Here is a 59,654-nt window from a genome sequence, read left to right as displayed (position 1 = left end):
TGATTGTTGTACTGTTATTGTGGTTGCAGGAATGATGGACAGAACATGGATACATTACCCAAACAGATGTGTCAACGAATACTTGAATAGAATCGAGGATTTTATTGATTTTGCATGTACACACAACCCGTGTGCAACTAGAATTCGGTGTCTTTGTAGGAGGTGTAATAACACTTAAGGGAAACTTTTGAAAATGTTCGATTTCATTTAGGAAGAAATGGAATGGTAGAGACATATAATATTTGGAACCATCACGGGGAACAATTACACAATGCTTCGTCTTCAAACGTGACAAGAGTGGGCAACATTGAACCTAATATGGATCCTAATGAACAAGTCATGGAAATCTTAAATGACGTTTTTCCATTTGCGTCGACAAATACCAATTAGGAAGTGAAAGATGACGTGCCTACACCAATGGATAAGGGAGAATTGAAGAATATGAAAAATTATTGAAAAATGCCAACCAAGAGTTATACCGGGGGGTATAAGGGATTTTCCGTTATTGTGGAACTAATGCACTAGAAAATAAAGTATCGTATGTCGAACCAATGTTTTGATTTTTTTTTTTTTGGGGTTTTCAAGAGAATATTACCAAAGGACAATTGTTTGCCAAAAGACCATAGAAACGCTTAAAGGGTGTTGAATGGTCTCAGATTGGGTTATGAAAAAATTCACGCTTGCAAAAACAATTATGTATTGTTCTATAAGGAGAATGAAGCATTGGATAAATGTCCTGTATGCAATGATTTGAGATTCAAAATTACATCTCAGAATAGATTGATGAAGATCCCAAAAAAAAGTCATGCGTTATTTGCCTTTGAAGCCTATGTTGCAGCGGTTGTATATGTCAACGCATACTGCCACCGACATGAGATGGTATAAGGAAAAACGGGTAGATGACGATGTCATGAGGCATCCTACAGATGGAGAGGCATAGAAAGAGTTCGATCAAACGTTCCCTGATTTTGCTGCTGATCCTTGGAACGTTAGATTGGGAATTGCCACTGACGAATTTAACCCGTTCGGGGTTCTAAACCAACACCACAGCACTTGGCCGATTTTCATATTTCCGTATAATTTGGTGCCATGGAAATGTATGAAAAAAGAATTCATGATGGTAACTCTATTGATAATTGGGGATCCTGGTAAGTCAATCGATGTATACCTATGGCCGTTGGAGGATAACCAAATGATTTACGGACACACGGTGTACGCATATACGATAAGTGTACTGGCAAGATGTTCACTTTGAGGGCAGCAGTGATGTGGATTATGAATTATTTTCCCGCATATGCAATGGTTTTTGGGTGGAGCATTGGGGGTTATATGGCATGCCTTATATGCAAGAAAGATGTAACATCTAGTTAGCACGCCAAAACAGTTTGTTACCTTGGTCATCGGAGATGGTTGCCATGGGATCACGAGTGATGAGAGAAGGATAAAAAGTTTGAAAGGGAAAAAGAGCATTGCCTCAGACCCAGAGAATGGTCTGGTGATCAAATTTTGGAATAGCTTAACCGTTTGGATTTTGCTCTGTTGGGGACCAATGTTAGTAAGACCAGACCTTATACACATATGAACTGGACGCATAAGTCTATGTTTTTTGAGCTCCTATATTGGTCGAAACTAAAATTGAGACACAACCGCGATGTTATACATGTTAAGATAAATGTATTTGACACATTGGTCGGCACAATTCTAGATATTAAGGGCAAGACAAAGGACACGATCAAAGCTTGTCTTAATTTGGAACGAACGGGAATTCGACAAGGTTTATGGAAGAATAGGGACAGTGACATAGCCAGAAGGGATCTTGCGTTTTTTTTCCATGAAATCGAATGGCAAAAAAGAATTTTTAAAGTTTTTATTGTCTGTAAAGTTTATCGATGGGTATGTTTCAAATATCGCGCGTTGTGTGAACGTTGACGGGGGTAAATTTGCTGGCTTAAAAAGTCATGACTGTCATGTGGTTTTGCAACGCCTACTTCCTGTTGGTATTTGACATCTCTTGCGAGCCGATGTAGTGAAACCAATCACGTTGTTGCTCAGTTTTTTTCACAATTGACGTCAAGAACATTGCGAAAGACAGATGTTAATTAGTTGCACCATGACATTGTGCAAGTTTGAGGTGATATTTCCTCCAGCTTTCTCCACAAGTATGATCCACGTGATGGTCCACTTACCGGATAAGGCATTGCTTGCTGGACCAGTCAACTTTCGATGGATATATCCAATAGAAAGGTGTATATTCCTCGTCATTTTTATTAATCAATATCTTACGATTAGTAAAATTTGTAATGTATCGTTTTATTTTGGCAAGCTTCTCGGAGACTTGAAGAAAAGTGTATGAAACAAAGCGAAGCCCGAATGATCAATTATACAAGCTTAGGTGGCATATGAGGCACTTACATTTTGTGGAATGTATCTAAAAGATGTTGAGACAACTTTCAATCGTCCTCCTCGCAATAATGATAGGGGTGTGAGAAAGGCAAAACTTTCAGTTTTTGCCCAAATCGCTCGACCATTCAGAGATCCGATACAAGGCGAGTCGTTTTCCAAGAATGACATAGAGGTAGCACATTGGTTCGTACTCAACAATTGTGATGAGACACTGTCATACCTAGACGAGCATGAAGATATGATGAAGCAGGCACATCTTTCACATTTGTATGCTAAGAAACATCGTGAATTATTTCCGCGGTGGTTTCTCGAATATGTAAGTTTGAAGTGTTTTGTACTGGACATAGATATTGTACCAATTATTTTGCTCAAACTAACAAATTTAAGTGTTTGTGTAATATTAGTTGAATTAATTGATAGCATTGAATTCCCTGGCGTACAGTGAATAGTTATATAACTTGGCGTTCGGACCGATACACGTTGAATTGTACTCAGGTTGCTATGTCAACGACGTCAAATTCTTAGCGGGTGCACGAGATGACAAGTTGTGTACGCAAAACAACAGTGTTCATGTCCCAGGTGGAGGCGAAAGTACATACATTGAATTTTATGGCAAACTAACAAATGTCGTGCAATTGCTTTACAAAGACCGGTGTCAAGTGATCCTATTTAAGTGTCGATGGTTTGATACAAACCCAAATAGGTAGGGAAGTGTGAAAAGAGATCATGGATTACTATCAGTGAACACTACCAAAACTTGGTACGATGACGACCCTTACATCTTAGCAAACATAGCAAAACAAATTATGTATCTAGATGACCCTACAGCCGATAGGGGTTGGAAAGTTGTTCAGAAGATGGAACATAGGAACGTGTATTCTATACCAGAACAAGACCCTACTGATGATGACATCGACAATGTTGCTGACCAACGTCTAGAATCTTCGATGGAAATTGGTGCAGAAACTCTCTGAGATACTAATCTTATCCAAGAACCATTTCAAATAGAAGGAATATCTTCAATCGAAATACCGATTCAATCGATCACAATTAACCTTAGTAATCCTCCACAATACGATGGTCTAGTGCGCACAAACGACGATAATGACGTACCTATGATGATGAATGGGACACTGAAAATGATGATAGTGACAAAAGTGAAAGTTATTATAGTTCGGATGAAGATTAATGCAATTTATTTGTAGCTTTTTTTTGTAAAACACATTTAATGGTTAATGCATTATATACAATGATGGAAAAAAATGGAATGAATGATTCCCATTTTATATGTGAATTCGTTGCGTAAGTGTCTGAAAATTCAATTAAAGCCCTTTTTTTTCGTGAAAATTTAAAAAAACTTGTGAGACGAATTTTTTAACCTTGCGCGACAAGATTCTATAATTTAAACCTTGTGTGTCTCATTCCTCCCCTCACTTCCCTCTTCTTCCTTTTTTCCCCATGTGATACCCTCTTTCTCCTTCCTTTGTTTCTCTGTCCCTCTCTTCTTCACTCACCTCATCTCTCTGTCCCTCTTTCCGGCCGTCATGTCTTCGTCTCCAAGAGGTAATTTCCTCTTCATTTTTTTTTTTTCAATTTTCTTTATCGACCACGTTAATTAGGGTTTATAGATTGAGGGTTTTTTTTTTTTCAAATTGGGGGTTAGAATTAGGGCAGTGGGGTTAGATTTAGGGTTTGTAAATTGTGGGTTACATTAAGGTTCTTAAATTGGGGGTTAGATTTTGGGTGCTTCACTGGGGGTTAGATTAGGGGTTTTTAAATTAAAGGTTTTTTAATTTCAAGTAAAGGGTTAGAATTAGGGCCGTCAACCTTTGGAAACTGGGAATTTGTTAATGTTTTCCTGTGTTGTATGTCATAAAATGCTTGTTATAGAATTACGGCCGTCAGCCTTTGGATACTCTGTTGATTTTGTAATGTGAGAGTGTTTAAGCCACGGATTAGAGTCTAGGGTAAGAGATATGTATCGCCCCTTAGTTTCGTAACTGTTTTAAAGTTCCTGCTTTTCTAATATGAAGAATGTTAACCTCATGTCCTTAATTAGAATTCAATCAAGGAATTCACAACTGGGTTAGACTTCGGCAAAAAGTAAGTGACGAGTCATGCTTAACTATTCCTTATTCAAATTCAGATTGTATTTGTGTTTCTTCTTGTTTTTGTGTGTGTTTTTGCCTATATGCATGTGAATATGTACATAAATACATGCATATGTATATGCATACATATTACATACATTCCAAGTTACGAACACATATTACATGCATGATCTTCCAATATGAACACATTTTTAATTTGAATTTGGTTTTTTATGTTCTTACAATATGAACAAATCGTAGAGGAAAACAGTTTCTATAACTATCTCTGTCCAATGAATTCAGTTTTTATGTTCTTCAAGTAAACGGTTAGAATTAGGGCCGTGGGGTTTTTTAATTTGAAGAACATAAATAGCTTAATTAGCCTACTAATGCTTCTCTCTTGAAAGTCTTCACTCCTAAATAGAGAGAAAGTCTTATTTGGTGCTAATCATTATTTTCTAAATATATTGCATTGTTAATTATTTTAGTTAGCAAGCTCTATTTATATCCAATACGCATATGATTTCTATATGTAATGTGGATGTTTAAAGAGACTGAGAATCACTTTATATGGTCCATTTTCTTGTTACTACTTGTGAAACTATTAAGTATTTATGGAGTTGGACTCTGGTGGAAACTGTTTGTATTTATGTTTTTAGTACATACACACACATCACACACACACGACTTGCATACATTAACACACACACACACACACAGAGTACATGGATACACAGCTCGTGCACGCAGAGTGCACACACACAAAATTAGCATACATCAACACACACCCAAAGTCAGCATACATGGACACACACACACAGACATAGTACATACACACACCCACACACACAAAGCACATACATACATACAGACGCTTACACTCATAGACTATGTACCTATCAATTATTAGATCAAATTCAACGATGGTAGAACAAATATTATATATATATATATATATCAAATCCACATATTATATCACCAAGCAGATTGTGATTTTATCTTTGCAAGTGCACAAATCTATTGTGATTTTAAATGGTTCAGACTTGATACTTCTTTATCAAAGTAAAAGCTTAGTAGCTGCTGCCTCAGAGCATATATATATATATATATATATATCAAATCCACATATTATATCACCAAGCAGATTGTGATTTTATCTTTGAAAGTGAACAAATCTATTGTGATTTTAAGTGGTTCAGACTTGATACTTCTTTATCAAAGTAAAAGCGTAGTAGCTGCTGCCTCAGAGCAATCGATTATACTATTGGTTGGGGAATAATATAGATACCTGCATATATGCATTTTATTTTCTGACATATGGAACTATGTGAGTTTCCATAAATTTATATATTTCTTCATAAGATTCCCCATCATTGAAGATTGTCTTCAAATGTGCAAGATGTGCAACTTTTCTTGTTTTTCAACTCGACATTGCAGTTTATCAGTTCGGACTTTTCTAAAGTACTCAAATTAGTATTAAACTGCACACTCTTCATGATAAGCTGTTGAGCTATGATTTTGCCTCCAATTACTCCTTTATGCTAGTTTCTTCTTATAAATTATAATTGCTGGGTGTATATCCTATTTGACATTGATTAGTTTGTGTATAGTATATCAGTTTTAAGTTTTGTTCCTGCCAAACTTAAATTGAGTTTAGAATTAGGGTTTTTAAATTTTGTTTAAAATTTAACTAGAAATTTTTATGCATGTGTACGGTAATTTAAATCTTTGTAATCTAACAAATTTATTTCCAATTTTGTAGATGTCACAGCTCTTTAGAACCTGGAAGGCGATGAATTCTACACCTTGTCCGAGGACTACACCTACTACTGCTACCACTACTTTGGCATAGATGAACCATAGGTTGGTGAATCTGGTTGACCCAGTTGGTCCTCCAATCCCATAGGTGCCGGCATCTTCAACTTCTTCGGTGGCACTACCTATTAGTGCTCGACGTGCTCACCGACATCCCCGCACTTCGGACTAGATGTCGCCATCGGGATCCACAACCGATGCCTCGGGGTACACAGCTAGGTATACTATCCTAATTTACTCCCTCATTCCCATGTTTGTTGTCATCGTTCCGAACCTATTATTAAACTATTGTGATCATTGTGTTGAATGTTGATGTGGCGTTAGGCACGCTACTAATTTCTTGATCTTGCGATTGCGACCGAGGAAGGAACACGTCTCAACCTTCAGGTTTTAGAGCCTGAAGACAAAGCTGCGAGTTCTGCAAAGTTCAATATCAAATTCGGCTTTCAGTGTGCCAAATGTAGTAACCTGGTAACACCTCACTTCACCGAGAAAGCTAATAAGATGACCTCTTCCAACAAGGACTCGAAAATCCTTGCTAGCAAGACTTGGATAGGTAACCAGTCGGTCTTGAAGCAGTGCTGTTTATCCAAACTGAAGGTGTTCCTCAATTGGCTGATTATACGGCTCCGGTTTTGTTTATCCAAACTGAAGATATTGCCGGTTGCCTCCACAATGCTGTTTATCCAAACTAAAGGTGTGTTGACAAGAAAAAGGAAAATAAAAATCTCGAGGTCTTTGAGAGGTTGTTTGTGCAAGGCAATTGTGTGTTCATTTGGAGGGGGTTTTGAATGATGCACTCCCTTCTCTATTTATAGTAGCAATCTCCCTAATGACCGAGTTAGAATTTCACTCGAACTATAATTTCTTAACCTAATTTAATCAAGTCATGACCAATCCTAACCCCCATAGGATTTTGAACCAAGCTCTCCATCGAAAGAAAGATTTCGACATCTTTTTCTGATTTGAAGCATCTTTAGCTTCTAAAGAATCCTTATTGTACTAGGATTTGACCACTTCACCCTTATCCATATAGAACCATTTCTTGATAGGACTCAGCCGAACTTTACTAGGCTCAGCCCATGGTAAAGAATATTCTCGATATTCCTTATTGAACCAAGAAAAATTCTCGGTTCGGTCCAAAGTGTTATTTTGGGCCCAAACAGAGTTACAGAAAAAATCACGAAAAAATTATGGAGAACTTTCTTTGTCGATTAATTAGCACCTATGGAAGGATAGTAAAGTTAGATTTCGAATTTCGATTCACTCGCATAGAGATCATGAATGTTTCGTCATCCTTGTTAAGGAAAGATTGTTTTTGGTAATTGAAATAGAATGGTTATGCAAAACCGGTCTATTTTTCCTAAACCCTAGGACATTAAATCAGATTTCGAAATTTTGCATTGAAATCATGAATGTTGGATCATCCATTTATAGAAGGATTGTTTTTGTTAATTCAAATAGAATGGTAATACAAAACTGGTCTACTTTCCCTCAACCCTAAAACATTCACGTACCATTACTAGAAGGTGATCTTGCTCCATCTCGAAGTCATTGGCCAGTTTCCATCTCCATTTATTTATTAAGAGAATTGTTATTGGCACATTAAAAAAGTCATCACACATCTCTTCACATGTATATTTGTTCCCTTTTGTTATCATTAAGAAGAAATGCACTATGACATTTTTAGAGTGTCAAAAACATCTTCCTTTATATGTTTGAACCAAACAGTATTATTTTCAACAAAACAACCATGCTTTTTTTTTATCAACAAGTTCTCCCTTCATATATTTGAACTGAACTCTATTATTTTCGACAAAACAACAATGCTCTTTCATAAAAAGTTAAAATTACGTAACTTACACTAAATAATTAAAATTTTAAATTCACAAAACTTGTTTTTAAAAAATCAAAATTAAACAAAAACAGAAAATGCTACTCTCTTTTCTTAAACAAATACGTGAAATTGATATAATAGCTTAAATCCGGCAGATCAACTAAACACACGTGCCAGACGGAACCTTGTAAATTAACGTTGCTGAGGCAGCAGATAAGATTAAGCCACCAAACCCTAATACCAGACAGAGGTGTTGAAGCCAATAGTTTTTCAAAACCGCCGTCCGCTTATTCTATAAAACTGATGCAAACATTGCTCAGTTGATGTGTGTACGAATCTGCCCACCTTTCTCTTTCTCTTATTTCTTATTAGAATTTCAGTTCAATGAGGGAATGGTTTTGGTTTACGGGACTTTGTGTGAAGGCCAAGATGAGGAGAAAGATGATGATAAAAGACCAAAGAATTTGACTTGTGATCGCATTCATGATTTACCAGAGGTATATACACATGAATTACCTTTTGATCCATTTTCCAGCAACAATATAGATCTGTGATTCAGGTTTCATTTTCCTAGTTATTAGATATATTGCCGTTCTATCTTGTCCTTAACCATTATATTTGATTTTGGTTTGTAGAACTTGTGTCATTCGAGTGACCACAAGGTACGAGGAAACGCTGAAAAGAAAAGGCTGCTCAAGTAATTAACCCTTCATATACCGATCTATTTTATTTTTTATTTGTTTTTGTTTGGCATTGGCGAGACAACGACCGTTGTGTTTTGGTGTTACTTGGTAAATTGATCGATCTTCCATCGCTGCCAATTTACTGAAAAGAAAAAAAAACCAAAAACGGATCTGGAACACCTTGGTTTTGACACAAGTTGTGTGCTAGGGTTTTCTTGTCATACGTCATTTCATCTGATAATTTCCTAAAGAGCATAGGTCTTTGTGCCCTTTAGTTTTGACATGTTCCAAAAAACCTATGAGCAATTTCGGTTTATAGATTTGATATTGTGTCCGATATCACAGCTTTCCAAAAGAATGATCCCAATTCATTGTTTTTCTACCCTGAGTGATAGCCAACGGCTATGATCTCTGGCCCAAAAATTGTTTTCTTCAGAAAATTGTTTTCTTATACCTGAAAAGCTCCCTACTTAGGTTTCTTCCATCTTAAACAAGCCAGCTTTTAATTCAGTTTATTATGTTCAAGACCTGGTGAGTAAATTGAAACCTGATAAACAAGCCAGCCTTTGGAGTCAGCTTTTGATTTTTTTTGCCAGCTTTTAATCCTTCCTATTTATTAAAAATGTGGTTTTTGAACAGTACCGAGAATTTTTCGTTAAAGTTCCCTTCTTTTTATTTGTTATCCATGAGCGGAACGAGTAATGTGTTTCAGATTTTTAAATTTCGTAAATGATTCAATCCGCCAAATTTCTCAAAAAAAGAAAAACAGATCTGACAAAGTTTTGATGTGAACTTCTTGTGTGCTAGGGATTCCTTATCACTGTTATGTGTTCTATATGGTTATGAGTTTCAGAGCGGTAATAAAAAGTTATGTTTGTCATCAACATTACTAACGTCCTCAGTTCTGGTGCAGACGTTGCCTTGATCAAGATTTCCCTGTATATCCAAATCTTCAAGTACAGGGAGGAAAGATAAAACCTTTTTCACTGAGTTGCCTAATTTCAGTGAAAACTTATAGACAAAATGGTGGTCCTCACAGCATACTTCGTTGGAAGAAACAAAAATATGCGAGAAGAAGATCATTTTGTTTATCACTTATCCTATCACTAACTCCTTCCTGACGCTTTGGCAACCCATTTGTACCACGATACTTAAGTTAGACATTTGTATGTACATTTCGGATTGAAAAATGTAAACTCTTTATGTAGCTCTACATATATATTGTTACTTAGATTCTATTGTAAAGCATGAATGCTCCAAAATTTTAGCTTTGATATTTTGATATCATATCTCGAATTCAAAAATGAATGCCAACGATTTTGCATTTAACCGTAATCTCCCCGAAATCAAAAGTTTGAGAATACGTGGTAAATGCTGAACTACAACTCTGACGTGTGAGAGTGAAGCACAAGACAATACTTACTTTTCAAATTCATTTGTTACTACAATTAACCGCACAAACTGTCAGTAATGACAAAGTTAAGTTATTTAGCTTCGCCTTTTCTTGTGGAGATATGCTGCTCTAATATATTGGCCGTGAAGGCCAGCTTGTATCGTGGATGTATGATTGTTGAGATGCTGCTCTAATATATTGGCAGTGAAGGCCAAATTTAGAGTGTCTAGTAAAATGTGTTTTGTAAAAAGAACAATTGTATTTGTTTTTTTTTTTAAACTATCCTGAGTTTCCTCTCTTTCTCGATCGATCTCGATCGCTCTTCTCTATCTAGGTCTCTCGCAACCCCTACTACCCACAAATCCTCTCCCAGTCTCTCTTATGGTTTTTCAAATGATCCAGTTAGGCATATATATATAACCTATCAATTTTCCAATTGCAAATTATTCCTCTTTGGAAAATAATATTCGTCGATGGCCATTTGGTGGTGTTTGGAATTAATTCTACATAATTTCAAGAAAAAGAAGAAAGGGAGAAATCTTGGTAGGGAGATCCTTGTGTGACTTTTCCTCTCTCACCAAATCAAAGTCATTCTAACTCGTTCTACGTTCAATTATGAATCAATCTGAGTTCGTTCTTTGTGGATCCTCCAGCTTGCGACAGCGAGCAAATTTTAGGTTATGGCAATAGCAACATGTGGTGGCGAGTGAACAATATCGTGAAAGTATATGTTAAGGAAGATATCTAAATTAATTTTTTTGTTTAAACAAAATCTCAAATTAATTAGTCAATATTGGAAATTGATCATATTTAGTTATTTACTTCCTTGTTTAGTCTCTTTTAGCCTTGTTTGTAGGCAATAGTTTAGGATCATATTGTGAGAGTCATTGTATAAAGATGTAACCCTAGTTGATAAATATACTACGGAAATTATTCTCCCATTCTACGCTTCTTATGATGGTATCAGAGCATCCTTGTAGTTGATGACACTCCCTAAGGTTTCCTTCGACATGGATCCTAAGAGCCACATCTTAACCAAATTGTTGCATCGATTCCATTGCTGCAATTCTTCAGGTTTATTTTCACTTGGCTTCTTGACCGTTCCATCAACAAGCCCTAATTTGTTTTTGACCATTAAGGCCATGCTCATGGATTGAATCCATGTACTGTTATTGTCCTCCACCAACGGCTGCAGCACAACACTGCACTAGGTTGATCCGAATGGTGGAGATAGAGTCGGTGATTAAGTCATTCCCACTTTAGATGTGAAGTCATGCATGAAGAGGTTGAATTTTCATCTACGTTGTCACACATGGCTGTGTTTGCTAGGGTTTGTATTTGTCTTTGTATTTTGCTTTTTATTTTCCTAGATCAATCATTCTATTACCATCATAAGAAGCGTAGAATGGGAGAATAATTTCTATAGTATATTCATCAACTAGAGTTACATTTTTATACAATGACTCTCATAATATGATTCTAAACTACTGCCTACAAACAAGGCTAATCAGAGACTAAACAATGAAGTAAATAACTAAATATTTCAAATTAATTAGTCTATATTGTAAATTGATATTTAGTTATTTACTTCCTTGTTTAGTCTTTGATTAGCCTTGTTTGTAGGCAATAGTTTAGGATCATATTGTGAGAGATCATTGTATAAAGATGTAACCCTAGTTGATGAATATATCCTACGGAAATCATTCTCCCATTCTACGCTTCTTATGATGGTACCAGAGTAATTGCCCTGGGAAATAAAAGGCAAAACACAAATACAAACCCTAGCAAACGCAGCCATGGGTGACAATGTAGACAACAAGCCAACCTTTTTAGGCATGATCTGAAGTGGGAAAGCCTTGATCACCTACTCTATCGCCACCATTCGGACCAACTTTGAACAATGCTTGTGCTGCAACCATTGGTGGAAGATAATTACACATGGGTTCATTCCATGACCATGGCCTTAACGGTCAAAAACAAACTAGGGCTTGTTGATGGAACGATCAAGAAGCCAAGTGAAGATAAACTTGAAGAATTGCAGCAATGGAATTGATGCGACAATCTGGTTAAGACATGGCTCTTAGGATCCATGTCGAAGGAAATCTTAGGAAGTGTCAACTACAAGGATGCTATGATACCATCATTAGAAAGTGTGGAATGGGAGTCTTTGATTAGCCTTGTTTGTAGGCAATAGTTTAGGTTCATATTTTGAGAGGTATTGTATAAATGAGATATCCAACATATCGATAGCTATCTATTACCATATCATCATAAATATGTAACCCTAGTTGTTGAATATACTACGGAAATTATTCTCCGATTCTATGCTTCTTTGAGTATATATGAGATATCCAACATATCGATAACTATCTATTACCATGTCAACAACATTGTGAATATAGACATGGTTTACATACATTATAGATATCATATAAACAATATCTGTACTACATGCTAATAGCCTAATACTATATAAATGGTATATATCTAAGTTTTATCTATAAGCTTATGTACATTGGGTACTTCACAATTTCACTCTTTCAATACTATGTTGTTCATGTCTTCATGTCTTTACCAAGGGCGAAGCTAGAAAGTTAGCTCACTGGGGATGCATGACTATTCTCGTTGCATCCCAACAACAAGGCACACAATGCCAAAACCTTTCTCCCATGTTTTTTATGAGGCATTTTGTCAGCACTTCACTGACCCATACCATTGTGTGCTTAGCGTGCATAATATCCCCACTCTTTAGTGCTCTTTAGTTGTGTCTTTTGGTCCATATTGTACTAGGTCAAACAAAGAGTAAAATCATAAATAGGGCCGAGAGATCATATTTATAAGACGAGTAGGAGGAGGGAGGTTAATTGGCCCTTTATCATTTTAAGGAAAAATGACTCTTTAAATTATCTAAAAAGGTGTTGTCTCACTAAATTCATACACGTTTTTTCCTTGGTGGCTATGTTGGATGAGGATCGACTGATAGAGTTGCACTGGAGATATGTTGATGTTGTTTAGCTTTTGTTGAACTCGTCTGTTTCACGAAAAATGAATAAAAAATAGATATTTGAAGCTAGTTTTGACAAATTACTTAAAACTAAGTGTATTGTTTAAACCCAAAAAATTGAGAGGGGCACTTCATCAAATTTGCCCCTGGATAAGACTGACCCATCAAACCCTCATACAAAAAGGGATGCGATACTCACACACTTTTTTTTACTTTTCGCACACCCTCTTAATTTGCAGCTTTTAGATCAAATGAATTAAAAAAATATCAAATGACATAAATTAACAAGGATGTGTGAGAAGTAAAAAGGCATTTGTGGATAACACACCTTTTAGAATGTATTGAAGCCAATAGTAGACCGCCGTTCACTTATTCTAATAAACTGCGGTAAACACTCCTCAGTTTCTGTGTGTCTAAATCTGGCCACCATATCTTATTTCTTATTTGATTTTCGGTTCAATATATAGAGGGAATGGTTTTGGTTTACGAGGCTATGTCTGCAGGCCAAGAAGAAGAAGATGATGATCTTAAAAGACTGGAGAGAGTTGGACTTATTATTTAATTGATGATCTACTAGAGGTATATACATTTCAATAAACAACAATTATCCTTTGATCATTTTTCCACCAACAATGTATAGAGTTGTGCTTTAGGGTTTCATTTTCCTTGTTTATTAGACATATTTTCATTCTATTTCTACTTTAACAATTAGATTTGAGTTTGTTTTATAGAATTCTTGCCGATCGAATAGTATATGTGGGCAAAAAAGAGTATGACACTAAGGTTGCTCAGGTAGTCCTTCGTATTCATCAAATCTATTTCTTTGGCAAAAGCGGACAAACGATGTGTTTTAATTTCCTGAATTTAGCAAATCCATCGATCTTCCATTGCCTACTAAAATGTACCGGAAAAAAATTAAAAAAAAAAAAAAACCAATTTTCAACTTTTCTATAGTTAATTTTCCATTGTATATCTCGGTACCTCTTCTTAAATACTCTTCCCATGTTTCAAATAACCTATCGTCAAATTTGATCAGGCTTCGATTGTTGAATTCCCTTTGAGCTCATTTGGTATTCTCCTATATCAGCGATGTTTAATAATCCCAATTCAATGTTTTTCTTACCCTGATTGATAGCCAATGGAAATAATCCAACTTTTAATTTAGTTGCCTTTAATATCTGGTGAGTAAATGGAAATTGGAAAACTTTTCGAGCTTCCTTTGCCCTAGTAGTACAATTGACCAGGTTACAGGTGAATGCAATTATACTTTATGGTGATGGATTAGTTTTACATAAATTTGTTGTGCTAGGGTTTCCTTATCGCATATATGGATCTGATAATTTTCTCAAGAACATATTCTTTAGTTTATTATATATAGTGGTGCCCTTAATTTGTAAGTCTTTCCCATGTCTAAATGTTGGTCATGATCTCAATGGAGTCCCTTTGAGGGGATCATCCTCGGTAGATTAATTTGGTAATTTATGTGTCTCCGATACCAGTGCTTTCCAAAAGAATGATCCCAGTTCATTGTATTATTCCCAGTAGATGACCGTCATCATCTCTGACCCAAAAACTGTTTTCTTGTACCTGCAAAGATAGCTGGCTAGGTTTCTTCCTTCTCTCTGCAAGCCAGCTATTAATTACTTTCTCTTTACTGGCGTCATGATCTGGTGAGTAAATGGAAATGTGAGCTTCGTTTGCCAAGCTTACCTCGAACATCAAACATTTGTATGTACAAATATCCACACATGCGTCCGCACATAGATGAAACATTGTTAACCTGTTACTTGAGCACTCAGCTTTGCTCCATGGCTATGCGATTACTTTTCTTCCTCTCTAGGCACTATAAGTTCAATCTTGTTGTCAAACTGTTCTAGTATTGTCACTTCAATATAAAGTGACTAATTTCAAATACTGGTAAATGTAGAGTGACTACTTTAGGAGCTTGCGAACTACACATGAAAATACAAGAGCAATCAAGAAGTGGATAAACATCTGACATGCAAGCTCATTAGAACAGTTGCAAGTAATTATAGATTATGAGTAATATTCAATCATATGGCGTAGTATACTGTACAGTTAGTTAAAACTTCGCCTACGTAGTTATAATGATTTATGTTTTTCTGTTTTGGTTTACTTTTTTGTGAAAAATTTGCTAATAATTTGTAACTTAAGCTGATCTTTCTACAGTGGTGGTTGTCCCAAGAAGGGGAAGGAAACAGAGCAGATCTGGTCAGTCAGCTAGTGCTAGCGGAGAGTACTCACATTGGATCCTAGACAATGCTTTGATGTTTTTCTAATGTTTTAGGCTTGCATCTGCAACTCCCCTTTTCAGGGGCTGGAGGCCTCCGTAGCAGTCAATGGCTCCAGGACCTGCCACTGCCTACCTCGATCGCTAATCTTGCCAACAAGGCTACAACCAAACAATCAAATTGTTTTTAAACAATGCCTCGAACAATTTATTCTTCCTTCAAGTTTCATGGCTCTTCACTTGAATTCGGTCATAGTTAAAAGGATAAGAGTTTTTGTCATCGTCCGTATCTGCTATGGTGTGTGAGGCGGAGTGATATCCTACTCTTAATTGCTTTTCTTTTCAATGGAACCGTTGACTTACCAGGATCATGTCAACCTTTTCAATGTATTTATTTGTAGATGACCCATAATTGTTGTATAATTGAAGTTGAAAAAACGTCTATGAAAGGCAGAATTATTCCCACAGAATACTGCATGCCGGTAACTAGGGCTTATTTGGAAGTGCCTTTAAAATGTTGTTGGGTTTCAAAAATATTTTGGAAATAAACATCAGTCATGTGCTTCTTTCATTTTGGAATAAGCATCAGTCATATGCTTCTTTCAAAAAACACTTGATCAAGTGCTTTTTCAATATTCACTTGTATTTTTACTAAGAATTGGTTCCAAAAACACTTTCATCAAAAGTATTTTCAGTTTTTTTTAAAGCATTTCCAATTCCAATTCTTATTCATGGAAATGGCTTTTGACTTTGGATTCCTGGAAACTGAAAGTATAGAAGGAATGCATGTAACATTAGGAGAAGAGAAAATTATGGCAATGATCCCTCAACTTTAACCCAATTGGAGTAATGGTCCCTTAACTTAAAATCAATGATCACTGATCCCTAAACTCATCAAAACATGCAGCTATGATCATTTTCATCAACTCCTTCATAATTCTATCAAAATGAGTCATGTTGGAATGACTATTGCTCCAATTGGGCTAAAATTGAGGGACCATTGCTCCAATTGGATTAAAGTTGAGGGACCATTTCTCCAATTGGGTTAAAGTTGAGAAATCATTTCTCCAATTAGGTTAAAGTTAAAGTTAAGGGACTATTGTTACAATTTTTCTCATTTGATTTTCCATATGAACCCCTTGATTCAACCTCACGTGTATGGCACGTGACTCATCTTGATCAAAGTTCTAACGGAGTTGATGAAAAGAACAATAGTCGCATGTTTTGATGAGTTAAGGGACCAATAGTCATGGATTTTTAGTTAAGAGATCATTGCTCTAATTGATTTAAAGTTGAGAAATTATTGCTACAATTTCCTCTTAAGAGAATTTTCATAAAATGCTAAAATACAGACCCAGATGCACACGTTTAGATCTCAAGCTAGCGCATCCTACCAAATCGCTCGATTGAAAAAAGGGAAATTTAACAAAAACTCCTGGTACTGTTTACTTTAACAAAATACCACATTTTTACACTAAAAATCAATCTTGGTACTATTCACTTTACCCTTTATGTTGTCCTTATCGTTAAAACTGAAAGTTTTTTAACCATTTTCATTAGTTTTCCTTTGAAAAAAAGAACTAAAGACCGGTACTTTTTCTTATACAGACAATATTGAGGGATGACAAACCAAATTCAAGAATTAGATAAAAAAAAAAAAATTACTCATACAATTAACTGTTATGTTTGCATCTCAAACACTAGTGATACACTCCGACCCAGAATGTCTACCTAGACTTCGAATCGAGTTGTGCTGGCCAACACCAGTAAGGTGCCAGTAAGGTGACGAATCCATAAAGTGTAGTGATGTGAAAAATATGAGTAAATTTAAACCTAAAAGTGTCTAAATGCAAGAGTGCGTATGTGAACAGAAATGATCCCATTTCACTCGTGATATCAAAGCATAAGTAAAGTACAATAAAGGTAGAATGAGAATTATACCATCAAAGGTAACTCCTAATTCGATTCCGTTTGCGCCTACGCATTCACACCGCCGAGTACTTCGAGAATACGGTAGAATAATAACTCGTACACGTCACAAAATGATGGTCAACGAAAGTCAACAATCTCACCACTAGGTGCATTTTCGTCAATTCACACTTTTAAAATTAATGAAATTGTAAAAATAGGGATGGGTTGTTACTCTAGTGCATGTTATACATGGAGAAACATTTTCCAGTCACCGTAATTACAAGTTACAATAATGTCAAGGAATCTGTACAACAAATATCCCATGCAAATAGAAAATCAATTACAATGACCAAAAAAAACCTTGACGGTTTAAATCCCCCAAAGCCAGTTGTTGGTATGGATTTTAGATTGCTGATACCCCAAGAGGAAAAGCACAACAATCAGAGCAACCAAACGCAAGTGCTGCAGCAACTTCTTCCAATATTCATCCTTGTTATAGCCAACTGATTTAGTACGGGCAATGGGTTCGACGACATGCAGTGCAGCGAGTACAAGTAGTATTAGGGCAAAGGCCACCAAACCCTCTCGCACTTGTCCAGGCTTATTGCAAATCGGCGATGAATATGTCGAGAATGCTACGCCCATAAATGATTGTTGCGGGTAAAACGACGCATGGCGGAAGATTGCAAACTCAAGTGCATGATCTGTAAACGCCCATAATGTTGCGAGAAATCCTCCAGAGAAATGGAACCATTAACCATTTCGTATATGATTTTGTTTTTATGGCCGTTACTTTCTGTGCTTTTGTGCCTTACGCTACAAGGAATTAGTTAGGCAGGATTTGAAAATTTGGTGGTTCAGCAAATTATACATCACCCGTTTTAAGGAAATTTTTCTTGTGTGCTTAAACACGGCTCAATACATCAAGTATCATAATACAAGTGAAGAAATTTTTTTCTTTTTAAATATTCAACTATTGGTATTATAAAAATTAGTATATTAAACGGTGTCGCTGAGACACAAAAAAATCTCTCTGTTTTAGGCCAACCAATTATTGTCTAAAAGATATATAGGCCCAATTTTATTGTTTCTTCGGCCTCGGCCTACAAATTTCGCCTGATCATTTCGGGACTGGCTACAGTACATGCGAGACAATAAATCGTTCGGGCAATAAGTATTTTCGATTTTTTGCGTGCCAGTAACTAACCTCAAGCACTTATTGTTATAATTCTGACTCCCTCTGAATCCTGGTCTTTGATGTATTCGGTAATAGACTAAAACTTAGCAAAATAAAGAAAACTAAAAACACACAAGATTTATACTAGTTACGTCCAGTTGTGGTTTACATGGGAACTTTGATTTTCTGCTACCCCTATTAGGAGAGAATCGGTGCAACTTTAATTTCCCTATACAATTCCAAACAAAATAGGACATTAACTTCAACAATATTTCTCAAAATCTGGACAAATCATTTATTAGGTTATCATTGAAAGATCGTCTCTGCAAAAGGTCATACATGTACAAGTTTTCCTAGTTACGTTGGCGAGGAGCAGCTTGTAACACAATTGTCTTCTTTAAACAAATCAATAGTCGAAGCCAGCCTCCTCAAGTTCACCTGTGTTTTCCTGATTCACAGCCCAAAACCCTAACGCACTGAACAAACTTCAAACAGCATAAGATTTATTAGTCGATCAACACCTATAACACTTCAACTTTTTGCGGAAAGGGAAAAACTCAATTGCTTCCATTGCATTCAAACTAATCTCACAAACCAAACCAAACCCAACCAAACCAAACCAAACTAATCTCACACAGCACGGTAGTCTACCACCCCAAGTGCCTTGAATCAAATACCCTATGACCAATTTCCGGATAATCGACAATGCCATTATATCACCCAACATAATTCAAGAGTTTATCTTCGCCAGCTAATTTGCTGTATGAAGTCCATTGGCTAACCCAGTCCTTCTACATGAATGAACAGTCTGAACAAACCCAGATGATAATTGAACTTTTAAAGGTACCAAAGTAGCAACTTCACAAGTCATGCAGTCAGCACTCATCTGAAAGAACACAATGCTTGATGGACACCTAATCTTACAAGGGCAAACTGAAATTCCAGGAGGAGGATCCAAATATCTATGCAACAGAGATCAGTGTGCTTTGATTAAAGTAAAAAAGTGAGACTTTCTCTTTTCATGAAATGCCCCGTGAATCGATTTCAACATTACAAGAGAATATAGGAACTATAGATGACAGTTATATAGTCTCTTGATTAATTAATTATACCAAGTGGTAAATTTAATTATTTGCATTATTGAGATACTAAAAAACCCATGCGTTTCATGAGTAATTAATTATGATAGTTTTTTCATTATTCCATAATCAGACATAGTGAAACCGAATGCACAATATAGTCACGCTACCAAAATCAAAAAGATAAAAAAAAACATTTATAAGGAGGGTGAGTAATCTTGCTTACTGCACCTCAATCTCATAATCGTGCATTTAGGCTAGTCTCACGTGATAGGTCTGGAGTCTGCTTGGAAGTGATTTTTGCTTCAGTTACCACCTTTCTGGATGCTGCACTCCCACTTGTTTCTTGAAAACAAAGGTAAGACAATGATTGCAGCCAAGAAACTAAAGTAGGCTTGCGAGTAACATCGTCAGATTCTGCAACCTGTGAATATAACTCATTTAGAATCATATTCTGGCCATCCTTTGGTAGTTGGGCTATTAGATGTGCCAACTGCTTCATCAAGTCTGGTAGTACCTGAATAAGTAAATCTTAATGTTCAGTAAGTTTAGACACCAAAGTTGAGGGAAAAGAAGGCATAACACCTTTATTCAAACATCAACACCGATGCTCGTGGTAAATTGGAACTGACTCTCAAATTTTAATGATGTCACTAAATTACTTCTATATCAAGTGTTATGCAAACAAACTAGGGCTTGAAACTAGATTCCACGTGCAGAACACAGAATAAAGAGAAAAAACGTGGTAAAATTTCTGATGGAAACCAACCATATGAAGAAAAAGAAGCAAAATATTAGCTTACCTGTATATCAACTAGGGAAATCAGCCGTAAAAGCAAGTCTAGGATTTTCTTGCCAGGCTCTGACTCTCCTTGCCAGTTCTTCCACATATCAGCCTGGTGAGCGAAGTCTTCAATGCAAAGCCTTTTAGCTTTCTCGACAAGACAATGTATACAATAAAATATGGCTGGGCTTCCAGCAGGAAGATGTCGAACCAAGGCTGCAACTCCAGAAGCCATTCCCTCAAAAGGGGTAATCTTGGGATATTCCTGCCCTCATATTACAGTGAAATCTTGCTGTTGGTACCTTTAATCAATGAAGTGCAAGTTTAACCAATATAGTCACTTTCTGCTTAACATACCTGTAGTGATCTTTGCATGTAGTAGAAAACAAGCTTCTCCTTTAATAACTCTCTTTCATCCTGATCAGAATCCTTCCCCGAAGATATGAATGCAGAAAACATAGAATGTGAGGCTCGAGGTATTTTTCCGTTAGGGTGACCCATATATCTGATTAAATTTGTAATAAGGAGTTAAATTATTCACAATATTCTATATAAGTTCATGAAAGATCAAGTTGTTCGGCACAGGATACAAGAACATAGTTGGAGCAACCACATCACCAACTACAGGGCTAGGCAAACGTGCAATGCAAGTTGGTATGACCCGTAGGTAAAACAGAACGCGTGCAGTTTGAACCTCATCCTTGGTCCATACGTATTCCATCTTTCGCAGGAAAGAAAAGTCTGATAAGCAACATTAGAAATCTATCAAATCAAAGTATCATAACAAAATTGAGAGGGTGACAAAACTAAATTTAAGACCTCATTCCAGAAAAGTCAAATGTTAAATGAAATTTAGTGCTAAGACGGCAACTAAAGCATACCTGGGCCGTTCGTCAAGTCACCATAAGTGGGCATGGATCTTACAAAATATACACAAGCAGAATCACTTTCCTGGACACTCACAACAATACCTCGAATTGTATCCATATATTCTGGCAAACGAATGCGGCGGAAATACTCGAGACAAGAAAACGAAATAAGTATTCGTACTGATGTATCCATTTGAGTTTCTTGAGTGAATTTTGAATTCAATGTATCCATTTGAGTTTCTTGAGTGAATTTTGAATTCAACTTGTGCTTTGTGACGGTCAATGCAAAAAGTACAACCATAAGAAAAGCAGATTCAGCAATTTTCTCCAAATCTCCAAGTACTTCATCCTCTTTACCACGAAGAACCAAAGCCACCTGTCTGTGCTCCATGTAAATCTGTTGACAGTAATCCCACAGAAGATTCTCCACCATATGTTGGCTCTGTTCATCAACTGAAACATAGAGATTGCAGAAAACACCGGTTATGGCCCCTGCTTCCTTAAAAGCAAGACTTTCCAGGTGTTCCCTGACCTCATTAATCCTTGGTACAGCTGAACTGTCATGCATTGGTTTAAGTACCTTCATGTATAAACGTCTCAAGGGAAAGATTTCAGTCAACAATGCAGAAGCAAGGCATATAAACAAAGGGGCACGAGCAGAGACCGCACCAGTTCGAGCCAATGCTATCGAAACACACTGTAGCAGAAGATTATCTGTGAGATCATTATCTGAGCTGGCAAAATCTATAGTTCTTGAAACTAACTCTCTTGCTACAGATTCTATCCGATCTTCTGCAGACCTTCTCAATCTGGAAATAGTGTCCATCCCAAGACCACTCACTATAGATCTACTTAACGCCCTCAGTACTCCAGCTGCAGCCATGACAACAGCAAACGGAACATAATTTGCTTTATCGGTCTCTAAAACCTCCCGGGAAAAGGTATCAACTTTTTCGACAGAGCGAAAACTGCTCAAACCAGACATTACCCATTCCATCAAATGCAGAATCATCAACCCATGACAAACACTGCCAGGAGGCCCACTTTCCTTACCCCAAACACTCAACACGAAAACCAAAACAGTAACAAAATGAACATTCACAGAAGAAGATAGAGCATACCCAATTCCGGCAAGCACGTCCGGAATCAATCCACCAAATGACCCAAGTACCTGGTAGTCCTCTGCCAACAGCCTACAAAGCAGCCCCAAGCAATCTTTTTTCGAGCTTTCGGAGGCCGAATGAGCAAAAGAGAAGGCACCTAGAAGGAGAACGCCTTCAGAAAAGAGGGCAGGACTCTTGTTTGATACATACTGGGTAGAGAAGAGATTAGAGAGAACTTCCACAGCGGAATCAATGAGACCCGAATTGGGCCGGGCGGATTTCCGGACCCAAATATAAAGCAGTCGGAGGAAGAGCGGATAGGACTGAGGAGGAAGAGAGAGGTCGGGAGAGGAGAGAATGGAGAGCAGAAGCTTGGCTTGGGGCTCGGCAACGTGGAGAGAAGTCTGGGAGTTGGCGAGGGTTTTGAGGGACTGGAGATGGCGGGATTGGAACGATTGGTGTTGGAGGCAGTCGCGGAGCTCGGCCCACGCCTGAATTATGGCTCTTGCGGATGAGGTGGATGAGTTTCTGGAGACGGCGGCGGAGGTGTTCCTGCTGCTGCCACCGCCGCTCACACTCCTCAGCCAATCCTCAAGGAAAAGGGGCGGAGCTGATTTTGCCGCCATTGTACCAGCTTCCAACTGTAAACCCTAATTATTTATCTGAACATGTTATGTCAGTTCAACAGTCAACTTGGGCCATTTCTGGTAAATTGAGAAATAAAGGGGATTCAGAGGACACAGTTTCCACCGCGCGTTAACAAATGTCCGTACAAAAAAATGATAAAGAGTATTACTTTTGTTGCTCATATTGGTAAATTGGACCCAGTTCTTCTATTTTCATCTAAATATATCATCATTTGTATTATATTTTTAATAGATAAGAGACTCACACATGTTGACGGATCCTATTTTTATTAGGAAGATGGTATGTATATTGTACAAATGAATAGTAAGTATAGCATATAATGAAAAATTTATCAATATCGTCCTTGAATATGAAAGTCGTACATCAATATCGTCATTGTGTCAAAGCTTTATAAAATTGTGTTATATGATGATGTGCCTTAGGAGTGGGATCCACTTATCTAATAATGGAATATGAGTCTCTCTCACTTTTTTGCAGTGTCCTCTTGTCACACTTTCTCTTTTGTCTTTTTTTTTTTTTTTTTTTTTTAATAAAAATTTCAAAATAAAATATTGACGTGACTCGTGAGAAGGAGGGAAAAACCTACTCCAATAATAATGGGTACATGGACTATACAATGTGGTATCCTCAACGTTATCCCCAAAAGAAGCAACAGAGGAGGAGCTAAGCAAGAGCAAGCGAAGATGTCAGTGTCAGCTGTGTTGGGGTCTCATTTGGTGCTGGTGGGTGTGGCCGTGAAGAACCCCCCCTTCGATGACGTCGTTTGGAGTGACCGATTCAGCCCAATGGTAATGGAGAAGAAGGCGACTGCGCACCACCGGAAGACTCGGCCACGCAAAACGCAGCCGTGGGACGTTAAACGCAAGCCCACTGTGTACGCTCCCCTGCAGAGTGGACCTTGCTCTCCAGTGCCGACGAAGCTGCTTCCGCTTCTGCATCTTCTCCGGAAGAGCCCTCCTCTGCCGAGTAGTCGGTCTCAGTCAGTAGAGCTTCTTATTTACCCCCAATTAAGTCATGTTGTTATGTTTTGTCTAATTTACACCTGGAGATTTGAAGCTGCTTCTTTAATTTCAACTAATATTTACGGAGAAATTTCTTGGTAATTGAACTCCTTCAACCTTTTGATTTGCGGAGAACATAATATATTCCATTTGAACGAGGAAGTTTAAGATTACTAAGAATTGTCAGAACCCAAATGATGTCTACAGAAACAATTGAGCCCTCAGGTCACCGCGGTTCTCAAAATGATCAACTCCATAACTCACCAAGAGGTACGCGACTTTGTTTTTCCAGAACCAGATATATGTCACGGCCTCAACAACCAACAGAAACCATACTGGGATGAAACTGGGGTTGAGCAGCCGATTATCACCTGTGGATTGTCGGACTTATGTTCTCCCTGGCCGTAAAATAATTGGCCGGGGTTTCGATTTTTCAGCATTGCTCCTTCTCTGTAGATTGCTTGGTCCTCCTGCAGTTTATTCTTTATTTTATAATCCTTCATGCTGGCCTGGCTTGTTTATGGTGCGAGTCTGGGCTGATTGGGCTCTGCGGCTTGGTTACCCTTTTGCTCTGTTTTCCATGTTCCTTCTCAGAAAAAAAAAAATTTATAACTGAGGACTTCAACAAAATCCCCATATCTTTCAGGAAATGATATCCTCACACATTTTTCGCTCCTGTTATAGCACTTACCGCCTTTAGACAACATTTACATGATAACAGTTTCATTCGGAATTAGGCTGCACATTCAAAGTCGACTGGATTGGGGTCTGAAGACTCTGAACTCAGGTTTCCACCACCAGCTGGGAAATCTGTTTCACCCAGATGGACAAAGTGATTGGGATTGGGACCGGTAAGCCGCTCTAAAACGTGTGCGCAGCTTGAAAGCTGTGGCACAGCACATGTTTCTGCACAACTGTAATACTAACAATAAAAAGTCTTTATGGAAACCTACTGAACAAATATACTCTCACAAAATTGTCTACCACCCCTCGGCCCTTGCTGATTTAAAATAGCTTGCTTTCTTTATGAGCAACACATCAAATAATAAAATCACAGAGCACACCTGATATACTATCAATTAACACAAACCATAAACCATAAACAGAATTGCTGGATAACGATCATCAAAATAAACACTCACAGTTCACGTTGAAGATTTGGAGGAGTTGCACCTCGCGTTCCACGAATGTAATCTGCATTTATTGATCCACAAAACCCTGCCACATCAGTTGCTACTTCACTGCACACCTGTGACGGGAACGAGACATTTTAGAAGGTCAGTGTATGCAACGATACATTTTAGATGGCTTGACTTACATGACAATACACCTTCAGCCATCCATGTCAAGCAACCGAAGTCTGATTGATGCACTCTTTCTGCTTAAAAGCAAACTTCCACATAAGCTGTCATAACAGATCCAGGCGCATACCACAAACAATACAAGTTAATGTAAACAAAATACTTCAGTGTATCTTAACTAGCGCGTAAACCCTCCCTTAAGAACAATCTACATTTGATCTTCTGATCTGCTTGATGAGTTACTCGAATAATCTTTTCAAATTATTTATCTGACAGGAGCAACTGAACCTCTAATTGAAGTCTCAGTTTACTCCAATACAATGCGTTTAATCTTAAAACCCAGACACATGGTCCTAATATAGAAGCAACCAAAGCTGTAAACACAGACCCATGTGAAACTGATGTCAACATAGAAATCAGTGGGATGACTCTCCTAATAATCTACTTCTTTGAATTAGTGATAGAACAACTTCTCCCAAAATCTTAATACTCATTTGTTGAATTTAAAACGCTCACGAGGCACCCACACACACACAAAAAAACACAAGCTTCTTCAATGAAAGAGAATATCATAAGAAGATGGCATTCCAAATTGTGAATCAACATAAAGAACTTTTACAGCAATTTTGTAACAGTAGACATGGCTCACCACACAAATACACGCACATGAGCATAAGCTGTACAAGCATTCACAAACACAGGACCACCAAGTGTCATACTTGACAACATTTAAATTTCCGTACAACCTTGGATATAGAAAAACCAGTCTCAACCTCAATGCCAGCTTCATAGCTAAAAGGGGTAACTACTAAGTACAAAAGATGTAGGAACGCTCTTTGTTGAATTACAAGCCAAGAAAACACAAGTACTAACAGACAACGAACACTGCCTTTTTTTTGGAAAAAACTGAACAGGAAGCATATTTGCTATATGTATGATATGGTTGGGCATTTTCACACATAGTTTTCGCTCTTTTGTATGGTTGGGCATTTCACCCTATCCTAGTAGGACTTTAACGAAGCGGTCAAACATGGTTCCATCAATTGTAAAGACCATGACAACACATTTATATATGCCTCCTAGCAAAACAAAACCTAAGAACGTTGCTTCTGGAGACGCAAGTCGTTAAGAGCAGATGCCATCAATTGCTCTCCAGTAACTGATCTACACTGTTTGACGAAATCATCCCTGGCCAGCTTTCCACCCTGCAACATTGAGAAATACCGAAAACATTTGATTCTTAGATTACATTTAATTGTTCATATACTTTATAATGCACAGAGAGACTATGAACCACAATTCTGAACAAGTGAAAGGAAGACTGCTCACCTTCAACTCGCATACCAAAGAGGAAAGTTCCTGAACTTTAGAAGGAGGAAGATGGCTCTTAATCTTCGAAATTAACATATCAACAGGGTATGCTCTTCGCACCGATTGAGCTGATAATTCACAAAACAAAATCAGTTATCATCAATGAAAAAGTATAACATAAATAAAACAGATGTAACAAAAAAGCATAGAAGAAACATACCTGGCACGTAATTCGATTTGTAACTCACAACACACTCCGGAAGCACATGTCTATTCATGTTGGTAGACCATATGACATACCACTTGGGATTCTTAGGATCATCTGCACCGTTATCGAATTCCACACCAGAAGGGTAACATTGTTTAGAACCTGCCTCAATTTTTTCAACATTGCCTAGTATAACCCGGCACAAAATAGCATATTTTTCGCCATTATCATCCCGCTCCGACTGCCCAGCACTGTAGAGTTCAGCCATTACAACTTCAAATTATCAACAATTCAAAAAACTCAAAGCCCTTAAATTAAACCGCCAGGAAAAGGAAATGAAACACCAATTGAAAGTACCTTAGAAAAGGCACCGATAAATGCGAAAGATGAAGACCAATGCCATGTGACTGCGGCCCAGAAACCTTGCTGGGTGCGCCAAACCCATGTGTCAAAATGCCTTTCACATCGTTGCCCGACACTCCGCACCAGGCGTATATGACATTGGCCGAGCCCCGAGCCGCCGTGGTGATCTCAATTTGCTTCTGAAAGACCTCCAATCGAGCCTTATCCAACGACCCGTCCCGAACGCACTGATGAATTGCCGTCACAGCAGCCGCGAGATCAACCTTCTTCATCCCGGCGAGAAACAAATTGCTGCAAACAGTATAAACCCTCTCAGGTTCTCCCACCAACCTCACATTCGGCCACTCCGAACTCCGCGGCGTTATTGACGACGTCACTTCGTCCTCATCCATCGGCCGTTCCTCCGTCTGCCTCTTGCCCAATACCCGACCCGATATGTTGATCCGTTTGTTGATTTGGACCTTGGGACTATCCGACGCGTCCACCAAATCCTCGCTGACAAACGCCCTAGGGAAGAAGGGCTTGGCGTTCACGTCAATCCAAGCGATCGATCTCTGAGTCCCAGCCCCCAAATCAATCTGCAACATCCGCACAAAGTCAAACAAAACCGTTGACCCCTCGATTTCAACGCTGACGACCGCCTGCCGCTCCACGAAACCCGAACGCAGAAATTCGACGATCGGGGTCGGCAAGTCATTCCATGAATCGTTCTGGAAGAACATAACACGGGCCGGGGCGGCGCTCCGCTTGAAATTGGAGGGGTAGTACATCCGATTGGAGGGCCGATTGCAGAAGTTTTTAGAGCTCGCCGAAGAAGACGACGGCGAAAGCATCCCCTGAGGTACCCTAACGGTGACAGATTGGACAATTTTCTTGGGGGTGGGGGTTGTGCTGGAGGCCATGGATTCTACTGTGTGGAGCTCTTCGAGCTGATGCGACGGCCTCACAGAACTCAAAGAAACTCGTAGAATCAGGGGATGTTGGGTCGGCGTAAGGATTTATTGGGCGGAATATGGAGTTTGAATTACTAGAACACCCCTCTATGGCGGTGCTTTTTGTTCGAATAGTTTGAGTTTATGAAAGGGTAAACTCGGTAATTCACGTGTGGTTTATGCGGCTGGCGTATCTGTTTCCTTCGGCCCAAAGAAAATTATTTAGAGAGAGAGGGCGGGAGGAGAGAGAACCGTTGGAATGGGTTTTGATGATGTGGATATTTGTTGTTTGGATGAGCTTTATACGGTGCAAAAGGCAGAGGGGAATAAATCCCTATCGCGGTAGGAATCCCATTGAGAATAGGAAACCCATCCTCAATGGGAAAATGAATTATAAACGGTTACACGTACACGTGAATGGCACGTGATAACGCAAAATTATTGGGCCTTTTTTTTTTGGGGAACAAACAATATATTACTTACATAAAATAGAGTGGAAAAATGCGTTAAGTCTCGTAAGTTAACAATAATTTGATTCAAATTTGCAGAATCAAGTCGTCACATTCCGAATTTAACTCCATCATAGCACGATATTGTCCACTTTGGGATCCGATTACGCTCTCATGATTTTATTTCTAGGACCTCAGGCCCCGATCACGTCCTCAAGGTTTTGTTTCTGGGAACCCAAACGAGAACTCCCCAGTGAGTCACCATCCTGGGATTGCTCTGGCACGAACTTGCTTAACTTCGGAGTTCCGATAGAACCTGAAGCCAATGAGCTCTCAAAAGTCCTCGTGCTAGGTAGAGATGAGAATATACATATAAGACTTACAGGATCCTCGCCCCTGGGCAATATGGAGTAGGATTTTCCCCTCTTAATCTCTCTTCCTTTCATACTCTTCCTATTTAAACAGTTACGATTAAATCACGTTAACATCTTGTATTGAATTTTAAACTCTATAAGAATATTTTTTTATAAAAAAATTGTTTATATTATAAATCATTCTATAATGATATTTTTTACAAAAATAATATTATTTAGTTATCAAACTATATAAAAGCATATTACATTACAAACCATCTAATTTATCTACGATAATTGATCGATTAAACGATATTAATTTTAATTGATTATAAACAAAATATTTTATAATGCAAACGATTTCTACTGTAATAAACACAAAGTTATGTGATTAGAATGTTTTGATGAAAACTCATTAATCTTATGGAACCAAGATCTTCTCTTTAGATCGAAGTATTTATTTTCTTCCTTTTTTTTTATTAATGGATCGAGGCTTTCTCGCTTAACCAGACCCGGTTCACTTTTACTAGGGATTTCATGCTTTTGGCTTCCCAAAACCAAAACATTCGTTCATCGGAAGAAGGAAGCAAAATCAATGTCCAGGAGTTGAACAAATTCTGTCTTCCGACCAAACTGAAACCCCTGCTTCTTCCGAATCCACCACAACCGGTGAGTCTACCTTTGTCAATCAGTCTCTCATGTTCTGTCTCTTCATTTCATTTTCCCAAGACACAATTTTTTTTTTTTTTTCGGCAATTTGGGGGCTGAACTCTAGTGTTTTGCAATTTGGGGCAGATGAGGGAACTTTCGTTGTACCTCCAGTTTCCTGGCTGCCAATCAAAAAATATTAGGGGTTATATTATGTCTGCTGGCTTTTGTATCATTGTTGGTAAAAGACTAAAACTATATTTAGATGAAAAAATTTTAAAATTATTAAGGAATTTTAAAATGATGAAAATTGAAATGACAAGATTTTATTTTCTAGAATTTGTGAATTTTCTTGCTTGGTAAACCTAAAATAACAGTGGAATTGAATACGGAATTTGTTATTTTTAAACTCTTTGAATGAGAAAAATAAACTTGGAATTTTAGTAAAAGCCTGAATTTATAAATTGACATACAACAATTCCTTTGTTTGGATTCATAAACATAGAAATTTAGAATTTCTAAGTGGAAAAAAAACTTGGAATTTGGAACTTTCAATTCCCAAGTTCAAATTTCATACAAATAGGTATCATTTTCTAATTTCTATGATTGAGAGTTTAAAAATCATAAATTCCGTATTCAATTTTATTGTTCTTTTAGGTTAACCAAACAAAAAAATTTACAAATTCCAGAAAATAAAATATCATCATTTTAATTTCCGTCATTTTGAAATTGCTTAGTAATCTTAAATTTCTTCATCCAAATATAGTGTAAATCACAGAAATTGGGAAATGACACGTATGTACATGGAATTTAAACTTGGGAATTGGAGCTCCCAAATCCCAAGTTTTTTTCCATGCGAAAATTCTAAATTTCTATGGTTGTGAATCAAAACAAGAGAATTAGTGCATGTCAATTTATAAATTCTGATTTTTACCTAAATTTCAAATTTATTTCCTTTGTCCAAACATAGTAATGACTGGGACAAGGATTTTTTTGTTTATTTTTGTTAACTGAAGCAGCCAGCCATTGTAGACTTATCCAGCCATTATTGACTAAAGAAGCAGCCATTGTTGGCTAAAGAATTAGGTGAAATCCATTGTAATTAATATAGTAGTTTCATAGCAGTTTTTTATGACTTCTTGTACTGGTTTCATACCTGATCATCATTGCTTGTATTCCTATATAAATCCTCCGATTGGGAGATGAATAGATCAAGAAATTAACTCTATTTTGGCATGGTATCAGAGCCATTCTGATCCAAAAGGAGTTTCTATTCTGATTAACCTACTGGCACTACTGCCATCTACCCCATAAGACCTGCAGAATAGCAGGCCTTCTACTTTCATACGAATCCAATCTCTCTTTGGCCATATCTGCCAACATCACTACCCATATTGAGCTTGTTAACCATATATATTCCGCTGCATCTCTACCTAAATACTACCCCATACCCTATAAACCATACCCGTTGGAATCACCCAACAAACCCGTGCCATTGCCTCTTCCTCCTTGCATTTTGTTCCTGCATCCCTCTCAGTGAGACTCTATTGTTTCAATAAAGAGAATTTGTTGCAGTAGTAATGGGTGACTCCAAGACCACTGTTTCAGCTGCTGTTACACAAAATGATATGTCTCTGCATATCACCCCAGACAAGTTGGATGGGTCCAACTATTCCTCGTGGTCCCAAAGTGTCCGCATCTACATCACTGGCAGAGGCAAATGGTCTTATGTCAGTGGAAAAAAGAAGGCACCAGCAGAAGCCGATGCATCGTATGCTATATGGGAGGAAGAGAATGCCATGGTTCAATCTTGGCTTCTCAACTCCATAACTAGAGATTTGCGGGCCATTTTTCTCCGACTCTCTACTGCAAAAGATGTTTGGGATGTTGTTACCCAAACTTACTCAATTGAAAAAGATGCATCAAAATTATATGAACTTCGCCATCAAGCACTGGCGACTCGCCAGAATGGTGAGCCTTTATCTGCATATTATGGTAAACTCCAGCAAACATGGCAAGAAATAGATTTCTTACGTCCTGGAAAATTGAAATGTGCTGATGATGTTGCTGCTCGAGAGACAGAAATTTCAGAAGAAAGATTGTATGATTTTCTGGCTGGCCTTGATCCTCATTTAGATCATGTTCGCAGTCAAGTTTTGACTCAAACACCTTTGCCATCTGTTCGTGCTGCTTATGCTCTTGTGAATGCTGAAGCAAGTAGGCAAACCATTATGTTGGTTGGCCCACAAGTGGAAGGATCAGCCATGGTAGTTGCTCCGTCTCGATTTCCCCGTGGAGTCTTGAATTCTCGATCAGGTGGATCTAAAGTTACTGATACAAGGAAGTGTACTTATTGTGACAAGGATAAGCATACTAGAGACACTTGTTTTAAGTTGCATGGATATCCTGATTGGTGGGTTCAAAAGAAGGAAAATCAAAAGAAAAGCATTGTTGGATCACAAGCACACCTGTCTACACCAACGCCTTCCGTGCCTCGAGTAGATCAATATGCTCACTCAGTTTCTCCTACTACTGCTTCCACTTCCTTAGTCGACGCAGGTAACTTTGGTTTTGCTTTGAACACCACATTTGGTGCTCCAAATAAACCTTGGATCATTGATTCGGGGGCTTCTGACCATATGACCAATAACTCTTCATGGTTTGCTTCTCACACTACTCCACCTTTAAATACCGTTAAAGTTGCTAATGGTATTTCCACTCCAGTGCTTGGAGCAGGCTCCATATCATTAACACCATGCCTATCTCTCTCATCTGTTTTACATGTTCCTAATCTTTCTCACAATTTGCTTTCTATTGGTAAACTCACAAATCAACTAAACTGTCTTGCCATCTTTTCTCCTACTCATTGTTGGTTTCAGGATATTCGAACGAAAGCGTTGATTGGTCATGGTAGAGAGAGGGGAGGTCTATACTACTTGGACTTACCACCAGATTGTGAGAAGACAAGTTACAGTTGTCAAGTGGAAGCTAAACAATTTGAAGCTTCTGAAAAAATTTGGTTATGGCACAAAAGATTGGGACATCCTTCCTTTCAGTACCTGCAACATCTATTCCCTTCCTTATTTTCTAAAGTCAAGGTTTCTAATTTCCATTGTGAAACTTGCATCTTTTCTAAAAATCATCGTGTCTCATTTCCTTTAAGCTCCAATAAAAATGATGTTCCTTTCTCTCTTATTCATTCTGATGTTTGGGGACCATTTCATATTCCTACTCATACTGGTGCTAAATACTTTGTCTCTTTCATTGATGACTGCACTCGAGTTTCTTGGGTATACTTACTAAAAACTAAGAGTGAGGTTATGTCTGTTTTTCCAATATTTCATCAAATGATTCAAACCCAATTTAATGCTAAAATTCAAGTTGTTCGATCTGACAATGGGAAAGAGTATTTGAATTATGGACTTGGAACATTTTTTCAACAAGAAGGTATCATTCATCAAACATCTTGTCCACATACTCCTCAACAGAACGGTATAGCAGAACGTAAAAATCGTCACCTCTTGGATGTGGCTAGATCTTTATGTTTTGCTATGCATGTTCCTAAACGTTTTTGGGGTGATGCCATTCACACAACTGTTTTTCTTATCAATCGCATGCCATCACGTGTTCTCCAATTTCAAACACCTATCCAAACCCTTTCCCAGTATCATTCTCTTCCTTCACTCCTTCATATTCCTCCAAAAGTGTTTGGTTGTGTCTGCTATGTTCATGTCCACATGCAAAATCGTGATAAGTTGAATCCTCGAGCCATCAAATGTATGTTTATTGGCTATTCTGCAACTCAGAAAGGGTATCGATGTTACTATCCTCCCAATGGGAAAATTTTTGTCTCTATGGATGTTACCTTTTAGGAACAAGAGGCTTATTTTTCAGAGGGAGATTCGGTCACTTCTCTTCAGGGGGAGATGGGGAGTAAGGAGGAAGAGCAGTGGCCACTTGACATTGGTGGTATGCATTTTTCGGATGAACACTTGTCTGATGCCGGTGATGGTCCAAATTTGCCTAATGATGAGGCAAAGAGTGGAAAAATATTGAAGGTATATGAGAGGACAAGAAAAAGGGGAGATAAAGGAAAAGAAAAAGAAAAAGTGGCTGATGAGATAGACCACCCACATATAGATCCCCTCATTGACCAACTCTCTGACCAATCAGCTGCTACTCATACGAATTATCCTGAGGTAACCACTCATTCTCCTTCTCTTCAGCCTACTATATTTGATGAGTCCAATCATGAGATTTCATTAAGTGCTGATCCAAATGAACCACATCATGAGTCTGGTTCTCGTTATCCTATTCGAGAAAATCGAGGGATACCCCCTGTTCGTTATGGTTATTCTTCTACAAAGGGTATTCAATATCCTATATCTAATTTTGTTTCATCTCATTGCTTGTCAGACTCTTATATAGCTTTTGCAAACCAATTGTCATCAGTCTCAATTCCTAATAAGTTACAGGATGCTCTTAAAAATCCAAAATGGAAAAAAGCTATGATTGAAGAGATGGAAGCTCTTCGAAAAAACTCCACTTAGGAACTGGTTAAACTTCCTGAAGGCAAGAAACCTGTTGGGTGTAGATAGGTGTTCACAGTAAAGCATAAAGCTGATGGTTCAGTGGAGAGATACAAGGCCAGATTGGTAGCCAAAGGTTATACTCAAACCTATGGCATTGATTATCAAGAGACATTTGCGCCGGTAGCAAAGATCAACACTATTAGGGTTCTTATGTCATTGGCAGCAAATCTGGGGTGGCCTCTACGACAGTTTGATGTGAAAAACGCATTTCTACATGGAGACTTGGATGAAGAGGTATACATGGATCTTCCTCCTGGATTCACTACCACTTGTGATATTGGCAAAGTATGCAGGTTGAGAAAGTCCTTGTATGGATTGAAGCAATCACCAAGGGCATGGTTTGGCAGGTTCGCTCAATCCATGAGAAGTTATGGGTTCAAGCAAACTCAGGCTGACCATACCTTATTTCTTAAGCATGATAAAGGTAAACTTACAGCCTTAATTGTTTATGTGGATGATATGGTGGTTACAGGTAATGACGTCGAGGGAATTCAAAAACTTCAAATGTATCTAGCCAAGGAATTTGAAATGAAGGACTTGGGTACTTTGAAATATTTCTTGGGTATTGAAGTTGCAAGATCAAAGCATGGCATTTTTCTTTCTCAAAAGAAATATGTTATAGACTTATTAACTGAGACTGGGATGTTAGCTTGTAAACCTGCAGACACACCAATTGAGCAAAACCATAGATTAGGAGACTATCCTGATCAAGTTTCGGCTAACAAGGAAAGATACCAAAGATTAGTTGGGAGGTTGATTTATTTGTCTCATACACGACCTGACATAGCCTATGCTGTAAGTGTGGTGAGTCAATTTATGCATAGGCCAAGTGAAGCCCACATGGATGCTGTACAACGCATTCTCAGGTATTTGAAGTCTGCTCCTGGAAAAGGCTTGATGTTTTCCAATCATGGACATCAAGAAGTTGAAGGATACACTGATGCAGATTGGGCTGGGTCAGTAACTGATCGCAGATCGACTTCTGGATACTTTACATTTGTTGGAGGAAATCTAGTTACTTGGCGCAGTAAGAAGCAACATGTAGTGGCTAGATCCAGTGCTGAAGCTGAATTTAGAGGTATGGCACATGGCGTGCAAGAATTGTTATAGCTCAAGATTTTGTTGAGAGAATTGGGTTTCAATTCTACAAAGCCATCAAATCTTTATTGTGATAACAAAGCCGCCATCAGCATTGCTCATAATCCAGTTCAACATGATCGTACTAAACATGTTGAAGTGGATAGGCACTTTATTAAGGAAAGGTTGGTTGATGGTACCATTAACTTGCCTTATGTGAAGAGTGATGACCAGCTAGCAGATATTTTAACAAAGGCAGTGTCAAGTAGGATTTTCCATCTTTCACTCAGCAAGTTGGGCATTCGAGATATTTATGCACCAACTTGAGGGGGAGTGTTAACTGAAGCAGCCAGCCATTGTAGACTTATCCAGCCATTATTGACTAAAGAAGCAGCCATTGTTGGCTAAAGAATTAGGTGAAATCCATTGTAATTAATATAGTAGTTTCATAGCAGTTTTTTATGACTTCTTGTACTGGTTTCATACCTGATCATCATTGCTTGTATTCCTATATAAATCCTCCGATTGGGAGATGAATAGATCAAGAAATTAACTCTATTTTGGCAATTTTTATTCAAGCGATATTCGATTCTAATCTAAACTACGAGGAGGGGGATTCGAACCTGGATATGTTAGTGTAACGTTTACTGTGTTTTTAGAGCACTGTTTGTTTAAATACAATGTTTCAGTGGAAGACATTTTGAGAATGTTTTTGGGAGGATCCGAAGTTTAGATTTTCTTATGTTTTATTGTTTTTGTGTTATATGCAAAGGGCTGTTGGTCTGCTATAATTTTGGGTGGAAATGTCGGCTCCATTGATGCCGTCGAAGAGACCACATGAGGAGAGCCTTGCAGAGACTAATGGGAAAGGGAAGTTGCAGAAGTCTGAAAATCAAGCTTCTGAACTCTCCCCTGGCAATGTTGCTTTCAGGGTACTGTGCCCTGCGTCCAAAGTTGATAATGTCACTGGGGAAGGTGGCTCTGTCATATCACAGATTTTTCAAGAAACTTTTGTAAGGGTCAGAATTGAGGAAGCTGTCCCGGGATGTGATGAAAGGGTTATTGTTGTGGGTTCTGATGGAGAGAATGATGTTGGTAGCGAGCATAGAAAGGAGGATAGCGTTGAAGAGGCAAATGTGGATGAAAAGCATGATGGTACTGGGGAGCCAAGAGAAAAGCATGATGTATCTCCATCTTTGCAGAGGGCTCTGAAACTTGTTTTTGAGAGAATAGTTGAAGGGGAAACAGAGAGCGATGGAGCGGATGAAGAAAGTAATAAGTCTTTGACATTTGTTTGCAGATTACTAGTCCTTTCATCTCAAGTGGGATGCCTCTTGGGAAAGGGTGGTAGTGTTATCAAACAAATGTCATCTGAAAGTGGGGCACAAATCCGGATCCTTCCCACAGATAAACTTCCATCATGTGCGGCAGTTTGCGATGAACTAGTTCAGGTAACTTCAAATATCACTGTATATTATGTAATACTATCAAGCATTGCTGCAGAGTACCTAATTTTATTTTAGTCAAGATATGAATAAGTGAGTTGTGCCTACTTTAACATTTTCCGTCACTCAGATTTTATTTAATCAGCAGGGTTGTCAAAATGCTCATGCAATGAAATATTGCGGATGTAATATTTACGCATTATATGTAATCTTTGAGCATTGGAAATTTGCACAGTACAGTAGAATTTGGTTTACGTTTATATGTTGATGATTCTGATGCAAAAATTTCTATTTGGACATCCTATTTTGATAATTCTGCTGCAGATTTCGGGGAACATTGATGCAGTTGGGAAAGCTATTGAATATGTTTCCCGGCAGCTTTTGGATAATCTGCCTCATGATAGTGACGCTTCCCTTGCCAACACCACTGGGACATCATCTAATTCATTCGGTCAACCTCTTCTAAGACCCGAAATACATCCACCACCTAACCACTCCGAAGGGGCTCCTGATATTTATCAGCCTGGAGATTTTGCTGCTCATCCAGTAAACCCTAAATTACATGGAAGTGGCATCCCTGGTAGGATGAAGCCTTCTCAGGAAGTCCTAACTTTCCGCTTATTGTGCCCTGAAGAGAGAGTAGGCGGTGTAATTGGCAAGGGAGGAACCATAATAAAGACACTTAAGCAAGAGACAGGCTGCGAAATCAGGGTTATGGAAGGTGTTCCTGACTCAGACGACCGTCTTATTGTTATATCTGGTCCTGTGGTATGGTTTTGGCTTTTTCTTCTTATTGGACACATGTTTTTGGCGCACACAAGAGAAAAACGATACACACACATTGACAAATAGAGGCACACACAAGCATGCACACGGACACAATCTAAGCTGTTTGACATACAATTTACTATTGCAGCATCCAGATGATAGGATATCACCAGTCCAAGATGCCGTTATTCGTGTGCAAAGTAGGATATTCAGGGCTGTACCTAATAGCAAGGAACAATCCATGATGGCGAGGCTTCTTGTTTCCTCTAATCAAGTAGGTTGTCTCCTTGGAAAGGGTGGTACCATTATTGCGGAGATGAGAAAGTTATCTAGGGCCCATATCCGTATAATGGGGAAGGATCAAATTCTGAGATGGGCTTCAGTTGATGAAGAAGTTGTTCAGGTGTGTTTTCCTTAGTGCATGCGTGGTTCTTTGAGTCTGAAAAGGTTGGCCATATCTCTATCTTGGGTATCATTATGTGAAGTGGCTGCTTTTGCTTCTCAGTTTAGTTGCTGTAAACTTTATGTGGATTTGTGCATGTTGTTGATATTAATAGTCCAGAAATGCTGTCTTTGTTTGCACGCAAGTGTTCCGTGTTTTATCATATTTAACAAACTCGGCCTTTTTTTTTTAATCAGCTGTGGTTGCTGCTAAATGGTTCCTCTTATTACAGATAAATGGAGAATTTGAGGCCGTTAAAGATGCTCTTCTGCAGATTACCACTAGGTTGCAGCATCACCTTTTTCGTGATGCATTTCCTTCTATACATTATCATCAAAATCCTGCATTTTTGGATCAACCTCCATTTCAATCATATCTGAGGAGGGACTTCTCACCTCCAGGAATGCATTCTAATTTAGGCCCATCGTTGCACAAGTTTGATGCTGTTGGTGGCCTGCCCCCTCATGGTAGTTTTCATCCTCACGACAATCGTGCTCCCTTTGTGCACAATATTCATAGGTTAGGTGCCCGCCCACATTTATCCGAGAGAAGACCTTGGGGCCCTCAGGTATTTAGTTGTTATAGACACTTTTACTTATAGTTCTGCTTTAGATGGTTTCTGTATTTCTCCACATACATCTTTTTCAACTTTTGTTGATTTTTTCAGTCAGGTGCTTCAAACTTTTTCATCATATGCTTGTTTCATCTTGAGATAATTATAAGGGTGGAAATTGATCTGCACTGTAAGTTGCTGATTTACGTTTGTATCCCAAACTTATCCACAGGGACTTCATGAAGGTGGTGGTCCACTAGGCTTGCCAAACTTTCCAGGTGCTCCTCAAAGAAGAATTCCGGGGTTTGGAGGAAGCCAACCAGCAATAGTTACCAACACCACTGTTGAAGTTGTCGTGCCTAGTTCCCTTGTTCCTATTATAAATGGGGAAGATGGTGAATGCTTGAAGCAAATACGTCAGGTACATTCTTGATCTGACCTTGTTGGCGTAAAGGAAGAAAACAAGGATTAATAACATATTATTAAATAGATGGCCGTGAGGATATTTGGAAATGGAATGAAATACATGACCTTGCTTCCCTTTTAGTTATAAAATTTAATTAATGACTGAGAACCCCCCTTTTAGTTATAAAATTTAATTAATGACTGAGAACCCTGTAAGTATATGGGGTAGTGTACATCTGCTCAGAAAAACTGCTCGCACCTGATTGACGTTTGCTTGCTTATAATCGCCCTTCCTCATTACTCCTAATTCCACAAAATTAGGTCACCAATTTTTTTCTATTGCTTTTGCACAATGTTAATTAGAGAATCTATGTTCGTCGCTTCAGACATAGTCTACTTATGTCTAGAATCAACGCAAATAAATTAATTGTCAGGATACACCAGTTGAACTAAAACCAAAGTGGCATAGATAGATAGAAATATGGAGAAAGAAGGGAGGTGAAACTAAGAAAGAAAGAGGGCCGTGAGAGAGGACAGAAGAGGGTAGTCTAGGATTTCAATATTCTTCAGTTGTTTGCATAATCGAGTTTAAATTTGTACGCTACATTAAGTGGATCTCACTATGCTTGGTGTTATATGCAACAGGCCTTGCCTTGCCTTGTGCTTGGAAATAAATTGAGCTGTTCGCAATATGCCAATTATCGTTATTATTTTTGTAAAAAAAACCTCAAATTCGATTGGCCTGTCCTTTGCTTACTGTGTGCTTGGTTTTCATTGCATGATAAAGTTCAACTTACAATTTTATTGGAATTTGGAAGCGTATATATACATATATTTAATTATTTATGATTCTACAGTTTCATTTAGTAAGAACATGCTTTGTTTCATAGCATTTACACTTCTAATATGACCAACACTGTTCCAGATTTCTGAAGCAAAAGTTACCATTACCGAGCCCAAGCCTGGAGCAGTTGAAACTGTTATTATAATATCCGGAACACCTGAACAAACGCACGCTGCGCAGAGCCTTATTCAAGCATTTGTGATGAGTGAGACCGAATCTTCTTGATTTAGGGTAATGCTTTTCTTCTTCTTAATTTGGTCATCATAACTGGGTATATTTATAGCACAAATAGCACAATATATAGAAGTTGGTATTATATACAAATACACTGTAGCAAAATAATATCAAATTATGCTTTTGTTATTGTTTTGTTATAAGTCAGGTCTCTCATGCTCTCGCTAAGTTGCATGAAAGAACACTCCATATAGTTTGTAACGTCTGCTATTTGAAAACAGTTTGTCAGCTGAAGACTTTGAAGATTCAGATCCGCAGAACCATAATGTTGCAGTCCCAATAATCGTGAGATTTCTGAACCTAACAATGCAAATTCGTTGGTCCATACATGAAGAGCGTTCCTCCTTTTCAAGTTATGCGAGGATCCCTGTTGGCATCCATGAAAGTTGAAGAAAAGATTGGCTTGGATAATAAGGTTGTAGTAAGTTTCGAGAAAGTTCTAATATCACATTCTAACCTGTCTTGTGTATCCGATAATCTGAGCATATGTGAAACTTTTATATAAAATGTTAGACAACCTTGCCATGTCAATTTTAGGTAAATCCAGTCTAAACTATTTTTTTCTCGAAAGGAAATAAAAAAAAAAAATTCAGAAAGCATGACAACTTTGTCTTTCATTCATTTCTGTGTGCGTCTGCGCAATGAAACATGCCTTACCATTACTTCCTAGTACATGCTAAGCTATCCTTTTTCAGTAGGACTCCAATTAATGACGTTAATGTTAATATCAGAACAGTAAACAAATCCGGTCCTTGTCAGGTGCTTAGATGAGTTTAGATATTTACTCTTGTGTTTGGCAAACATTTGGTTACGTTGTTTTTGAAGTGAATGTCTTGATTAGAACAGTTTTAGTTAAGGTTCAGGTTTGTATGCTGTCTTTCGTACTCGACTTCTTTTTCTCTCTAACTATAGATTGTAACATGCAAAATAGAATCTATAACCTCCATTGTGCCTATACTGAAAATCTGATTAATTACAGAGGCAAGTTGTTAGATGTCTTAACCTTGGATCCATGTTGACAATAAGGTGGATGGTGTTGCGTAATTATTTTCTTTTATTTTCTGCTTAAATATTCTTGTTTAAATATAATGTCTTATTTATTTCTGGTAGAGTAAACATTTTTATGTTATGATCAGCATAAATCACAACATAGTGTTTAAAGTTTGACCCATCTGACTCATCTGTCGTTGCCATTTATAGAGAAACTAGCTCAGTTTCGTTTACCTATTGTGAAAATTCAGCGGTATCGAAACCCCTGGGGATAGTGGTGAGACCTCTGAGGATAAGTGGGAAGCAGAATTAGGTTTAGGCTAGGTTAAGAGTTTGGTTCCCTTCACCGGAAATAAGGGAAGTCCAACTTGCCCTACCGAAAAGCCTTCGTAAATGAATTAAGAGTAACTGGAGGGTGTGTTATAGTATATAGTACTATCTTGTTAGCTTAAAGATATATCCATTTACGAAACTGTATGTTCTCAAATATTGTTTCCCTAATCCACATTCCTTTATTTTGGTTGTTCCTTCCATTTACTTGTTCTCTTGTTTGAGAAATACATTGCAGCCGTGGCCAGTTTGATAGCTTCAAACTTTAGGAGATATTGAAAATTACAGACTTTATTACTATTAGGGTTTTGCTGGAAACAATTAATCACACACTACTCAAACCTATATATATATATATATATATATATATATGTTATATAAATAGGGAAAAGGGACTACTATTGCTCAGTGTGGAAGGGCTTGTATTTCTTGACATCGGTTACCAGACCTTGAATGGATGCAGCAGCTGCAACAAGCGAAATCACCAAGCACACCCAGCTCAGAATCTTCATCCAAGTCCAGGTGAAAGTGAACTTGGGGATTTTTGTCCTTGCCATGTACATCTCTATCGGGAAGTAGACTGTCAGTGGCCAGAACGAGGCTGCTCCGAGAAATGCCAGGAAGTGGTTGAAGAACGGGAACAACATGGCCAGGATTGCGGTCATCACCACATATGCAGTCCTCCACACCAATCTGAAGGAGTTGACGCAGAATTGACCGCAAAACGGAATGTTAATGGGGTACTCGCTGTTGATGAACTTGCTATCTGGCCACCGTTTGGCGCATTTGCTTTCCACAAACCCGAATATGGGCTGGCAGAAGACCTAAAGAAGATGATCATGTCATGCACGCGGTCATGTATAAGAAACAGTAAGAGTATTGTTATTTATACCATCGCAACTGCCAGTCGTATTGTGTACCATCTCTCTAATACAGGTATATTTCATTTAGATGTGTAGTTGCATGAGTAGATAAGTAATGTGCCAATTTAGATTCTAAATTATTACACGATTAAAAATTAGGTCCCTAAACTCTTGTTTTGGAAACATCAGCCCTTAAACTAATTAAAATCTATCAGTTACATCCCTAATATAAGATTCGAAGTGATTATATTCAATTTTTAGTCAATGAAGCGTGACTTGCATGTGATACACTCTAGAGGGTTTATGGTTGTTTTTCATGAGTCTAAGGAATTAAGTTTTTTGAAAAAAGAGTAAGAGAGATAACTTTGGAGGATAAACAAAAAATTAGATTTGCAATTAATATGCAATGCTAAGGATTTATAGGCAAGAAAATAATAGTATTACCTCTAAAATGTGTCACATGCAAGTCATGTGACTTAAGTTGACAAAAAATTTGAATAAAATAGTTTTGAATATAATAGTAGGGATGAAACTAGCAGTTTTTAATGAGTTTTGGGACTTATTTTACCAAGATAATAGTTTAGGGATTTAATTTTACTCGGTTGATAATTCAAAGACTAAATCGACGATTCACCTTAGATAGATAGATAGATTATTCCACCTCGACTAGAACGATGGTACCCAACTTAATCATGGTTAATAAGGGCTAAATTACCTGGTAAGCACCGATTAGGTGGATGGCGATGCAAATGTTGGCGATATCAACAAGCCAAAAGGGTTCATAGAATCCGAAACCGGTGAGAAAGTTTCCGGGTGCATCATTCCCAAAAGCTGCATAACCAACGGAACCGCAGAGAACATAGAACAGGGTGGTGGTCGCAATGCCAATGCTAGTTGCCCTCTTCATGGCCTTGTTCTCTGCCGGGGGTGATTTCAGTGTGTCCTGCAATTAGGCCAATTCCATGAGCCACAACCGTAATCTTTTAGGATTATTCTTACAAGTCTGGATTCCACAACCTATAAATTTTCACTTTCAGCAGTGTCTCTAGTAATTAATACGGGAGATAATTTTCACACATCTCTTTCAAGGTTATCTTTTGTCATTGGATTGAGTAAATTGAACGGAAACAACAAATAAGATTAAAAATAAATGTGTAGAAACTAGATAAATAGTTTGTGTTATTATTTTAAATACACATCACCTTTTTTGTAATGAGAAAATGACTTGTCTAGCAAATCACTTCGACGATGATCACCTACCCCTTGTTTTAGACTCTTTTTGGTGTGAAACTACTTGCTTTTTATTATAATATATCACCATTTTATTAAAAAATTCAATCCAAAAATGTATAAAGTTTTTTCTGTCAAACTTAATAAGAAATGTTCTTGTTAAAATTATCATGAGCACTTTTACTCAATTCAAAAGCAATTTTCTAAGAAGTCACTAATTGTAGGTATAGCCACAAATAAACCAAATTTTCTTCTATAATACATACCACTGAGTGATATAGGAAAAAGCTAAGAAAACTATCTAAAAAATATAATTTAAATAGATAGTCTCTCTAGCATCACTTGGTCCATAAATACAATAGTTAAATCTTGTATAAACTTGTATCACAGAGTAGTATATGTAACCGAACCCAAAATCAAAGAAACAAACAATCATGCCAAAAACAATCAAAACAAAAAGCAAAATAAAGACATGATATGCACATTTTTCTTTAATCATTATTATGGTATAGAATTTAAGAAAAACCAATGAAAATTATTTGAAAATTTTTAGTTTTAACTATAAGGACAAAATAAAGAGGAAAGTGAATAGTATCAGAATTGACTTTTTAATGTAAAAATATAATTTTTCGTTAAAACAAACAGTACCTGAAACCTTTTGTTAAAATTCCCTAAAATTTATGTCCAATTTTAGGATGCTGAGTTCCGTTCGATAATGAGACAACTTAAAAGAGATTTGATGAAATTACGATTCATTTATTCATATTTCACGTCTCATATTTCGGAGGAGAAAGACGTGACAGAGGACAACGACCTAACTTATTTTATAAAAAGAAAAAAGGATGGACGACAAGAAAAGTAGAAAGAATTTTATATCTTTTTCTTATTTTTTTATAAGGTCCACCTTATTTGATGGCCCAAATTTTGCCCTTGTGGACCACCTTTGATGATGGCCCTCTTGGAATCTTTTATAAAGTGGGCTGTACGGTCAAAAGAGTTAAATAAAAACATAATATATAAATACACACACATACATACATACATACTCTACTAACAAAATTAAAAAATGCTTTAGTGAGACGTGATTTTTTTTTTAATTATTTATAATTTTTAGATTGAAGACTAAGAAAAAAATAAACAAAATTAGCATAAAAAAGGAGAAAATGAGTTGGCAGAAATCTTTTTTCTTTAGTTGTATGTAGCAGGCTATATATTAGATTAGAAGAAATTAACATGTTTTAACTTTTAACTCTTCATTTTCTTACAAAATGATATCGTATTTTACAAACAAGGACATCAAGCATAAAGGCCTAAGCATTTATTTTTTATATGATGATATTTTAAAGTACTCTAATTTATGAAAAAGAGACTCTAATGTACTTTTCATTTAAAGGTACATAATCTTCTAGAAAATTTGAACCATTTAACTTTAGAGAGTTTTAACGAAAAGCCCGTGGTATTGTTCACTTTAACGAAATATCACGTTTTTACACTAAAAAGTCAAACCTGGTACTATTCACTTTACCCTTTATTTTGTCTTTATCGTTAAAACTCAAAGTTTTCAAATCTTTTTCATTAGTTTTCCTTTAACTTTATGGTTACCTACAACACAAAGCTTCCAAATAATATTCCATTTTGGTGATGCAAAAACAAAATTTTTTGTAACATTTATTAATTGTCATTTTGTTAGATTGGAGAGGTTACCGGACCACTTCCATTCCAAAACAGTTTCTCGCTTTAGGTCCTTATCACTTTAAGTTATCGGACCACATTCACGTTTTTCTCTGGCTAACTTCGGATAAAACCTAAATCCAATTTGCCACTTGCTTAATTATTGAGTAAATTATCAAGAAAGATCCATGCAGAAAACCAGACACTCCATGCTTCCATGTTTCTCTACAAAAAGATGGATTTTATATGTATCTAGTAAAAGAAATATGTCAACGTACTAAATTGACATACTTATTAACACGAACTTTAAAATAGATGGATCATACCAATGCATGTGAGATCCGTTTGTATTAAAAAAAATACGTAAACAAACATTGCAGTTTTGTGTGCTCAAATTCTCGATTTTTAAAACATTAATTATAAAGACTTATTATAGATAAAATCGAGATACAAGTTAAGATAAGATTGAAAATGAGCATATTTAATATCCGACCTACATCTGGACTCCATATATCGACCCTATCTTAATTTTTTATAGGTCTATATATATATATATATGAAAAACTAGCACAATTGTGTCACCCCCGACATTTAACCAGGCATACATATCAAGTTGCACACGTGACAGAATACGGTGCCAAAATATTTTGTTTCGATTGGCAAGGACAAAACAAGCCATGCTGCATGCATGTGAGATATATGTATCATGTATGTACCTAAATCATTGATATCTGACAAACGTACACGCCCCAGCAAGCCGCGTGTTCGTATTGTTTTGTTCGTTTGCGCATCCCGCTAAACAATTAGCAACGTTGCTAGGTAATTGAGATTATGTTTTGAGAACACTCTAATACATGAATTAGTAATATTTATGGTATAATTAAGTGTAACTGTTGACTTAAAAGTTTTTTAAGACCTACACAAATATCTAGTGATGCTTAAGTAGTCTCAATAAACTTGTCACTACAAATATTTGTTAGAGTTAAAATTTTGTCCGTTAAATGTTACTGGTCACGTTTCTTATAATTAAAATAGAACACCTTTCTTATAAAAGTAAAACTTTCATAAAATAAGTCGATTTACTTCTAGTTCTAGTGGGCACAATACGGTAGGGTTTATAGATTAGGTTTGTGTGTGTATGGATATGTAATATTACGATGATAAGGTGAAGATATATAGGTAAGGAGTGACTTGCCTGTATTTCCACAAGAACGGTAGAGTATGCATAAGCAAAGGCAATGTCTCCAATGGCTTGGAATGTATTCCAAACTTTCTCGGAGGCCGACACATCTATCCCGACTGTAGTTCCGGTTAAGGTAGTCCTTGCATGTGGTCCACCTAATTCATTTTCCATACAATAACAAGTTATATTATCCATTTATATACCCATATACATATATAAACATATATATCATCTGTACATATTTGAATATGTTAGGGAATTAGGGTTAAATATTACCTATAACTTTTGCTATGGAGAGGCCAAGGCCTATTGATGAATAGGCAAATGACATGACGGCTGCAAGTATTGAGAGCCACGAGAGTTTATGGAAGTTTTGTATTTGGCTGAGAAAGAGTTGGATGCAAGCAAAGATTATCATAAAAGGGTTATTTGATGTGTGACACTTGACATGATGACCATGCTTGTGAAAACAATTCGACCTCTTCACCGCCCTGCATTATTACAAAACCTCAAAGTTAATTTCACTAAAAAAAATGAAAACAAAAGAAAGAAAGGTTATTGCAATCTTGCTTATCTTTTTACAATAAATTCTGTTTTATTAAAGAAAGCGCGGTATATATAGAACCATCGTAAGTACCAAAATTTGTTTAAAACCTCTTAAATATTTCACTGTTTTCTTTATTTGTTATAAAATATAAGAGTGTTTTTCACATTTAAAGGTCTTATCGTCTAGTTTTTGCTTTAGTGAACCGAGATTCTAATTAAAAATAGCTTACACACAACCAAATATTATATTTCAATAATATTCTATACTAAACTAATCTAAAATACAGATATCATTGGCTGCCTATCTCATTTTATGGTCAAATTATGAAGCCCGAGTTTATTATTTGTATATACATATAAATATATTAACGCATAGACAGATAGGTTAGTGCGCATGATTTGGTGAACAAATTCTGCGAATCTAATTCATGTCGTTGAAAAAGTAAAATAGAAATAGAGATCATTGTCACATAAATACTAAGTAAGTCAAAAAAGTAGTAGTCATTTGTTGAATATCGATGCTAATGCGAGCGGCTGCGGCTACTTACACCATGCTGATGGATGCAGTAATTGTATAACCGATAGTAACACCAATCAGATTTCCATACTGAGCCAATCCACACAGCTGCACTTTTCTGCCTCCTGCTCAAACAAACCCGACAAAAATCGCCAGATTAATTACGTGACCTTTGATTAATATAATATAAACTAATAAATTGATAAAAATAATTACGTAAATAAGAGGATAATATGTATATATTACCTAGATTGGCTTGTACGACATCCATGTAGGTGTAGTTTCTTTTGCCGCTGACAGGGTCGGGAGACCTGTAACAGTCGGCGAGCAGAGTGGATGTGAAGAAGGTGATGAAAGAGAAGGCCATGAGAATAGCAGGCCCTGCAACCCATCCCAACTGAGCTATTGACCATGCCAGGGACAACACCCCGGACCCTATCACAGCCGTTATGATATGTGCACTAGCAGTCACCCATGTCCCTTCAAAATTTCACAAAACCACAAAGTCACGTAAGTATATATGTGAATACATGCATATATTTCTTATTAAACAGTTGAATGAATGAGATTCTGAGTTCAAATCTCTTAGACGACAACTGTATATATATATATATGTGTGTGTGTGTGTGTGTGTATGTATGTATGTATGTATACCGGTTCTTTTGGTACGGCCATCGTCGTCCACGTTCTTGCGAAAGTCACCGTTTTCGATTATTGCAGGGTTGTGCTCTATGTACATGCTAGTCTTCTGAAACTGGCCTGCCATCTCTCTCTCTCTCTCTCTCTCTCTTGATTTGTAGCTCTTAGTTTTGGTTGCAAGGGAGTTGAGAGAGAAATTGCACCAAAAGGGTTTGGTATTTGGGTTGTTATAGAGAGAAATGGGGAGTGAGGAGAGTATATATGAATCAGTGAAAAGGAAGGGGGGTGGGTGAGGAGAACATTAAAAAGGTGATTGGGGGAGATAAAATACTACAATGAAGGGTGAGGACCGTAGTCAAAACGAAAACTTTTGCAAAAGCAAAACATGTGTAGTCAAAGACTCAAAATGGTAGGTAGGAAATTGAACGATTTATGAACCGAATTTACTTTAAAATGCAAATAAAGCAAAAAATAATGCTAGAATATCACATATTTATATCATATTAGTGTTTTATAGCATGCAATAAATTAGGCATAAAATAAATACTTAATAGATAAATTCACTAAGGATATTAGGGGGAGCTTTACCACTTAGTACTACAGTCTAGTGGTATTCCTCTTTCACTTGTAAGTGAGAGGTATTTGGTTTGATTCTCGTCAAGGCAATTTTGAACCACATTAGTGTTAGTTCATTGTGAGGCTAAGCCTACTCCTTCTCTCTTAGTGTAGATAATACTCGATACTCGTTTGTTAAAAAAATAAAATAAAATAAGGGGAGACCCTTGGAGATGAGTTTACCCCTTGGAGATGAGCTCATTCACCTCTTGTAAATAATGTATCTTGACCATACTACTCTCATAATCGGAATCATTTAATTTCTTAATCTTCATTGAAAAATCATCTCTATAATATGAATTATTTAGTAATTCAAATGTGTAGAACAAATCGATGGTGTAGGTATTAAGTAATATATTTATGATTAACCTTTCATGTATTTGATATGTTTAGATGATTAAACGATCTATAATTGGAATGATTTTTTTTGTAGGATTGATTGTCAAATAAAAAATAATAAATTGAACAGTTCTGATAGTTGATTTTATTAAGTGAAAATACATTATTTGCAAATATATGAACGTAGTTTCTCTTATCTTTTCCTAAAAGGAAACAAAAAATGGCTATAATAATAGGGGCTTTGAGAGCCTAGGCTAAATGGTTGGCTTGGAAATTGTCCAGATTATTATTAGGGTTTAGTGTGCTTGTGCACCGTTGATAGTGGTAAGCTTAAATTAAGGTCCCCACATTCGTTGGTTTTGGATTTGGTCCATCCATTTGGAGGGTTTGGATGGCACCCATTGATTGTGGATTTTGAAAGTTAGTGTGAGAATAACTCTCTCTCCCCTCTGTCTCTCTGTCTCTGCATTTGTGTAATCTCATATATCTCATACACCTGTGCTTTAGGGCGGTCCCTCTGCTCGCGACTTGGGTTGGTCTCAGATAGTCCACCATTCTACATCAAGAGTTCGAAAATAGCACGGAATTATTTTGTTTTAGCACATGCTTTCCTTCCTGTATTCGACAGTAAATATATTTCATTGACCTCGATTGAATTGTTTACGATTGTCATAATGTATGCTGGCCCTGCGGCTGCCGACTATATTTCATCATGTACATATCTTCAAAGACAATCTAATTATAACTCTTTAACACATAATATTGTACCTTATTAGTTATTAATTAGGGAAATGTCGAACAGCTAACTTTTGTTTGCCACATACTAAAAACTCTAGTCTCACTTTTATTAAAATTTTGAAATACAGGCATGCATTTGAGTCTGCTCAAATAATAATTAATTAAAATCCAATCAAATAATAATTAATTAAAATCCATTCAAACTCTTTGCGTAGTTCTCACATTTAATTTAGAGGTTATATTTTTTTTAGTACATCGATATTTCTACATTAGGAGTTGGAGAGTTCGGCTAAGCCACACAATGGGCAGGCTAATTTGGTATCGAATTCGCTATCCACGAGATTCGAATCTAAGACCTCTCACTTCTAAACGAAGAGGAATACCATCAGATCATCGTAGTAAGTGACTAGTGGTTAGATTTTTAAAGAGTTATAAATTCATGGAGTTTGATGGAATACAATGGACTCCCATGAGTTTTATGTGAAATTTGAGTTTATTTAAAATTTGAGAGAGAGGGCATGAATAATCTAACATACATTATGAAACATCTCCAAATCCATCAAAATCCCTCCCTTTTAAATATCATTAAATCAAATCATGATTAAATAAACTCATATTTTTATAGACTTGCTATATTCTTAATTGATACACCAAAATTTATATAAACTTCTATAAATTTCTTTAAAATTCTCTTGATTTCTTAGATTCATGTTAAATTCTAATTAAATATAGATTTTTAAACTCTTTTAAATCCAGGAAAATTTTAATTAAATACATCCATGTAAAAGTAGTTCTAGATTTTGCTAGCTAGTTTGAAAATTTCCATATCAATTTACACTATAAACTTAAACAATTTATGATTTAATTAATTGATGAGTAATATAAATATAAATATATTATAATATTATACATATCTGTTTTATTATGTAACATGTTAGAGTATATAATTAGAGATTTCATAGTATTCGGATATAAAACAATTACACACTTACCGACCTCTGTAGTACATGTGAGTTCCACATACAATGATAAGGTCTAGCTCAATCAAAGAGTGTGCCAACAAGTGTTTTACTTTTCATTTGTGTGTGTGTGTGTGTGTTTTTTTTTTTTTTGTTTTTACAAATGATAGCTAATGAGCTAAATTGTTAAATGTTAAGTAGCCGGGAGGGGATCAATAGGAGTCAAACCCGCATCAAAATACATATGCATTATTGCTTATTACATCACTTTTGTATGTTTAATGTAGAGTAATATATATAGAAGCGCTCAAACTCTAATTAGTTGATAACTTAGTACAGCGTGCATCCCTCATCTAAGCTTGCTCCACAATATTTTTTGTAATCTTAAATGACCATCTTTAGATTATCACTTAATGATCGTACTTGCAAAATTTCATGAAATTGGAAGATGCTTAGTTATCTTGTGATATGATAAACAAACGAATATAATGTTCTTGATAAACAATAAAGTTTCACAATGATAATTTAAGGGCTAAGCCTTTTTAGATTTGAGTGGATTTTTACAAGAATGATGTATGAATGAGAATAAAAGGAGATAAATATCTTTTAACGTTTCTCAGGATGGATTTGCATATGTCCATTCCATTAAGACCACATGATCTTCTACACATGAACTACATAAATTACTTTGTGAAGTGAATCCAAATAAATGGATAACCCCCTGTTAAGTACTAGCTAGTTAGCGTTTCGGGCTTCTACATGTATAAATCAATGCCAATTGCCAGGCATGGATGCTTGAAAAGGATGAAATTGATTTTTGTAGGTTCTCTTTCCTTCTCAATTGTTGGTTGGTCAAATGTATTTTAATAAAAGAAGTAGAATTTTGTAGAAAGCAGAGTTCCCATATTCTCATCGATCCTTGGAAGACAAAACTAGTAGAGAATAATAATGTGCATTTTTTCCATTGCTGGTGGAGCATCAACAAAGCATTAATGTACTACTTATTTTAAGGAACTCCTTCTCTTCGTCAGTCATATGCTTATTAGAATGGTTGGAATTTTGACATGTGTTTATTCTCAAACTCAATCACGAAAATCATTTATTTCTTCCTTTCTACCCTTCTGAAAGCATCGTTTTCTTCCTTTTTTAATTCATATCTATGCGGTTAAGAACAGAGTAGGATTGTCTATCCTCCTAATCTCTCTCCCATTCCTTTCTCTCCTATTTAAACGGTTATGATTAAACCACGTCAATATCTTGTTTTGAATATTTTATATAGAGAAAAAGACAGAAAAGAAAGTGTGATTAAAGAGAAGGGAAGAGAATGATAATAGAAACAGAGAGAATCCTGTTCCATTCAAAACGAGTGGAATAGAGAGAATTTTGGTTTTGCAAGCCAGACGCAGGTCAAGATAACTTCTGAAAAATAGATTTATGCTGGAGTTTTAGAATTATTCTTGCACATTTTTTGAGTCCTAATTTGGTAAATATGTTTTGGGCTTTCCTAGTTTCCCTTGATTTTGGATAACATGTCCTACTATGGATGCTTATAGATACACCATTTTATGCATTAATTAGTTTCATTTGTAACTTAGTTGTGTTAACATGGCAGATATATGCAAAAAAATGACGTCTTCAGACTCCACAATTAGTAATAACGAGAGACAAAATTTATTTAAAACAGTCATGCGTGACCTGGGATTTTGTAGGCGTTAACCATTATTGCTTAAACATTGTACCATGTAAGTTTTGCATGCAGATAAGGATGCAATATTGTATTAGATCAGCAAATCTTGTCCCGACCTTGATGAGTGACCAATCTAACTACCAAAGAGTAAATTTTTTTAACGCCAGTTTCAGGAAGATTACAGCATTTGTATAATCCAGTAGTAGTTTTAAAATCTTATCGGCTAGTACTAGTTTGATGATCCGTGAACTAGATTTACCCTACTTGTCAATGTTAGGCATGATATATACCCGAAATATCAGCGGCACAAAAAATCTCAGTATATAATTAAAAGAACTAGCTTGGTATAACTAGCTGCATGTGTGAATGGAAGATGGTGGGCGGACAGCGAAGACACAACACAATACTCGATGAACAAAAAACGAATAAACTTTGCATGCATGGTCGATCCATGGAATGGTCGACCCCAGTTGACGGTATATAGTTGTTTCAGCTCACAAAATTCAACTGTGTTGTAGGGAAAGTTTAGAGAGAGAGAGAGGAGGGAGGGAGGGAGGGAGGGAGGGCGAGAGGGACGGCAAGGAGTAAGGGGCACTAAGAATTTTTTTATTTGAGTGCCTTTGTTTATACTAATATTAATCCAAGATAGAGTTTATTTGTTCTACAATAATTACAGAAGTACATGATACTAGTTCATTTTTAACCCTACTTTTTTTGTTCCTAATTTACACAATCACACTTATAAGTAAATACTATTTACAACAATCTTTCACAATTCTGTCTAATTATAGGCTTAATTGGATTATTAGTCCTTGTGTGATTAGGTTAGCTGGAAGATAGCTCATATGGTAAAAAAAAAAAAATTAGGATTTAAGCTCTTGTGGTGAAGTCTGTTAGGATTTAGGTTCAAAATTGAAAATTTCATCAACTTTCTGTTAATTGTTAATACATAAAAGCTCACGTTTTTTTTACCATAGGAGTTCTCTTTCAACACCCTATTACTCTCGGGACTAATAATCCAATTAAACCTTACATATATGTCGAGATTTCTCTTCTTCTTCTTCTTCTTCTTTTTTTTTTTTTTTCTTTTTTAAAATTTCATTTTAGCCACTACAAGTTTCTAAAGCCAACTAATTAAAACAATCATTTTCGGATGTCCGAGAAAACCCACCTCGCAGGTTGAGGTTGAGGACGGCTTCCTCAGGAGAGTGCGACATGATACCCGTAACTTGTAAGCCACCCATGACGACCCATCCTATCTTCTTTCTATCCGCCCCACCATTTTTATCAGATTAGGTTTGATCATTAGACGGCATGATTATCGACAAACATGGTTGACCTAGAACATTAATGTAACAAAGATATAGATAAAAATATAACAATAAATTTGTTAATTTCTTGGGGTGCAAAGCACCAAACTTATACAAAGTAATGTGAAGGTGACTTGAGAGTAACAATCACACGGAAAATAATGGTGCCCGGAAGTGATTATGACATAAGAAATGCTATTCAGTCGAGGTTGGAGGAGTTATAACAAAGAAATTAGTTGAGAACCAATTAGCAATAACCCTGCTCCTTATTATAAGTTAATGTGAAGTTCCTTAATAGTGTTTGCACTAAACTTAACATTGTACTTATAAAAATAAATATATGCTTTTACTTAGAAAGTAAGTATATAAAGTGGATGAAAAGCTTAATTCAATTAGGATTGGTGCTTGCATGGGAAAAGAATAAATCCGTTTGTTAAACAGATCAATCAATGCTATGTTTTCTTAGTTCATAAGAACATCTCATTGACCTAAACTCTACACCGATCGATATCAAAGTTGGTCGTGATACTTACATGAAATTTTATAGTAGGAGAAAATGGAATATTATAAGACGTAAGGTTACATTAAGAGCTTAAGATGCATCTTGAATGGACCAAGAGTATAACGAGTGTAGTCACTTAGTACTACAGTCTAGTGATAATCCTCTCTCACTTGTAAGTGAGAGGTTTTAGGTTCGATTCTCGCGCAAAGACGAATTTGAATCATATTATTGTTAGTTAACTGTGAGGTTAAACCCACGTTCTTCCTCTTAGTATAAATAATATCATTTGTTAAAAAAAATAAGAATATATCGAGTGTAAGGTTACATTAAGAGCTTAAGAAGCATATCGAACAAATATTAGTGATGGAGAATAATGTGACTAAAATTTGATGTTATATGCACACCTCATCTTCACCATGGTCCACGCAGTGACCGAACAAAAGTTACTGCTAGAGACAACATTATGTCACCCAATAACAAAATGCCTTGCATGTAGCTTTTCGTTATCGTTTTCTTTTTTCATTTTTCAATTTTTCTAGTTTCATCTCATTTTTAATTTATTTTTATTTTCTGAAAGGGACCAGGTTGGCAAGTTCCTGTCGAATTTTGGAATAATGTACGGTTTATTCAAATTCACTTTATGTCACCCAATAACAAAATGCCGACCTAATCCACAATCCTCAATTTGAGATGTGTTTTTTTTCTTCTTCAGTTTGAGAGACGTGTATTGAGTTAATTCATAATATTGATCGATTTGACATGAAATATTAATTGAAACTAGCCTTAGCTATTATTTGCACGAATAATATTTTTATTTCCTCACTTGCTAATAACGTATTTTTATTATAAAAATTTTATAATCAGGACTATTTAATTTTTAATCTTCATTTGGAAACCATTCATTCAAAAAATCATTCGAATCGAAAATTGTTTAGTCACTCAAATGTATATTATTCTATTTGCACGTAGCATCATGGCTCGGTTTTGGTTTGTGTATTTTGGCTAAATTTGCCTCCTATGTACACTAACAATGAGATCTAATTTTTCGATAATTATTGAAAACTTTTTTTCTTTCTTTCTTTTTTGGTTGGGCTGGGCAAACCGAATACAAGATATCGAGTTACTGAAGAAAAATACTCTTACCTACTTTGAGTTACCATTATTTACACATTTTATTTACACAATGAGGCATTTGCGAGTAATATGTTTAACCTTAAAAAGAAAGAAATTTTTTGAAGTGATACGTGATCCAAGTAAACATCTTTCTTTTTTCTATATAAGAATTGATGGACATTTATACCAAGTATCAAAATAAAGTTGGTCACAAAATTTGTTCTACCGTCAAATGTGCAGCTTATAAGTATTTGACAAAATGAACACAAAATCCATTCTATACTCAAATTGTGATAATCTTTTATGAAGAGAACAATTTCTAATACCATATCTCGCCGGAAATGTCATTCATTTCAAGATTAGATGTCCCATTACAACCATTTCCAACATGTGGGTAAGGGATTAAAAGAAGTAGAGCAAGGATACAGAGTCCATAGCCTCCATGTTAGAAGTATGTCATCAAAACTAATTAGGTTGTAATTAGTTTTGGAAAATACTTCAAAATGTTATGGCCTATATTTGGCTGGAGGAGGGAAATATGGGTGTGGTGGGAGAGAGAAAGAGAAAGAGAAAAGGAGGCTCGGGGAAATAGTGTGATGATATTTCCTCATGCTTTGTGCATTTATTTATAGTAAACAACATAATTACCCTACAAGTAATACATAGTCCAATACGAAATTATCTACAACATCACATAGGATTCCTAAATAAATTTTTTGTACTACATTTGATATTATCTACACTAAGGAGTGGAAGAATGGGCTATTCATAATAATTTGGTTCAAATTCACTTTTGTCGAGAATTGAATCTAAGACCTCTCACTTACAATTGAAGAAAAATACCACTAGACAGTAGTACTAAGTGATAAGATTTCTAAATATTATATTTACGACGATTTATACAATCACATATGTGTTATAATTCTAACTACAACATCCCCCCTTGATTATGTAAATGCTTAAGTAGTCAACACATCAGATCTTCATGAATGATGTAGAAGAAGTTAATGAAGTCGTCTCGTCTAGTCGACACAAGTATCAAACACTAGTCTCAAATAGGGAATGAATGTAGGAATAATTCTGACAAAATCTGGTTATGGTAAAACTCAACAAAACAACCCATAGTATAACAAAAAAAAAGTGAGTTAATATAATCAGTCAAAACTTAACATCTTTAGGATGTAAGAAGAACGCACACAAAGGATATGATCCTAGAATGAGTGCCTCATCAAAATCTTGTCTGTTAATAAAAACTCAAAGGGCAAACGTTCTTATACTAAGGAAAAATGAGTATACTTCAGGATTAACCCATGAGTTTGACAAAACCCCATGAGAACTAAAGCGTTGCAAATCAGACACCTTTCGCACACTAATTTCTTGAATAGGCTTTTGGAAGACTTTGGTAGTGACTTGGTGAAGAGATCAGCAAGGTTGTCCTGCGATGGGATTTGTTTGACTTCAATCTTTTGATTCTCTTGTTTCTGATGTGAGAAAAAGAATTATGACTGGTGTTGTCTCCTTTAATGTATAATTTCTTGATATGTGTTAGGGTTTAGGCGCAATATGCTTGGTGTTGTCTCATTTGATGTATCATTTCTTGATATGGTCGATACATGAGGCGTTATCTTCATAGATCGTTGTGGGGACATTAACGACGACAAAAGGTCTGCAAGTCCTTCAAATATGCTCTACAACAACTCTCAGCCAAATCATTCACGTGTGGCCTCGTGAAGGGCGATAATTGATAGGATCTTACTACACACGAAAACTAAGTCAAAATCACACAAAGTACTTGTAAGAGTACAAGGGAATTGTAGTATAAATGTTGATGCAAGTTCATTCTCCATAAGATTATTGAAACAATTTATATTTAAAACCAACTCTTGACTAATTATTCAAAACAAAGTTTAGAAGAAGAATAAAAATTGTGACTTAAAATATAAAAAAAAAAAATTAAGTAAAATCAGTTAAAGAAATCAGCAAGATAAAGAAAATAAAAGAAAACGGTTTTGAGAATTTCTAATCTAAAAGACATTAGGGTTTTATCGTCACATAATAATTCTACGTAGTTCTTCCAATTATTTATGACTTATACATACGTATTTTGAAACTTAGGTTTTCCTAAGTTATGCTCTACTTGGACTTCCAAACTAGAATATATATATATATATATATATATATATATATATATATATATATATATATATATCAAACATGCAACTTGTCTAGACATTTGGATCAAATCTGAACATGGAAGACTCATTAAGCTTTATGAAAACCCCTTGAAAAACCATGCAACCCTTAAGATGCGATATTCATTCTAAGCAAAATTACAATTAACAATTACAAAAAGCCTTAGTCAAGGACAACACTCCAACCAAAATTGCATCAAATTACTTTTCTAAATATCCTAATGGTGGCAAATCATCAAGACATATAAATAGTTTAAACATTGTGATTAATAATTCAAAACATACATGCATAATATCCTAAGAAATTGAAAATAAACTATATATTATTGCTAAGACTCATGACCTCGTCCTAGCAAAGAGAGTTAGTAACACATATTCATAATTAAAAACAAGGAAAATATCATTCATAAGAAAAAGAGGAAAACACCTTGTATTAAAGAAACAATCTTCAAAAACCTATGCCAAATTCTCTTAAAGTCTGGTGCCTAGAGTATCCCCTGATGGTATAACATAAATCCTTCCTAGAAAAATGTTTTCTAAAAACTAGGAAACAAAATATAGGAAACAATCTCTTACACCAAGAATATGCTAGTTTACAAATCTACCACGTTCATGGGCTAACCAGCTTGAAAAATGGCCCAAGAGATCTTGTTTTAGAGCTTGAGTCATCCTGAACATCTTTGTAGAAGATCCAATTGCCAAAAGTGCCATCATGGACGCAAAAAAGCCCAAATAAGCAGGAAACATCAATTGATAGCTTTGCATACTGGTTCGTTATTTATTCACTATAAATTAACGGCTTGACATAAAAATCTGAAACTTTGATACAAACAAGTTGAAAAACTCACGAATGCCCTCCAATTGGAATCACTTCCAAAATTCGTAGTTTTAACACTTTTTGCTCAAGAGGAAGTTGCATGTCCTACATTTAAAATCTCACCAAAACAAATACCAATATATACTACGAATAAGGTAAAATATATAATATAAAATTGACTCATCAAGAATTTCAGCATGGTTCTAAGAAGTCGCAACTAAGGTCTGTTTGGTTGATTTCCAAGATATTGCGTTATCTCCAACATTAAAGGCATAACTCAAGTAATGGACAAGAGAATAAACAAAGAGTATGTGTTACGTGAATGAATTGCGTTAACAAGGATGTGCCTTAGATGAGGGTATTTCTACTAGTAGGGAGATAGTTTTTTAGGATAGCGAATCTGTATTAAATTGGGAGAATCCAAAAGAATATCTAGGCTTAGATATTGTTTCCTCTTAGGAATGTGATTACTTGCGTTACGCGCCAATCCTTAGATTGTAGGAATATCTAAGAATATAGGAAAGTTGTCTGATCCCCAATCAGATCAGGCTTCCGTGCCTTGTAGAATAAGAATCGTCAATTTCAGCGAACTCGGCACACTTCGCCTACCTCTTTTTGGATTACAGTAGGATGTGGTGGCATCATTGGTTCGTTTGAGCAATTTAATCCAATAAGAGCTGTTAAGCCCATGACCGGACTTCTGAAGTACACGTATTCTAATTTGCCTTACTCTAGCCTTTGAAAATTCATGGTCCCACAAATGCCCTGACTATGTATCTAACAAGGTGTTATGCTTGAAGATAGATAATTATCTAAAGACATAGTCTTTCGAAGTAAATAGAAATAGCTAATATTTGATATTCTTTGACGCTTGACAATCTGGTCTCGTTATCGTTGGAAGGTAGTGAGACGTTTTGGATTCAGGGGTGTGATCTCGAGAGTCATGCCATAAAAATATCAATGATGAGAGATGTCACTTCATGTGTGCACGAGAAACATGGGTACTAAGTGATTTCAGCTGTTGAATGCATAGATCTTGAGGTGGGACGTTCCAGATTCAACAACGAGACGATTCCGAAAATATCTCCTATAAATATCTTGGATTTTCTTCTTCATTTCGTATGCTTTCAAAGAATCTCTAAGTAAAAGAAATCTTTGAATATTTCCAAACCTCTCCCAACTTCAACTTTTTTGACTTGTTTTCAATTTTCCTATCAAAGAAATCGCATCTTCAAGTGCAAAGCCAGTGTCAGCAATCAACTACGTGCCTCTGATGATACGGGTGCATAGCCAGAGGACTATGACACTTTCATCTACTATCGCCAAGATCTTCTGAACGGATATGCAAAATTGGATGGAAAACCGGTGTAGACATTTCGGCACCATTGCTGGAATCCTTTGACCCAGAGTGCAATGTACTAGAATCCACCCTTAGTACCT

The 59,654-nt window shown here is 36.5% G+C and overlaps 4 protein-coding genes and 1 pseudogene across 6 annotated transcripts; 2 read left to right on the top strand and 3 right to left on the bottom strand.

The window, feature by feature from the left end:
• Nucleotides 1-18,732: 18,732 nt before the first annotated feature.
• Nucleotides 18,733-23,167, bottom strand: LOC137737803 (uncharacterized). 3 transcript variants are annotated; one of them, XM_068477374.1, is made up of 6 exons: nt 21,309-23,167; nt 21,018-21,168; nt 20,785-20,932; nt 20,447-20,692; nt 19,870-20,160; nt 18,733-19,049 (listed from the first exon to the last, which is right to left on the bottom strand). In XM_068477374.1, the coding sequence occupies exons 1-5, from the start codon at nt 23,023-23,025 to the stop codon at nt 19,882-19,884; spliced, it is 2,541 nt and encodes an 846-aa protein (XP_068333475.1). In that variant the 5' UTR covers nt 23,026-23,167; the 3' UTR covers nt 18,733-19,049; nt 19,870-19,881. The 3 variants fall into 3 exon arrangements, with proteins under 3 accessions (XP_068333475.1, XP_068333467.1, XP_068333483.1); XM_068477366.1 differs by having other exon boundaries at nt 18,733-19,355; nt 19,875-20,160; XM_068477382.1 differs by having other exon boundaries at nt 19,875-20,160.
• A 465-nt stretch (nt 23,168-23,632) lies between these two features.
• On the top strand, nt 23,633-24,127 carry LOC137709538 (large ribosomal subunit protein cL38-like; annotated as a pseudogene).
• A 1,779-nt stretch (nt 24,128-25,906) lies between these two features.
• Nucleotides 25,907-28,389, bottom strand: LOC137709527 (probable inactive poly [ADP-ribose] polymerase SRO3). The gene is made up of 4 exons (XM_068448616.1): nt 27,226-28,389; nt 26,881-27,119; nt 26,679-26,788; nt 25,907-26,554 (listed from the first exon to the last, which is right to left on the bottom strand). Exons 1-4 carry the CDS (start codon nt 28,131-28,133, stop codon nt 26,444-26,446), a joined length of 1,368 nt encoding a protein of 455 aa, XP_068304717.1. The 5' UTR covers nt 28,134-28,389; the 3' UTR covers nt 25,907-26,443.
• A 1,022-nt stretch (nt 28,390-29,411) lies between these two features.
• Nucleotides 29,412-40,849, top strand: LOC137709505 (RNA-binding KH domain-containing protein RCF3-like). The gene is made up of 8 exons (XM_068448595.1): nt 29,412-29,634; nt 36,055-36,733; nt 37,052-37,495; nt 37,644-37,898; nt 38,170-38,505; nt 38,723-38,911; nt 39,821-39,970; nt 40,195-40,849. The coding sequence occupies exons 2-7, from the start codon at nt 36,086-36,088 to the stop codon at nt 39,962-39,964; spliced, it is 2,016 nt and encodes a 671-aa protein (XP_068304696.1). The 5' UTR covers nt 29,412-29,634; nt 36,055-36,085; the 3' UTR covers nt 39,965-39,970; nt 40,195-40,849.
• Nucleotides 40,850-41,043: 194 nt separating this feature from the next.
• LOC137709516 (amino acid permease 6-like) lies at nt 41,044-48,185 on the bottom strand. The gene is made up of 7 exons (XM_068448605.1): nt 47,958-48,185; nt 47,550-47,783; nt 47,335-47,428; nt 46,517-46,731; nt 46,253-46,395; nt 42,872-43,099; nt 41,044-42,117 (listed from the first exon to the last, which is right to left on the bottom strand). The coding sequence occupies exons 1-7, from the start codon at nt 48,067-48,069 to the stop codon at nt 41,692-41,694; spliced, it is 1,452 nt and encodes a 483-aa protein (XP_068304706.1). The 5' UTR covers nt 48,070-48,185; the 3' UTR covers nt 41,044-41,691.
• Between the last annotated feature and the right edge of the window lie 11,469 nt (nt 48,186-59,654).

Source organism: Pyrus communis, chromosome 1 (genome assembly GCF_963583255.1).
Source record: "Pyrus communis chromosome 1, drPyrComm1.1, whole genome shotgun sequence".
Lineage (NCBI taxonomy): Eukaryota > Viridiplantae > Streptophyta > Magnoliopsida > Rosales > Rosaceae > Pyrus > Pyrus communis.
The sequence above is the reverse complement of the archived record's forward strand: the minus strand, read 5'-3'. Positions and strand labels throughout refer to the sequence as shown.

Coding starts and splice junctions, on each gene's coding strand:
- LOC137737803 (XM_068477374.1), bottom strand. CDS start 23,025: ATGGCGGCAAAATCAGCTCCGCCCCTTTTCCTTGAGGATTGGCTGAGG. Junction 20,693..20,784: donor ACATGCAAAGATCACTACAG/GTATGTTAAGCA, acceptor ATATGAGGGCAG/GAATATCCCAAGATTACCCC. Junction 20,161..20,446: donor TTTCCCTAGTTGATATACAG/GTAAGCTAATAT, acceptor TTACTTATTCAG/GTACTACCAGACTTGATGAA.
- LOC137709527 (XM_068448616.1), bottom strand. CDS start 28,133: ATGGCCTCCAGCACAACCCCCACCCCCAAGAAAATTGTCCAATCTGTC. Junction 27,120..27,225: donor TTATCGGTGCCTTTTCTAAG/GTACTTTCAATT, acceptor TGAACTCTACAG/TGCTGGGCAGTCGGAGCGGG. Junction 26,555..26,678: donor CTTTGGTATGCGAGTTGAAG/GTGAGCAGTCTT, acceptor TCAATGTTGCAG/GGTGGAAAGCTGGCCAGGGA.
- LOC137709505 (XM_068448595.1), top strand. CDS start 36,086: ATGTCGGCTCCATTGATGCCGTCGAAGAGACCACATGAGGAGAGCCTT. Junction 37,496..37,643: donor TTGTTATATCTGGTCCTGTG/GTATGGTTTTGG, acceptor TTACTATTGCAG/CATCCAGATGATAGGATATC. Junction 38,506..38,722: donor GAAGACCTTGGGGCCCTCAG/GTATTTAGTTGT, acceptor ACTTATCCACAG/GGACTTCATGAAGGTGGTGG.
- LOC137709516 (XM_068448605.1), bottom strand. CDS start 48,069: ATGGCAGGCCAGTTTCAGAAGACTAGCATGTACATAGAGCACAACCCT. Junction 46,396..46,516: donor CTCCATAGCAAAAGTTATAG/GTAATATTTAAC, acceptor AAAATGAATTAG/GTGGACCACATGCAAGGACT. Junction 42,118..42,871: donor ACCTAATCGGTGCTTACCAG/GTAATTTAGCCC, acceptor CATCTTCTTTAG/GTCTTCTGCCAGCCCATATT.